The 72089-nt window shown below is 34.4% G+C and overlaps 1 pseudogene; it reads left to right on the forward strand.

The window, feature by feature from the left end:
- Positions 1-15941: 15941 nt before the first annotated feature.
- On the forward strand, positions 15942-51301 carry LOC131044931 (ACT domain-containing protein ACR9-like; annotated as a pseudogene).
- The last annotated feature ends 20788 nt before the right edge of the window (positions 51302-72089 follow it).

Below are 72089 nucleotides of genomic sequence, written 5' to 3' on the forward strand. Positions count from 1 at the left end.
ATCATCAGTCAAAGTCCCTGTAGGTGTAATATACTTAGTATCTACATGATCCCAATACTGACTTCCCAAACTCTTCAAGTAATTCTTCATTCTATCACTCCATATCCTATAGTTTTCTCTGTTGAACTACGGACCTTCCTTCTTCATCATGATCTATCATATCTTTTCCTCAAGTTGTTAGGCTTAGACCTTAGAGGACCTAAGATGCTTTGATACCAATTGATGGTATGATGAAAGAATAAGTATCTGGTAGATTACTGAGAGGGGGGTGAATCAATAAATAGAAAAACTGATACAAACTTCCCAAACTCAAACTCAAACATACAAAGTAAACTTATCAATGAAATACCACTGTCAAGATCAATACTCATAAGAATACTGATTGACTATTACAACAACTTAACAATAAACAACATTTAACTTGTAAACATCCAAATGCTTTATCATATGCCAATGCTTCATTTCTCAATGCTTTCGGTTATCATGCATTATTAGAAATAGTTAAGTAGTTAATCAAATCAACTATAAGATCATGACAATAAAAACATTCACCGCATGACACAAGTATTTATATGTGGAAAATCTAAATAGGTAAAAACCACGGTGAGATGGGAATCACAAGATAATATCTGAACTCTTCTGAAGTTTGCCATGTTAGGAGCCAAGCCTGTTAAAGATTTTACAAAAGTCTTGTTAAGAACTGATCCTGTTAGGAATCACCCGATTAAGGGATTGACTACAAATGCCTTGTTAGAAGAAAATATCCTGTAAGGAGTAACCTCAGTAGAGGATTTGAAAATCCAATCTATGGACCACCTTGTTAGAGAATTTAGTAAGTAACCAATCTTGTTAGAGCTTACACGGTTAGGGGATTTCAATTCTGTTGTAATTGTCAAAAAACAATAGGAGTTTCTTGATCTGTCTGAATAACACTACACTTGCTTGATTAGATCCATTTAAGCTTCTGTTTGCCTTTACTCAAACTGCAAACTCATTCTCCGGTTTGGAAACCACACACTCAACTTTTTTTTGTCAACTCTTGCCAACACTAAACAAAACAACTTCATCGACCTTAAATACAAATCAATTAGGTCGATAACACAACAAAAACTTAATCCACTCATCGAGATTACAAACAAGTCGGTACAAGCATGACCATTGGATTTCATAGCAATTTCTACACATCAATCAAGAAAACCTCAACCGCTCCTTGATTACCACTTCATCGAGCTCAGTAACTCATCACGCACTTTGCATTAGATGCAATACACTTTGGTCATTCCCTAGACAAACAAACAAACAAACATGCCAAAACAATTGACCTTGTCTTCATACAATGACCTTACATGTCACCATCATTACAACTCAAGATCAGATCATAAACCAACATAACCAATTCAACAACCTTAATCAGTTAGGGTTTAACAAAAACTACTCGTAGGGTTTTATCGGTTACATAACATAGAAAGGGTTTACCTTTTACTTCGGTTACCGGTTCAACTCACAAACTTACATACCAGATTACAATATTCTAAACAAAGCTCTTCCTACTGGTTACAAGACAATATCAACAATATCATTATCGGTTCAGCTAACATCAATGACAACATAACATATCATTAATGCAATTTTCATGCAAATGCTAACACTGCATTTGTGGGTTCTTCATTATTCTTTGCTTCTGATTCAATGATCACAATTTTTTCCTCATTATCATCCTTTTTAAGTTTAGATCTACTTGTACCTTCAAACTTATCAGATAAATCATCAACTTTTACATTACCACATTCAACAATTTTCTTAGTTCTCTTATTGTAACATTTATATGCTTTACTCTTAGAAGAGTAACCAAGAAAAATTCCCTCATCAGATTTTGCATCAAACTTCTGAGTGTAGTTATCTCTCTTGATAAAATATTGACTTCCAAAGATTTTAAAATAACTAACACAAGGAGTTTTTCCATTCCATGGCTCATAGGGTGTCTTATTGTTACATCTTTTTACCAGTACTTAGTTTAAAGTTTATACAACAGTACTGACCGCTTCTCTCCAAAACATTTTGGATACATTACCCTGTAATAACATGGATCTTGTAGCTTCAACTACTATTCTGTTCATCCTTTCTGCTGAGCCATTCTGTTGTGGTGTCCTTGGAGATGACGTCTATCTCTTTATACCCTATTCATCACAATACTTAACAAATTCATCAGATTTGAATTCATCTCCTTGGTCTAATCTTAAACACTTCAACTTCTTAGCAGTTTCCTTCTCAACCAGAGCTTTGAATGATTTAAATTTATTAAATGCTTCTGATTTCTCTCTCAAAAATGTTACCCACATCATTTTAGAATAGTCATCATTGATGATGATGAAATACCTATCACCATAATAACTCTTTGTTCTCATAGGGCCATAGAGATCAGTATGTACCAAATCTAAAACATTATTAGAAATAACATTCTTGCACTTGAAAGAAATAGAGGTCATCTTACCGATTTGACAATCTTTGCATATCACATTATCCGGTTTGATAGGTTGGGATAATCCTCTTACAACACTTGACTTGCTTATCTTAATCAAATTATCAAAATTAACATGACAACATCTTTTATGCCATAACCAATTGTCTTCCATTCTTGTGACCAGATAATTATTAACTTTACTATTCAAATGGAATAAGTTACCTCTAGTTTGCTTCCCGGTAGCAATGAGTTCAACATTACCTCCAAGAATTTTGTAGACTCCACTCTTAAACTCAAGAAAATAACTTTTATCATTGATCTAACCAACACTGAAAAGATTATGCTTAAGACCATCAACCCAAAATACATCATCAACATTACTCTTTCCATTTAGAGAGATTGAACCTTTACCTTTCACCATGCAAGGAGAGTTGTTTCCAAATCTAACAACACCTCCATGAAATTCATTAAGGGTCATGAACTTACTTTTGTTAGTGGTGATGTGGTGTGAGAAACCACTGTCTATAATCCATTCATCACTATTATCCATATAAGATACTAGTGCCCTTTTATCAGACATTAACTCTTTCACATCTACAAACACAATTTCTTCATTGTCATCTTTTTCTTCCGACTCCTCATCGGTCACATCTTCATCTACTGCAACATAACAATGTTTCTTTCCCTTTCCTTTTAATCCTCTAATCTTTTTTTTGTTATTGGTGTTAGGGCAGTTAGCAACAATATGACCCATTTAATTACAAGAGAAACACTTCAAAGGTAGCTTTCCTTTATACTTACCGGTGCCTCTTGGAAATCTCTTTGCTAAGATTGCCTCAAGTTCCATCATTTGATCTACATTGTCTTCATTTCCTCAGTTACTTCCATGACTTATCCCACACTCTTGATTTTGACATTTATCTTTTCCTTTTCTAGCAAATGAACCGGTAACATAAGCTTTAAAGGTGGATTTAGTAGATATTGTCACACTATTATCAAAACTATTTAACTGAAAAGTTATAAGCTTACCAATCAATGAATCAACAGTTACCTTATCCTTTGAAATGGATCTAAGTTCTTGGATTGCCAATACTCTTATAGCATACTAAGGTTGAAGAGTTCTGAGCATTTTACTTACTATTACGTCATCTTCTATTTTGCCTCTAATACTCTTAATACCACCAACAACTTCTTTGATTCTCTAACCATACTGTCGAATATTCTCTCCTTCAAGCATTCTCATGTCATCGAACTTTTCTCTCAGGATTTCCTCTTTTTCTCTTTGAACATGCTCATCTCCTCCATAGATTGTCCCTAACTTTTCCCAAACCTAACCTGCAGTTTCCAATCCTTAAACATCAATATATTTTGTATCAGATAAAGTACATACAATAGCTTCTAGAGCTTGTATGTTATCTTGTTGTTCTCTGAGTTCATCCAGTGTAAAGGGAGTAGTGGTAAGAGCTACATACGTTGTTTCAATTTGCTTCCAATATTGTGCACCAAGACCTTTGATGTACATCTTCATTCCGTCTTTCCAGATCTTGTAGTTATCATTGTTGAACTTGGGACCCTGTTTCTTCATCATCTTGAATTCCCCAGAATCTTTTCCTCAAGCGGTTAGGCTTTCTGCACACAGAGAACCAAAGCTCTGATACTAATTGTTAATCCTATGAGGATCCAGTTAATAGTGAGAGTGGGGTGAATCAGTATTAAGACCAATTCAAACTTTAACTCAAAATCAAGCTTATCTCAGATCTGAAACCATTTAACAAATTTATCAAGTTCTGTAATTAGATCTAATAACCTCATTATCAGATTTGGTTAACACATTAATCAAATAATTTACCAATACTTTCACCACCAAAGCAATCATATAAACTTGATCATTTACCAACTCATTAACCTTATCATTAAGATCAAATAATTTCTCAAACAACTTATCATCAGTACCGGCAACCTCTGCTAAACTTGTAATAAAACATCATAACTGTTGTCTTAGAAATAATGCATGAAATGAAATATAAACAAGAACATCACATGAAAAACATTCCACACATGAACACCATAATTTTTTGATGTGGAAACCCAAATAGGGAAAAAACCATGGTGGGAGTTGGCACCCACAAATATTTGTACTCTTTTGATGTACACCTTGTTAGGAGCTTACAATACGCCCGGTTAGGATCAAACCTTGTTAGGAGTCACTCGGTTAGGGGATTTGCCTTGTAGCCTAGTTAGGAGCTTGATGATCTATTAGTATCAACCTCATGAGAGGATTTAACACTCTTTTGAGAGATTCCCTATTAAGGGACTTAAATGTTTAAGGCATGTTCGGACCTACCTAGTTAAGGGATTTAACTTGTTGCAACTGTTAGGGAACAACAATAAGAAAATGATCTGTTACTTGCACTTCTCTTCTTGCTTGATTAGATCTAGTTATACACAACACTCTACAACTCTCAGGCAGATCTCACACTTCACTTGGATGGCTTAACACATTCTATAAGACCACCGACACAATAAACAACAACTGTGTCAACCTAAATAGCCATCTCAACTAGGTTGGCCACAAAACCTAATTACATAATGAATTTACAATTAGATCACAAGGGATCATCATAGATCGCTATAAAGATCATTACAACAAATTAAAATGCAATATCAACCATTGGTTTATAATAACCCATCATGGAAATCCGATCTGTATCCTCAAAACACTCTACTAAGCATTTCGTTGATTCCCAAGAAAATCTTACTTGAATCACGCCAAAACAGCTATCAAATCTTTCATGCGTGTTGTGTTGTGTTACCAACTTCATGTAGACTCATTTTCGATCACCGTCATAACAAAAATCATTACCGGTTTGATGATTTCTTCACCGGTCCTTAAACTATACTAAAACCTTAGCAAAACTTCATTAGAATTTTGAAACACACCTTCCAGTAATCATCACAAGTTCTGGTTCCGGTCATATACAACTTTCTATGATACACATTCACCATCCAAATCGCAAATCACCAGTCATCACCGATCAACTGATCCAATCAAAAACATTCTGCTTTACCAGTTAAAGTCCTATTTCATAGACATTAGTTCACTACTGGTAAGCCCTGTCTTTCAGTAATCCAAATCACTTAGATGACAAAACAAAGCATCAGGAACATAAGCTGCCAGCAATGACAACATAAATAATTAATCATGTCATCTATTCATAGAATCTCAATCTCTTCATCACAAATAGACTTCTATCCTTTACCGGTGCAGTCATCCAACTTCAACCGCATCACCTAATCTGCATCAGTTATGCCAAATGACAACAATCTCCCCCTTTGGCATTGATGATAACACTAATCAAATATATAATCAGAATAACATCATCATCTACAACTTGCTTGCTGATATCACATCTTTGTCGGTTCTCCTTTTGTCATCTTCCCCTCAACCAATGCTTCACTCAATTTGATCTTCAACTTCTCACATGTCTACCATATCTGATATATATTCATTTCTTCTCCCCCTTTGACAACAATGCCAAAGATGTAAATGCATCACTTGTCTTTTTTTCTGTTGTTGCCTCTTTCACCATCTCTGCTACATAAATCAAAAAAATTAAATCAAAACTTTACATCAGACTTGCTCCCCAAAGGAGTAGCCTATACCTTCATCAATCCTTAGTGAAAAATAAACATGAAATCCACAAGATTGATGGACCTCCATCACTTTAGTTCTTCTAGTGTAGGGGTCTAACCCCCAGTTTACCTCTAAGAAACTCAAAGGTAGCCTTCGGTAGGGGCTTAGTAAAGATATCAGCTAACTATTCTTTACTCTTCACATATTTCATCTTCACCTCCTTATTTTGAACTCTTTCCCTTAGGAAGTGATACTTAAATTTAATGTGCTTGGTTCTAGCATGAAGTACAAGATGCTTAGAAATGTTGATTGCACTTGTATTATCACAATAGATAGTCACCGATTCTAACATATCTATCTTGAACCCTTCTAGCACATGTCTCATCCATATTTCCTATGTGCAATTCATGGATGCAACTACATACTCAGCTTCAGGTGTAGATTGAGAAACACAAGTTTGTTTCTTGCTTGTCCATGCCACTTATATTCCTCCAAGTAGAAAAGCTCCACCGGTTGTGCTTTTCCGATCATCCACATTACTTGTTCAATAAACATCAGTAAAGACATCTAAAGTAAAATCACCTTTATAGGGATACCATAAACCATAGTCTACTATGCCTTTGAGATACCAAAAAATTTCTCTTCACAGCCACCATGTGACTTTCTTTAGGCTCTTTTTGAAATCTAGCCACTAATCCAACATCATGAGCAATGTCCAGTTTGATATGGATAACATAGTGTAGCTTTCCAATCATAGATCTGTACTCTTTTTCACTAACATCAGGGGAATCATCTTCCTTGACAACTTCCAACCAATCACCATCTATGTTCCTACTGGTTTGCAATCTTCCATACTGAAAGTCTTCAACACCTCTTTGAAATAATTGGCCTAACAAATAAAGATACCACCATCCAATTGTTGAACCTGTAAGCCAATAAAGAACTTAATTTCACTGATTAGAGACATTTCAAATTCCTTTTTTATTATTTCAGCAAAGTCCATACATATATCATCATTTCCACCAAAAATTATGTCATCAATAAACACTTATGCTATCAATATCTTGTCTCCATCAATCTTCAAATAAATGTTGTTGTCATCACTGGTACGATGGAATCCAATCTTGATCTAATGTGCATGTAATCTCTCATACCATGCTCTTGGTGTCTGCTTAAGACCATATAAAGCTTTATGCAATTTACACACCATGTCTTCATCATTGGTCAAGGAAAATCCATCGGGTTGTTCAATGTATAATTCTCCTTCTATAATCCCATTCAGAAAGGCTGACTTGACATCCATTTGTTAGACTTTGAATCCTTTACATGCAACAAATATCAATAACATCCTTACACCTTCTAATCTAGGAACAAGTGCAAATGTTTCGCCATAATCCTCACCTTCCTCTTGGGCATACCCTTTGTAGACTAACCTTTCCTTGTTTCTTACAACCCTTCCATCTTCATCCAATTTATTCCATAATACCCAATTTATTCCAATTACATTCTTATCCTCCAGTCTAGGAACAAGTGACCATGTCTAATTCTTCTCAATTTGATCCAATTCTTCATTCATTGTGTTAACCCAATTATCATCCTTTAGTGCTTCCTTAACTATCTTGGGTTCAATTGTAGATATCAAACATGAGTTCTCTCAGATTTTTCTCCTGTTTTGCACACCTACATTCTTATCACCAATTATCTACTCTTGTGAATGATTCAATTTGATCTATCTAGGTATTGCCTGTGCCGGTTCTGCATCTGCTTCATCTGGTTCTTCATCTTCTTCCTCACTATCATCACTCACTGGTCGAGCACCTAGTTCTGCATTTATCGATTCTTCGTTATTCTTTTCTTTTGGTTCAATGATCATAAACTTTTCCTCATTATCATCCTTTCTAGGATCAGATCTTCTTGTACCTTCAGACTGATCATATAAATCATCAACTTTTGCATTATCACTTTCAACACTTTTCTTAGTTCTCTTATTGTAACATTTATATGCTTTACTCTTAGAAGAGTAACCAAGAAAAATTCCCTCATCAGATTTTGCATCAAACTTCTCAATGTAGTTATCTCTCTTGATAAAACATTGACTTCCAAAGGTTTTCAAATAACTAACACAAGGATTTTTTCCATACCCTAGCTTATAGGGTGTCTTATTGTTACCTCTTTTTACCAGTACTTGGTTTAAAGTGTATACAATAGTACTGACTGCTTCTCTCTAAAACATTTTGGATACATTACCTTGTAATAATATGGTTCTAGTAGCTTCAACTATTATTCTATTCATCCTTTTTGTTGAGCCATTCTGCTCTGGTGTCCTTGGAGTTGACATCTATCTCTTTATACCCTGTTTATCACAATACTTAACAAATTCATCAGATATGAATTCACCTCCTCAGTCTGATCTTAAACACTTCAAGTTCTTACCAGTTTCCTTCTCAACATGAGATTTAAATGATTTAAATTTATTAAATGCTTCTGATTTCTCTCTAAAAAATGTTACCCACATCGTTTCAAAATATTCATCGGTGAAGAACATGAAATACCTATCACCATAATAACTCTTTGTTCTCATAGGGCCACATTGATCAGTATGTACCAAATCTAAAACATTCTCAGAAATACCATTCTTGCACTTGAAAGAAATAGAGGCCATCTTACCAATTTGACAATCTTTGCATATCACACTATCAGGTTTGACAAGTTGGGGTAATCCTCTTACAACACTTGACTTGCTTATCTTAATCAAATTATAAAAATTAACATAACAACATCTTTTATGACATAACCAACTGTCTTCCATTCTTGCAACCAGGCAATTATTAACATTACTATTCAAATGGAATATGTTACCTCTAGTTTGCTTCCCGGTAGCAATCAATTCACCATTACCTCCAAGAATTCTACAGATTCCAATCTTAAAATAAAGCAAACAACCTTTATCAGTGAGCTTGACCAACACTTAAAATATTATGCTTAAGACCATCAACCCAAAATACATCATCAACATTACTCTTTCCATTTAGAAAGATTGAACCTTTATCTTTCACCATGCAAGGAGAGTTGTTTCCAAATCTAACAACACCTCCATCAAATTCATTAAGGGTTATGAACTTACTTTTGTCTTCAGTCATGTGGTGTGAGAAACCACTGTCTATAATCCATTCATCACTATTCTCCATATGAGATACTAGTGCCTTTTTATCAGAGAGTTCCTCCTTCATAGCTACAAACACATTTTCTTCATTGTCATCTTCTTCTTTCAACTCCTCATTGGTCACACCTTCATCTACTATAACATAATAATGTTTCTTGCCCTTTCCTTTGAATCTTCTAAACTTTTCTTTCTTATTGGTGTTAGGGAAGTTAGTAGCAATATAACCAATTTTATTACAAGGGAAACATTTCAAAGGTACCTTTCCTTTATACTTACCAGTGCCTCTTGGAAATCTCTTTGCTAAAAATGCCTCAAGTTCCATCACTTGATTTTCATTTCCTTCATTTCCCCGATTACTTCCATGACTTGTCCTACATGCATGATTTTGACATATATCTTTTTCTTTTCTAGTAGATGAACTAGTAAGAAAGCTTTAAAGGTAGATTCAATAGATTTTGTCACACTATTGTCTAAACTATTTAACTCAAAAGTTGTAAGCTTACCAATAAATGAATCAACAGTTACCTTATCCTTTGAAATAGATCGAAGTTCTTGGATTGCCGATACTCTTATAGCATGCTGAGGTTGAAGAGTCCTAAGCATTTTACTTACTATTGTATCATCTTCTATTTTGCCTCCAACACTCTTAATGCTGCCAACAACTTCTTTGATTCTCTAACCATACTGTCCAATATTCCCTCCTTCAAGCATTCTAATGTCATCGAACTTTCCTCTCAAGCTTTCCTCTTTTTCTCTTTGAACATGCTCATCTCCTCCATATATTGTCTCTAATTTTTCCCAAACCTCACCTGCAGGTTCCAATCCTTGAACATCAATATATTTTGAATTAGATAAAGCACTTACAATAACTTCTAGGGCTTGCATGTTATCTGGTTTTTCTATGAGCTCATCCAATGTCAAGGGAGTAGTGGTAGGAGCAACATATGTTGTTTCAACTTGCTTCCAATATTGTGCACCAAGACCTTTGATGTAGATCTTCATTCCGTCTTTCCAGATCTTGTATTTATCCTTGTTGAACTTGGGACCCTCTTTCTTCATCATCTTCAATTTCTCAAAAAAAATTCCTCAAGTGATTAGGCTTTCTACACATAGAGGACCAAAGCTATGATACCAATTGTTAATCCTATGAGGATCTAGTTAATACTGTGAGAGGGGGGGGGGGGGTGGTGAATCAGTATTAAGACCAATTCAAACTTTAACTCAAAATCAAACTTATCTCAGGTCTGAAACCATTTAACAAATTTCTTAACTTTTGTAATCAGATCTAATAACCTCTTTATCGGATTTTCTTAACACATTAATCAAATCATTTACCAATACTTTCACCACCAAAGCAATCATATAAACTTGATCATTTACCAACTCATTAACCTTATCAATAAGATCAAATACTTTCTCAAACAACTTCTTATCAGTACTGGTAACCTCTGATAAACTTCTGATAAAATATCATAACCAGTGTCTCATAAATAATGCATGAAATGAAATATAAAAAAGAAAATCAAATGAAAAATATTCCACACATGAACACCATAAGTTTTTGACATGGAAACCCAAATAGGGAAAAAACCATGGTGGGAGTTGGCACCCACAAATATTTGTACTCTTTTGAAGTACACCTTGTTAGGAGTAGACCCTGTTAGGAGTCACCCAGTTAGGAGCTTGATGATCTATTAGGATCAACATCAAGAGAGGTTTTAACACTCTTTTGAGAGCTGCCCTGGTAGGGGACTTAAATGTTTAAGGCCTGTTAGGACCTACCTAGTTAAAGGATTTAACCTGCTGCAACTATTAGGGAACAATAGTAAGAAAATGATCTGTTACTTGCACTTCTCTGCTTGCTTGATCAAATCTAGTTATACACAACACTCTACAACTTTCAGGTAGATGTCACACTTCACTTGGATGACTTAACACATTCTCTAAGACCTCCGACACAATAAACATCAACTATGTCAACCTAAATAGCTATCTCAACTAGGTCGGCCACAAAACCTAATTACATCATGAATTTAAAATTAGATCACAAGAGATCATCATAGATCGCTAAACAGATCATTACAATAAATTGCAATGCAATATCAACTATTGGTTGATCATAACCCATCACGAAAATCCGATCTGTATCCTCAAAACACTCTACTAAGTGTTTCGTCGATTCCCAAGAAAATCTTCCTTGAGTTGTGCCAAAACAACTATCAAATCTTTCACGCAGGTTGTGCCATGTTACCAAATTCATGTAGACTCGTTGTCGATCACCATCATAACATAAATTGTAGTACCCCTACTACTTTGAACTCATTAGACTCATATTTTATTATTGGTTGTTTTTCAGTGGATACATTACCATGATATATTATTCAGATTTTTATAACATTATGCTTTAATTGGAGATGAGATGTATAATTTATTTGCAGTATTTCATTACTTGTGATTTATGGCATTTTATGGATTATTGCTATGTACTCACATTTTACTTTATCTATGCAATGTGTAATTACATGTTGTGTGTTTACGAGTGTATTATATGCAAGGGGATGATTTTCCTTCACTCATTTCGCTGAGATAGGGAACGTCGTGATTCTCCTTCATCGATGTGTATGTCGTGTTTTCTATATTGTATATTTATGCATGTGTGGTTCGCTAATGCAGGACATTGCAGGTACAAGTACCGAGCTCCACCTGGCTTCACAGGTCTGAGCGTACCTTATATTTTCCAATGGAAGTGGAGGAGATAGTAGTTGACCTTATTTTACTCAGTTACACTCATATGAGTATCATCAGTTGGTCGTCTTGTTAGTTTGTTCGGCCTTTGTATTTTTTCGTTTGATCTTTTTATGAGTATTTGCTTGAGTTTTGTTTAATTTGAGTGTTTTAGTGGATTAAATTAATTAATTAATTAAGTTTATGGAATTATCTCATAGTTGTATTGTTTATGCATTGAGATTATAAATTTAGTTAATTAAAAGAAATTGTTAAATTAAGTTGCAAGCTACATGTTATTATAAATATATTTTTATTTAAATGGAAATATAAATTAGATTAATTGTATTTATTATTTTCTAAAGTTATAATTAAATAAATGAATAAAAGGATTAATTAGAATTAAAATATTGTTTTAATTATTTATTTAGAAAATTAATTAATGTGCATGAGAAAAGAAAAGAAAGAATAATGATTTTTAATTATTGCATGTTAGTTTATCTTTTGTGATAAATTTAGAAAATAAAATAAAAATTACTATTATTCTAAATTTAGGTTTTTTGTGAAAAAGCTATTGAACCTAGAATTTTAGTTTAAATAGGGGAATAGGTCTTTATTTTAGTTACACACAGGAACAAGTCTAGAATTTAGGTGAAGGAATTTATTGGAAGCTTATTGAAAAAGTTAGGGCACTTCTACAGATTTCTTCCAGGAAAGCTATACCAGGTTGGATGAATTCTTAGTTGTAGGTTTTAGTAGATATTTATATTTTTCTCTGTTTGATGTGTGTGTATAAAATTATTGTTGAATATAAACCCTCTTCTGGTGAATTCAAGTTTTGTTTTAAAATCCATGCCTGATGTGTTTTCTAGTTTATGGGAAGGATGTAGTTTTGAAAACATTGAGAAAATTAATTTATTCTCCCTAGTTTAATTTGTATTAATAGTCATTTAAATAAATCTTGTGGTTTCCTAGAAATAAATTTAATTGTGAATTAAATTTATTTGATTATCTAAATTTTAAAAAATTGTGTTTGAAATAAAATTATATGAAGGAATTTTCAATTTATATGAAATTTTAAAATTCTATGGAAATTATGAAAAATGATTTTTTTTGGAATTTGGAAATTAATATAAAAAATATAAAATATAAAAATATTATATATATATATATATATATATATATATATATATATATATATATATATATATATATATATATATATATAAAGGTAGGGCTTGCTACCTACGGTAGCATCCGCTACCGGCGGTAGCTTAGGCTACGTGCCAAAGGCTATAAACAAGTTTTAAAGTGTTTTTAATTTTTAAATTAATTTCTAACCCTTGTGCATACTGCGGTATGACTGTTTCGAGTTTCGTACCCAGGGATTGGATAAATAAAATTTATAATGTGTTATATTATATATGTATATAAATAGATATATGTATATTCATATATGTGTTTATATATATACATTTATATATTAGATATGTTTTTCTTATGGTAGTTATTATAATATTTTAAATGTATTTTAAATATTATTTAAGTACAGTTTGGAATGTTTCAGAAATAGAGCTTATAATTTTTATAAATATGTTGAAAATACATTAGGAGAATTATTTTTATTTTTAATCTTTTTGGACAAATAACAAGAAGGATGTTTTTGTTTTAAATAGTTGTATTTTCTTTTTATTGGAAAAATCTTTATTTGAAAATAATTAATGCTTTGGTTGTTTTAAGAAAAGATTGCTTGTATTAGGAACTTGTGTAAATGATGTTTTCAGTCAAGCTTAAATTTCATTGGTATTCTGGTTGAATTGTCATTGTGTCCTATGTTATTATTTCTCCTAGACCGGGTGTTGTTGTATAACCTATTTGATATGAGCCATTGTGTGTTTTTGTCCAAATGGTCAATCTTGGGTTGGAATTTGTGTATCCTTCACCTGTGCTTGTCAGGATTGTTTATGGTTGTCTGTTTCGCCATAAAGTTCTCGTAGAGAGAGACATTTCTTGTTAGTGTCCTATGAGAGAGAGTGGCTTTCGAGTGGGGGCCATGCCCGAAGTGGATGATAGGATAACCCGTCGAAAGTTAGTTAAAAAGTGATAACATAATAATATATTGGGGGGGAGTGAGATAAATATTAACTAAGATAAGTGTACCTCGTGCATAGGTGAGTGCTTGTACATGGCTCATAATGTTACGAGAAGGCCTGGAATGGCAAACTTACCACCTTGTCTTCACGAAAGGATTGGTAGGGTCTGCATGAGACTTAGTTGGAACCGGAGGCTCGGGAGAGGTTACCAAGAGAAACCCAGGATGGGGGCCAGGACCTATGGAGGCTGTACCATGGTAACCATCAAGCTATGCGATGACACTCTCTTCTTAGAGTCACTTGTGTTTTGTGAGTTGAGTTACATGGATGTTTGTAGAGTCTTGTAGTCCTTTTGTACTTGTCTTACTTTTCTTGCTTGAGGGTTTTCTACTATCTCCTAGCATGGTGGGGTGGTTCCATTTCGGGATCACATGGTTGGGTGGTAGTGCCACTTCCCATCAGATGTTCTAGATTGTTTCTTCAGGCAAGGAAAGGCTTCACTGGTGTTTCTTGGTTCATGGTTTATGTACCAACTCTTGTTCGAGATCATTGTTCAGTTGAGACCTTGTGGTCATTGTATCAGACTTTTATGTAACCTTGATATTGTAACTTTGTAACCAGTGGTATTATTGGAAGCCATGTATTTATGGATATTGTAATATTATGTCAGTGAAATGAATGTTATTGTTTTGATCTTATGTTTAAATGGTTTATGGAAATTGGATACATTGGAATACTTTTATTTCCTTACTATGAAATTTGGATGTATGTGTAGTTTTAAACTAAAGCATTCAATTTTAACTAATTAAATGGATTAACTGTGGTGTTAATATAATCTACGAATTAATCTTTGTTGGTAACCCTTAGGAAATCATATGTTAGACTTTTGTTGTGTTATTAAACGTGCAATGGTTTTAGTTAGTGCACTTAGTCTTTAACAAAAAAAAAATTATTTCACCCTTTAGTTGCCTAGTTGTGTTGTTTTCCTTTAGGGTTCCTGGTGGGGAACTACATTTGGTATCAGAGCCCAAGTTTCAACACTGGGTACTCTGGTTTTGTAGTGTGCCTTTCAGTTGACTATCTTGCTTAGGTCATAAATGTTTGTATCTCTCTTGTCTTATCCTTGCTATGGATCTGAACCGTTGTCTCTTTTATGGTAACAGGTCATGGCTAGGAAAGCTAGAGGAGGTGGCCATACGGGTGGTCGCAAAGGAGGCAGAGATGGAGGACGGGGTCGTGGTTCTAACCATCACAGTCCTTCACCACCACCCACTCATGTGAGTGTTGAGTTGGAACAAAGAGTTCATCAGGAGCAGGAACAATCTGTTCATCAAAACTCTTAGCATGCAGGAAAACATGTTCCCGAAAGGGAAGAGCTGAGACAGATGTTTCAGGAGGTTCTGGCTAGGTTAGGCCAAAGGCTTGAGTTTGAACAACCTATTCATGCTCCGGTTGAGGAGTCACTTCAACAGGTTCCAGAGGAGAGAGAGAGAGAGATCACCAAGGAGAGGGGAGATTCCAGCTGTCCAAGATCCACCTTCCTTAGGTCACATAAAGGGCTTGATGAGGTCCAATCCTCCTTACTTTGATGGAATGGGTACTGGTCTTGAGGCAGAGACCTAGCTTATTGACTTGGACCGATGTTTCGCTATGTTTCCATACAACAGCAACACCAAGGTGAGATGTGCTATTACGTGTCTCAATAAATTTGCTTCAATTTGGTGGAGATTAGAGGAGGAGAAGATCGGTGTATGCATTAACACCATCACACGGGAACTATTTTTGGAGTGCTTCAGGGCAGGATTCCTCTCACCCTAGTGGAGGCAGACTCAAGCAGATGAGTTTTATGCTTTGCATTAGTATTGGATGATAGTAGATCAATATGAGTACAGGTTTTATGAGCTCAAACAATACGCCAGAATTGGTAATGACGAGGCAATGCTTGTCCAACATTTCCTGGGAGGTTTGAATGACCGTATCAGTGGAGGTGTGAGGGTATTCGAGCTAGCTTCAATGGAGATAGTCATGGTGAAGGCTCAATTAGTTGAGTTGAACCTTAGTCGTGCACTTGGTGGTCAGACAGGTGTGCAGATAGGAAGTGCACCTACCAGTGGAAATAAAGCTAGGGGAAATTAGTCCCAATCAGCTGCACCATTTAGAACTCCTCAAGAACCCACTAAGAGTGGTCAACAACAACAACAATAGTCAAAACCAAAACAATTCCAGAGCCAACAAGGTGGCAATTCTTAGTATAAGAAGGGAAGGAACTGGCAGAGGGGAAAACAAGGCCCTACAGGGCAGGCCTCGCAAAGTGCATCTTACGCCCCTAGCCAAGGAAGTTTCCAGCAATCTAGTGGACCAATAGGTAATAGAGGAGCTTGCTTCTCTTGTGGGTAGTTTGGTCACAGAGCTACACAGTGCCCTCAAAATTTCCACAACACAGGTAGTCAGAGGCTAGCAACATCTAAACCTATAGTAGGAGATGCAGGGAGGTCCCATAGAGTATTTGCAGTGGTAGATGACCGCCAAGCTGATCATTAGGGTATAGTCATTGAGGCAGCAGGTATGTTGCATGGAACCCCTATCTCTGTACTTTTTGATTCTGGAGGTTCTGATTCTTTTATTTCTTCATCCATTGTGGAGCGGTGCAGACTTATGTTTGCTAAGCAAGCGGATAGATGGCAAGTAGAGTTGGCTACAAGTGTCCATGTTTCTATAGATGCCTTTATTCCCATTTGTGAGTTGAAATTAGGAACCATAGTTACTTTAGTTGACCTTCATGTTATTCCTTTGGGCTCTTATGGAGTTGTATTGGGGATGGATTGGCTATCATCTCATAGTGCTTGTGTAGATTGTCGCAAGAAGATAGTGGAGTGTTTAGATGACTTGGGAAAAGAAGTGGAGATTGTTGGAGTATAGAGGTCGATATCCCTACGTATGATCTTCGCTATGCAACTTAAGAGGTGTATGCGTAGAGGATGTCAGCTTTTTGCAATTTCTCTTGAGGAATTGGATGAGTCAGAGAGTCAAGAAATCACTCTTGATAGTCATCCTATTCTTAGAGAGTATGTGGATGTGTTTCCATTGGATATTCCCGATATGCCCCCGAAGCAAGATATAGACTTTCGTGTTGATTTGGTTCCTAGTGTAGAACCTATTTTGAGAGCTCCATATCGGATGACTACTCAAGAGTTAAGTGAGTTGAATTGCAGATAGAAGAATTATTGGCTAAGGGATTCATTCATCCTAGTGTTTCCCCTTGGGGTGCACCTATTATCTTTGTTAAAAAGAAAGATGGTTCTCTTCGGTTATGCATTGATTATCGACAGCTGAATAAGGTAACCATCTGGAATAGATATCCATTGCCTTGTATAGATGACCTTTTTGATCAGGTTAAGGGAGCCAAGGTGTTCTCTAAGATTGATTTGAAGTCTGGATACTATCAGTTATGCATTCAGGATGCAGACATTCATAAGATAGTGTTTTGTACTTGTTATGGTCACTATGAGTTCACAGTGGTGCCATTCGGGTTGATGAATGCGCCTTCAGTTTTCATGAGCTTAATGAATGGGGTTTTTGCACCTACCTTGATTGTTTCATCATTGTATTCTTGGATGACATTCTGATTTATTGTACTGCAGTGCTTAAGGGAAAATCAACTCTATGCCAATTTAGCAAAGTGTGACTTCTTCTAGATTGAGGTGAACTATCTTGGTCATGTGGTTTCGGGAGAAGGTATATCTGTGGATCCTTCAAAGATCTAAGCCATTGTTGATTGGCCAGGGCCGACCAACATATCAGAGGTTAGGAGTTTTATGGGTTTGGCCGAATATTACCGTCGCTTTGTTAAAGGCTTTTCCTGGATAGGACACCCGATTACTTCTCTTCAGAGAAAAGGGAAGAAGTTTGTTTGGTCAGAACAGTGTGAAGCAGCTTTTAAGACCTTGAAGGAACTCCTTGTTAGTGCTCCGATTTTGGCAGTTCCTGATCCATCTGGAGATTTTATGGTATGTACAGATGCCTCTTTGGAAGGTATAGGTGCAGTACTTATGAAGGATGGATGTGTGGTTGCTTATGAGTCTCACAAACTCAAGAACCACGAGTTGAACTATCCAGTTCATGATTTAGAGTTGGCAGTTGTAGTTCATGCTTTGGTTTGATGGTGGCATTTCCTGTTAGGGCATCGGTTTGAGCTGCATAGTGATCACCGTAGTTTGCAGTATATATTCACACAACCAAACTTGAATGCTTGACAACAAAGATGGATGGAATTCTTCTGTGAATATGATTTTGAGGTTCATTATATTCAGGGGAAAGAGAACGTAGTAGCAGATGCTTTGAGTCGTAGGCAACATGAAGTTTCAATATTATCCCTTGGAGTAGACTTGAGAGAGAGAATTCTTGGAGTTCTTCCTCAAGATACTTGGTATCAGGATGTTAGAGCTGTGATAGAGTCCAGAAGGCCTTTAGAGGGTAGATTCTCTGGATATAACCTTGAGGCAGATGGACTTCTTCGTCACCATGGATAGATCTATGTACCTCCTTTGGAGGGTCTTCGTGTTTTCATCATGACCGAGGCCCATCGTGCACCTTATTCGACACATCGCGGTGTCAAGAAGATGCAAGCAGATCTTAGACAGATTTATCATTGGGCGGGTATGAAACGTGACATTGCTGATTTTGTGTCGAAGTTTTTAGAGTGTCAACGAGTGAAGGTAGAGCATCAGCACCCAACAGGGCTTTTGCAGCCTAATCTAGTACCGGATTGGAAGTGGGATATCATTTCCATGGATTTCATTGTTGGTTTTCTTGTCTCTTCACGTTGTCATGATGCCATCATGGTCATAGTTGATAGATTGAATAAGGTTTCTCATTTTGTTTCCATTCGAGCTTCCTACACAGCAACAGTGGTGGCACGAGTCTTCTTAGAAGAAGTAGTGAGATTGCATGGGATTCCGAGGTGGATCATATCTGATAGAGATCCTGTCTTTACCTCAGCATTGTGGACCTCACTTCAGCATGCTTTAGGGACTCAGTTGAATTTTAGTTCAGCTTATCATCCAGAGATAGATGGTCAGACAAAGAGAGTGAATCAGGTATTAGAGGACATGCTTCGCATGTATGTGATGGACCAACAGTCATGCTGGGAGGACTATATATATCTAGTGGAGTTTTCTTATAACAATGGATATCATAGCTTGTCCTTTCCACACTCCTTTGAGTTGGGATCGGTTAGAGGATGGGGTGCTTATAGGACCGGATATTCTTCAGGAGATGGAGCAGCAGGTAGATAGGATTTGTGAGCATTTAGTAGTAGCACAGGATAAACAGAAGAAGTATGTAGATGCTCATAGGGTAGGTCATCAGTTTTCTGTTGGTGATCATGTGTTCTTGAGAGTGCATCCGCGAAAGAGTCCAATCCGTTATGGAAAGGGATCTAAATTGGCGCCTCAGTTTGTTGGACCTTTTGAGATCCTTGAGAGGATAGGACCTGTTGCCTATCATCTTGCCTTGCTACCAAGTCTATCCCACATCCACAATGTCTTTCATGTTTCAGTTCTTCAACCTTATCATCCTGATGTGAAACATGTTCTTGATTGGAGCTCTTTGCAGGTCAAGGACGAGCAGCTTTCCATGGAGCCTGTGCGCATTCTTCAACATCAGGATTTGATCCTCAGGGGTCGTACCATTGACCAGATAGGGGTCCTATGGGACCCAAATGATGAGACCTCGACGACTTGGGACGATGAAACAAAGATGAGAGAGCTATATTCTTATTTATTTTAGGCTTCCAGGAGTAAGCCTAGTTTTGGGGGGGAGAATGTAGTACCCCTACTAGTTTGAACTCATTAGACTCATATTTTATTATTGGTTGTTTTTCAGTGGATACATTACCATGATATATTATTCAGATTTTTATAACATTATGCTTCAACTGGAGATGAGATGTATAATTTATTTGCAGTATTTCAGTACTTGTGATTTATGGCATTTTATGGATTATTGCTATGTACTCATATTTTACTTTATCTATGCAATGTGTAATTATATGTTGTGTGTTTACAAGTGTATTGGATGCAAGGGGACGATTTTCCTTCACTCATTTTGGTGAGACAGGGAACGCCACAATTCTCCTTCATTGGTGTGTATGTCATGTTTTCTATATTGTATATATATGCATGTGTGGTTCGGTGATGCAGGATATTGCAGGTGCAAGTACTGGGTAGGTACGGGGTATCGTCTCCACCTGGCTTCACAGGTCTGAGCATACCTTATATTTTTTGATGGAAGTGGAGGAGATAGTAGTTGACCTTATTTTACTTAGTTACACTCGTATGAGTGTTGTCAGTTGGTCGTCTTGTTAGTTTGTTCGGCCTTCGTATTTTGTCGTTTGATCTTTTTATGAGTATTTGCTTGAGTTTTGTTTAATTTGAGTGTTTTAGTGGATTAAATTAATTAATTAATTAGGTTTATGGAATTATCTCATAGTTGTATTGTTTATGCATTGAGATTATAAATTTAGTTAATTAAAAGAAATTATTAAATTAAGTTGCAAGTTGCATGTTATTATAAATATATTTTTATTTAAATGGAAAAATAAATTAGATTAATTGTATTTATTATTTTCTAAAGTTATAATTAAATAAATGAATAAAAGGATTAATTAGAATTAAAATATTGTTTTAATTATTTATTTAGAAAATTAATTAATGTGCATGAGAAAAGAAAAGAAAGAATAATGATTTTTAATTATTGCATGTTAGTTTATCTTTTGTGATAAATTTAGAAAATAAAATAAAAATTACTATTATTCTAAATTTAGGTTTTTTGTGAAAAAGCTATTGAACCTAGAATTTTAGTTTAAATAGGGGAATAGGTCTTTATTTTAGTTACACACAGGAACAAGTCTAGAATTTAGGTGAAGGAATTTATTGGAAGCTTATTGAAAAAGTTAGGGCGCTTCTACAGATTTCTTCCAGGAAAGCTATACCAGGTTGGATGAATTCTTAGTTGTGGGTTTTAGTAGATATTTCTATTTTTCTCTATTTGATGTGTGTGTATAAAATTATTGTCAAATATAAACCCTCTTCTAGTGAATTCAAGTTTTGTTTTAAAATCCATACCTGATGTGTTTTTCTAGTTTATGGGAAGGATGTAATTTTTAAAACATTGAGAAAATTAATTTATTATCTCTAGTTTAATTTGTATTAATAGTCCTTTAAATAAATTTTGTGGTTTCTTAGAAATAAATTTAATTGTGAATTAAATTTATTTGATTATCTAAATTTAAAAAAATTGTGTTTGCTATAAAATTATGTGAAGGAGTTTTCAATTTATATGAAATTTTAAAATTCTATGGGAATTATGAAAAATGATTTTTTTGGAATTTGGAAATTAATATAAAAAATATAAAATATAAAAATATAAAAATATAAAATATATATATATATATAAAAAGGTAGGGCATGCTACCTACGGTAGCATCCACTATCGGCAGTAGTACACAGTACTGCCGATGGTAGTAGTGCTACCGGACGGTAGTACTAGCTATAGATAGTAGCAGTGCTACCGGACGGTAGTACTAGCTACCAACAGTAGCTTAGGCTACCATGCCAAGGGCTATAAACAAGTTTTAAAGTGTTTTTTATTTTTAAATTAATTTCTAACCCCTGTGTATACTGCGGTATGACTGTTTCAGGTTTCGTACCCAGGGGTTGGATAAATAAAATTTATTATGTGTTATATTATATATGTATATAAATTGATATATGTATATTCATATATGTGTTTATATATATATTTATATATTAGATATGTTTTTCTTATGGTAGTTATTATAATATTTTAAATATTATTTAAGTACAGTTTGGAATGTTTCAGAAATAGAGCTTATAATTTTAATAAATATGTTGAAAATACATTAGGAGAATTATTTTTATTTTAAATCTTTTTGGACAAATGACAAGAAGGATGTTTTTGTTTTAAATAGTTCTATTTTCTTTTTATTGGAAAAATCTTTATTTGCAAATAATTTATGCTTTGGTTGTTTTAAGAAAAGATTGCTTGTATTAGGATCTTGTGTAAATGACGTTTTCAGTCAAGCTTAAATTTCATTGGTATTCTGGTTGAATTGTCATTGTGTCCTATGTTATTATTTCTCCTAGACCAGGTGTTGTTGTATAACCTATTTGATATGAGCCATTGTGTGTTTTTGTCCAAATGGTCAATCTGGGTTGGAATTTGTGTATCCTTCACCTATGCTTGTCAGGATTGTTTATGGTTGTCTATTTTGCCATAGAGTTCTCGTAGAGAGAGACATTTCTTGTTAGTGTCCTATGAGAGAGAGTGGCTTTCGAGCAGGGGCTATGCCCAAAGTGGATGACAGGATAACCCGTTGAAAGTTAGTTAAAAAGTGATAACAGAATAATATATTGGGGGGAGTGAGATAAATATTAATTAAGATAAGTGTACTTCGTGCATAGGTGAGTGCTTGTACATGGCTCATAATGTTACGAGAAGGCCTGGAATGACAAACTTACCACCTTGTCTTCACGAAAGGATTGGTAGAGTCCGCATGAGACCTAGTTGGAACCAGAGGCTCGGGAGAGGTTACCAGGAGAAACCCAGGATGGGGGCCAAGACCTATGGAGGCTATACCATGGTAACCATCAAGCTATGGGATGACACTCTCTTCTTAGAGTCACTTGTGTTTTGTGAGTTGAGTTACATGGATGTTCGCAGAGTCTTGTAGTCCTTTTTTACTTGTCTTACTTTGCTTGCTTGAGGGTTTTCTACTATCTCCTAGTACGGTGGGGTTGTTCAATTTCAGGATCACATGGTTAGGTGGTAGTGCCACTTCCCATCAGATGTTCTGGATTGTTTCTTCAGGTGAGGAAAGGCTTCAGTGGTGTTTCTTGGTTCATGGTTTATGTACCCGCTCTTGTTCGAGATCATTGTTCAATTGAGACCTTGTGGTCATTGTATCAAACTTTTATGTAACCTTGATATTGTAACTTTGTAACTAGTGGTATTATTGGAAGCCATGTATTTATGGATATTGTAATATTATGTTAGTGAAATGAATGTTATTGTTTTGATCTTATGTTTAAATGGTTTATGGAAATTGGATACATTGGAATACTTTTATTTCCTTACTATGAAATTTGGATGTATGTGTAGTTTTAAACTAAAGCATTCAATTTTATCTAATTAAATGGATTAACTATGGTGTTAATATAATCTATGAATTAATGTTCGTTGGTAACCCTTAGGAAATCATATGTTAGACTTTCGCTATGTTATTAAACGTGCAATGGTTTTAGTTAGTGCACTTAGTCTTTAACAAAAAAAAATTTATTTCACCCTTTAGTTGCCTAGTTGTGTTGTTTTCCTTTAGGGTTCCTGGCGGGGCACTACATAAATCATTACCAGTTTGATGGTTTCTTCATCGGTCCTTAAACCCTACTACAACCTTAGCAAAAATTCATCAGAAATTTGAAATATTCCTTCCAGTAATCATCACAAGTTCTGGTCCCGATCATATACACCTTTCCATGATACAAGTTCACCATCTAAACCACAAATCACTAGTCATCACCGATTGGCCGATCCAATCAAAATAATTTTTCTTTACCGGTTAAAGTCCTATTTCACAAACTTTAGTTCACTGCCGATAAACCCTGTCTTCCGGTAAACCAAATCACTTAGATGACAAAACAAACCATCAGAAACATTAGGAACATCAATTGCTAGCAATGACAACACAAATAACTGAGCATGTCATCTATTCATAGAATCTCAATCTCTTCATCACAAATAGACTTTTATCCTTTACCGATGTAGTCATCCAACTTCAACTACATCACCTGATCTACATCAGTTATTTCAAATGCCAACACACTTTTTGGCCTGTCGTGATCCTACACATACCCCATAGGAAGAGAAAAATGAGAATAATGCATATTTAAATTTCTATTGGTCATTAGATTTTGACAAGAAGAATCTACATCAACAAATGACTTGATTCTAGCAACTCCTTGCTACACCATTAACTCCTAAAATCATAATATACAAAAAAGTTTTACCAATTTTAGAATTAGAATCAAATTCATTTTGGGAAATGGTATCTTTTCTTCAAGGTAAATGCATATATTCAACATATCCAAGTAGCCTCAACTTCGTCTACTTCAAGTGCAAATTTCTATTTTATTCTATGGTAAAACTAACATGCCTTACTTTTGGCATAATTTGTAATTGATTGCCAAATGAAAAAGTGACAAGTATATAATTGGCTTTAATATTGATTGCTCCCTTGTTCTTATAAAAGGGAATTCTAAGCCATTGTACTTCTTTTTCTTCTAAAGTTTTGGAGAGAGAATATTTTTTGTGAAGTGTCCATATTTAGGTGTCTATAGGAGAAATGCATAGTTTGATTTATTGCATGTCTGTATAATAGAATCTAAATCAAAATTAAAAAAGGTCACAATATTCTGTTACATTTGTCTCCATAATATTGTACTTGAAATCTTTTGAAATATAATGAACAATCTTCATATGTTTTAGTTCTATGATGTTTTTATAGTGTATGTTTAGTTTTTAATATCTTTGCAAGTAAAGGGTTAAACTACTTTGAATTGAACATGAGGGTTTCAAGTATGATATATTAAGAATCTCAAGTAGAATTGTGATAGATCCATCATAGAGGTAATTAATGTAATACAAATTAATTTAAAAAAACTCACTAGTTTAAAATCAATTTTCCAAATCGGTGTAATTTTCTCTCTATAATCTAAATTGCTAAATTGATGTAATGCATTAATTTCAAAAAACCCACTAGTTTAAGAATCTTTATAAGTTTCAGTCTTTTATTTCAAAAACAAATATAATTTGAAAATCATGTTTATTTTCATTTTTCTGTAATGGTGAAAAATCAGGGTTTCACCATGGGATGTAGTAAGACCATTAATTTTTGCTTAATTACCATCACATTAGGGAAATATAGGAATTTGATAGATCTAAGTCTAATAGACCTAGATTTTGATTTGATTATAGGCCTCCTAAATGGGGCTCTTCTTTCCCTTTAATTGAATTATATTTTTGAATTGTAAAATATTAGGGTACAACGCTAGATTATAGAAATAATTATGCATAAACACTGAGCTATAGTTGTCAAACGGAGCCACAAACCTGGATCTGAGTAGTAGATAAAATTATGGATCTATTCCCATAAATTTAGCCTTAATTGTCAAGACCATGATGGTTGCCGCCTTGGTCCTCCAAACTTTTGTTGTCCAAAGGGGAACCTATTCATATCTTCAAATCTTGTTGTTCTGTACTTGTTCCTGCACATAGAGAAAATAGAAAAATGGTTGGGAATAGGGGTTTGCCTTCGGTCAAACCCTAGTTTTGGAATTAACCATGAAATAGAATTAAAATGTAAATGAAGTATTGTATTAAAATGCTTTCCTTTTGAGGGGGAAACTGAAAATGTTTGAAACACTAATGATATACATTTTAAGGAAGTTTTGTTTTTCTTCAGAAGGAATTAGGATTTCATGTAGATAGTCTTCATAAAACATAGAACATGAATGTCATCTCCAATGTTTGATAGAAGAGTGATTTCTTTCTCACTTGATTGTAGGATCTCAAATTTGGTCTCTTGAGTAGATTATGAATTTGAATTAGGATTGACATTAGAGGGTAGACATCCTTTTATACTTGCTCATTAAAAAAAATATTAAATTTCTGACATAGGCCAACATGGGATCTAGGTTATTACTCAAACTGAGTGATTTTTATGAGGCCCCAAAATGGGCCCTTTTTGAGAGGACCATGGTGTTGGGTTCCCTAGTCCTTATATGGTGCCCAATGCCTTGTTCCTAGACATCAGGGTCCCAAGATTAAGGGGAGGAAAGTGAAAACAGTAAAAAAATTAGTTTGATGATTGGGGTGAGTAGAATCAAAGCTTCAATTAGGCCTTAGAGGATGAAGGCCAAAGTGATGCCTAAGTGAGGACAAAATTATAGGCGAGTACAATTTAGGATGCTATAGTTTCTTATAGGTTAAGACAAATTTATATATACTTAGTGCAAGAAAAATACACAATCCAAGATGCATACCAAATATAGAGGGTTATTTTATATCTTCTTGGTTAAAAGAGATGAGAATATTTTGGCTTTACAATACCTTGTTTAATATTTGAATAGAGCTTTAGGTATTTCATAGGGCTGACCCCTTGGTCTTGTAGAACCAAAAGTACAAAAGAAATTAGCCTCAGGGTTAATTCTTGTTTGTTAAAAACTAATGTAAATACTTTGATAATTAGAAATGTCTTACCATCAGAAAATCTCAGAGGAATTAGTTGGAAAAAAACTAAAAAAGTTCATCTAGAGGAAAGTGATCCATTGTGAGTGGATCTTCTCCTACTCCTATCTCTCCATCTTTAGAGATTAATCCCATTCATCCTTCTTTTCTTGAAGAAAATGAAGAAAAGGAATTGATGCTGAGTGATACCCCATCTCTTACTAAAATCTCTAAATCATAATTTATGGATGGAATCATAATGTGAGAGAATACTAAAGACAACATCATGCTATGATGTGAGATATCTTTGAGAAGTGAACCTTCCCCTAGCATTCCCTCCCCTAAGAATTTGAATATTAACTTTTCCTTTCCTCTTCAACCTTCTTTATTTTCACCTACACCTAAGTTTGATCCTTACCTTTACCAACCTAGTCAAAATCTTAAATTCTTGATTTTTAGGGATTCTTCTATTCCTATTCTTGAAGTTCCTTTTTCTATTATGGCCAATAATGCTTAAGTTAATGCTGGTAGCACTAATACACCACCTATGGTGATAAAATTGGACAATGATTTGGATGACATTGTTGAAAATATGAAGAATGATTCTAAGTTATCCTTAGTGTTCTCTTAAATTTTGGCTCTAGCTCCTAGTGACACACATATTGATCCTTCCTTAGGGAATGATCCATGTATGGAGCTATATATAGTTCCTTGTATTATACTAGTTATATATCCTTTAGCATATTTATTTCTATCTCTTTATGATAGGCAAGAATAGGAGGCAAATAATATGTTATAAGACTGGCTCGTAGGTGAGGTACCCCTTTGTCTGTTTATTTTTCTTGCACATTAAATATTTCTATCCATGATGTGTTGATTGGTGTGTGTTTTCTTGTTAACTTTTCTTTAAAAAAACCTTGATGCTCTATAATTTACACAAGGATACAAAATGACTCACCCTATTGTGACATTCTTCTATTTGTACTTTCATTCATATATTTGGTGTAAATGTTCTTTTTCCATAAATTTGCTTTTGTTGTACATGTAATTTTTTCTTATCTTTTGGGGATGATACAAAGTGTTGAGGTATTTAGGTCTCTTCCATGTAAACCAAAATGATTTTTTTATTCTCATGTGTTTATCCTACTTTCTACTCATAGTTCTAGGGTAAAAGTACAAAACTGTGTCATGTTTCAGGCCCACTTATTAGCACAAATGAATTTAAGTATTTCTAACTAAAAAATAATTTTAGTCAAACATATGGTCTATATAGATTCATTAAAACTAACTTATACATGGGACACAACTTTTCCAAGTGGAATTGTCTACTAAATGTATATTTTATACCACATAGGGTCCAATTACCAATTTTTTTTTTGTTTTTTTAAAACTCAATGTTTCAACAACTCTTACTCTTAAAAATATATTTTTTTTAATATAAAAAATACCCTTTTGTATATCTATAAGTTAATTTTGAAAAATATATATCATTTAATATTTTAATTATTTTTTATTTTTAATATTTAATTTTATCGAAAGTAGATCATCAACAAAATATAAGGTTGATTATCTTGTCAAGGAAAACTATTTATTTAAATTTTTTGAAAAAATATGATGTAGTAGAGAAATGAATCTATGTTATTATGAGATAACTCTTTTATATTTTGGATAAATAATTAAGACAAAAGGTGGTACCAAATGGAAAGAGTTATATTTTAGTACACACAACTTTTAAAATTTCTATAAAAATATGTATTTATTAAAAATAGTGAAAAATATATCCATGCACTAAATCTTCAAGTTATCAATACACACAAAAATATTGAAGAAAAAAAGACAAAAGTTATTATATAAAGGTTGACGCCTCGTGTAACTTCAATTTCAACAGTTTATCAGTAACTAAATTTTAGTGTCTACTTTATAAAAAACTATATTCAAATAATTTTTTAAATTTAAAAAAAAACTAAAAACATAAAATACACTAAAACTTATAAATTTTAATAGTTTACATCATTTCAAAATTCAAAACATATATGTTACTTTCTATTCATTCAATTAAAAAAGTTCAACCAACATTGGCTATTTCCTTTATAAAAGTGTAACACGACTTTGTGCTTTTACCTATTGGCATATGTGCAGAGTATGTTGACATGATGATATTGTGTTGTCATTGATGTCAATATGTTGAAGAAGAACTGGTAATATGTTGAAGAGAGCCAGTTTATTGAAGTTAAGCAACTGGCAAAGTGAACCGGTATATGTGCAAAAGGTGAAGCGGTACGTTTGTCCAAGTGAATCAGTACATGGAATGTTTTCTATCAAGGTTTAATATGGTATGACTACCGGTTGGTAGTCCCAGCCTCAAGGTTTCTGGTTGAAGTGTTTCGAGCCTGTGTGATTCAACCGATGGCATTGTGTGATGAGTTAGCATTGTAATGGAGATTAGATCGTGTTGCCATGTCAGCCTCGTGCACGTGAAGGATCTTGCATGAAGGGGATTGATCCTATCTACCTCGAGAATGTGTGAAGTCCCTACAAATGGTGAAGAACATGTGATGGGTTATCGCCTCTGAGAAGCGATGAAGAATGAACGATGGAGAATGTCTTGACATCTGTTCAAGACTGTTGTATTCAAATGCAAAGTGTGCAATGGTCAGGATTGAACCGACTGAATTGCTCAACCTAAATGTTTAGGGTTTAGGGTTTATGCTACCGACCTATCTGTTTCCTATAAGGTCAATGTTGTGTTTCATGTTGAGGTTGTTGGAAAATATTGTGTGTGTATCTAAGTGCAGAGATACATGATTCTTGCCAGACCAAATAAGAGAATTGATACTTGTAAAGTGTGTGTGCAAAAGGAAGGAACTAAAATGGATCTGCATTAGCATTGAGTGTTATTACCAGATTATTGTAATACATGTTGCTCTCTAATCACTTCAACATTTGGAAAATCCCTTAACAATGTAGCTTTAACCAACTTGCTGTAAATCCTTTAACAGGGTGAATCAAAGCCATTGAGTTCATAAAATCCTCTAACAAGGTAACCTTTAATAGGGTTTAACCCTTAACTGGGTATTCTAGCCATCCCTTAACCGAGTGATCCCTAACAGGATCGGTTCCTAACAGAACTTGTTGTAATAGTGTTTAACCAGACTAGGCTCCTAATAGAGAAGACTTCTAAAGAGTTCAAAAATAGCTCGTGGGTATTCATCCCCACCGTGGTTTTTCCTAGTTGGGTTTCCACATGAAAAATATGTGTCATGTGTGATGCCTCTTTCATGTGATGTTTCATTATTTCCTGTTTAGTGGTGAATCATGTTGATCTAGTAAATTAGTGTATCTCAGATGATAGAATATCCATTTATGCATAAGGATAAAGTGAAAATGAGGGAGTAGGTTGTATGGAAAGCTAAGTGTTGTTGGTTTATGTCTTTCACAGTCGCATTGAGTTTAACCGATAGTAATCTGGTTCAGACCAGTGTTAGTGATTGTCAATCAAGTTCACTGTTTGCAGTCAAACCGATTTAGGAGAAGATTTTGTGTTTGTACTGATTCACCCCCCCCCCTCTCAATACCGGTTTGGTACTCACTGTTCATCATTGAGTTATCAATTGGTATCAAAGCGTCCTCCAGGTCCTCTGTGTTGTAAGATTAACCACTTGAAGAAAAGATCCTATTCTAATGATGAAGAGGTAAGGTCCAAAGTTCAACAGAGATAATTTCAAAATATGGAAGGACAGAATGAAGATATACATCAGAAGCATGGGTGCTCAACACTGGAGCTATGTTGATAATGCTTATGTTATTCCTATCGGTACTCTCACCGATGATCAAAAGAGAGAGATCTAGGAGAATGAGCAAGTCATGGAAGCCCTAATCAGTAGCCTATCTGATATTGAGTTTATTGATGTCCAGGATAAAGAAAATCCCAAAGAAGTATGGAATACTCTTGAGAATATCTATGGCGGTGACGAGCATGTGAAACAAGCTAAGGAAGAAATCCTTAGAGGAAAGTTTGAAGACATGCAGATGGTTGAAGGAGAGACCATTCAACAATATGGAATAAGAATCAAAACTGTTGTTGGAGATATCAAGAGTGTGGGTGGTAAAATGGAAGATTCCACTATTGTTAGCAAAGTTTTGAGATCCTTATTACCGGTCTATGCAATAAGGGTTTCTGCTATTCAGGAGTTGAGGTCAATAAACAAGACTAAGGTATCCCTAGACTCCATCACTGCAAAGTTGACAACCTATGAGCTAAATAGTTTTGATGGCAGTGTTCAGAAGACTGAATCAACCTTTAGAGCATCTGTTGCACCATCTAGAAAAGGCAAAGAAGCTAGTACCAGTGGTGAACCAAGATAGAGCAGAGAAATGGATGACGAGGAGATCCTGATGGAATTTGAAGCTCTTCTTGCCAAGAGACTTCCTAAGGGAACCGATAAATACAGAGGTAAGCTCCCTTTGAAAAGATTTTCTTGTAACCAGATAAGACACATTGTTGTAAACTGTCCTAATGGTGACAACAAGGATAAACCAGAGAGGTTCAAGAAGTTCAAAGGAGGAAACCCGAGAAACTATTTTGTAGAAGTTGATGAAGGTTTCATTGATGAGGAATTAGGAGATGAAGAAAATGAAGATATTGTGTTTGTTGCAGTCAAGGAAGATGTGTCAGACAAGAAGGCTCTTGTCTCCCACTTTGATAATTCCAATGAGTGGATTATTAACAGTGGTTGTTCTCACCATATGACTGGTGACTGGAGCAAGTTTCTATCTTTGGAAGAGTATGAAGGTGGTGTGGTTCATTTTGGTAATGATGCACCATGTATGGTCAAAGGCAGAGGGTCCATCTCTCTAAATGGAAAGAGCAGTGCTGACAATGTGTATTGGGTAGAAGGTCTCAGACACAACCTATTGAGTGTTTCCCAGCTGAATGATAGTGGACACACTCTAGAATTCAAAAATAGAGTGTGCAAAATCAAAGGAAAGAATGGTGATCTAATGGCCACCGGTATGCAGACCAAAGGTAACCTATTTTAGCTGAATGCAAATGTCAGTACATGTCTTATGGCCAAGTTTGATGACAACTGGATATGGCATAGGAGACTCTGCCATGTCAACTTTGATAACATTGTGAAGGCTAGTAAGATCAAGGTAGTTAGAGGATTGTCGGTGTTGAGCAAACTGAAAAATCCTTTGTGCAGAGAGTGTCAACTGGGGAAAATGTCTTCCTCAACTTTCAAAGGTAAATCTTTCACTGTAGACAATTTACTTGATCTTGTGCATACTGATTTGTGTGGTCCTATGAAAACTAGGAGTGTGCAGGGAGATAGGTATTTTATGATTCTTACAGATGATTGCTCAAGAATGATGTGGGTCAAATTCTTGAAGGACAAGTCTAAAGCCTTTGGAAAGTTCAAAGCTTTCAGAGCACTAGTAGAAAAGGAAAGAGGTAGAAGAATCAAATGCCTTAGAATTGATCAAGGAGGGGAATTCACTTCCGGTGAATTCAACAAATATTGTGAAGAGAATGGCATCAAGAGGCAACTGTCTGCCCTCCTAATTCCACAGTAGAATGGCTTAGCAGAGAGAAACAATTGGACTGTGGTTGAAGTGGCTAGAACTATGTTAATCCAAGGAAAGGTTGCTCACACCTTTTGGAGAGAAGCGGTGAGCACTGCAGTCTACACAATGAACCAAGTACTCATCAAAAAGGGTAAGGATAAAACACCTTATGAGTATTGGACCAGTAAGACACCAGTGGTAAGCTAGTTCAGAGTGTTTGGAAGTAAGTGTTATATCAAGAGGAGTGAACATCAGAGCAAGTTTGATGCTAAATGTGATGAGGGAATATTCCTAGGGTATTCCACAAAGAGAAAAGCTCTCAAATGTTTCAACAATAGGACTCAAATAATTGTTGAAAGCATCAATGTTAGAGTTGATGAAACCTCTGAGAAATTTGAGGAAACCGATAGTGAGCAAGTAAGAGATGAATCGGTAGTAACCTTTTAGGAACCAGTTACAAAATATCCAAGCGCCAGTAACAGGGCTCCTACACTGGTGGATGTTGATGCTGATGAAGAAGAAAAGCAAGATGAAACAACTAAGATCATTCCTAGGTATGTAAAGTTGAATCATGATCCAAAGCAGATCATAGGAGACAAGGATGCAGGAATTCTTACAAGAAGAAAGATCAAAGAAAACTCTTGCATGATCTCTGAATTTGAGCCTAAAAAATTCAGAGAGGCACATAAAGATGAAGACTGGATCAAGGCGATGGAAGAGAAACTTGATCAGATAGAAAAGAATGGTACATGGTCTTTGGTACCCAAACTGGAGCATAAAAATGTCATTGGAACCAAATGGGTTTTCAGAAATTAACTGAATGAGGATGGCACAGTGGTAAGGAACAAAGCCAAACTAGTATGTAAAGGATATGCCCAAGAAGAAGGAGAAGACTATGGAAAAACCTTTGCTCCAGTAGCAAGATTGGAAGGAGTTTGTATGCTTCTTGCATATGCAGCTTTTAAAGGATTCAAGGTATACCAAATGGATGTAAAAGCTGCATTTCTAAATGGAATACTTGAAGAGGAGGTGTATATAGAGAAACCAGATGGGTTTGCCCTATCAGAAGACAGTGACATGGTGTGTAGGCTACATAAAGCCTTGTATGGACTAAAGTAGGCACCTAGAGCATGGTATGAACGCTTGCACTCCCATCTTGTGAAGATTGGATTTGAAAGAACAAGTGAAGATAGCAATATCTACTTGAAATCAGAAGGAGATTAGATTCTGATCTGTGAAGTATTTGTTGATGACATAATCTTTGGTGGAGATGACAAGATGAGTCATGGATTTGCAGATGAGATGAAGGAATTTGAGATGTCACCTATAGGGGAGATTAAGTTCTTCATTGGACTGCAAATTCAATAAATGAAAGATGGAATCTTTATTACTCAGTCCAAGTATGTCAAAGAGGTGCTGAAGACCTTTGGCATGGAAGACAACAAACCGGTTGGTACACTAATGGTGACCGGTTGTAAACTATCAAAAGAGGATGGCTCAACATTGGTAAATGAGAGGGAATACCAATCAATGATTGGTAAGTTGCATTATGTAGTGCATAGCAGTCAAGTGGATTCTTCGATATCTGAAGGGAAATATTGAATATGGATTACAGTATCCATACAATGATGATTTCAACCTGAAAGTGTTCACAGATGCTGATTGGGCTAGTAATGTGGATGACCAAAAGAGCACAACTGGTGGTGCATTCTTTCTCGGTGGTAGACTGGTCTCATGGATGAGTAAAAAGTAGAGTTGTATCTCTCAGTCTACAATAAAAGCGGAGTATGTTGCAGCTTTTATGAACTGCACCCAGACTATTTGGATGAAGCATGTATTGAATGGCTTCAAAGTTCTTGTATTTGAATTGGTAAGTATATTTTGTGACAGTACAAGTGCAATTAACATTTCCAAGAATCCGGTTTTACATGCTAGAACCAAGCACTTTGAACTCAAGTATCATTTCTTGAGGGAAAAGGTTCATAACAAAGAGGTGGTATTGGAACATGTTTCCATTAAGGAGCAGTTAGCAGACATATTCACCAAGCCTCTATCGAAGGCTACATTTACCTATTTGAGAGGTGAATTAGGGGTGCTGCCCCTTCAAGAGGTAAACTAAAGGTTTGTGCTCCACATAAGTCAGATCTTACTTTCCTATATCTTTTCAGGATTGATGTGTTGAAGGATGCTACTCCTCAAGGGAGCAACATAGTGGAACAAGGAAGCTCGTGCCTACACTTTGGCATTGTTGTCAAAGGGGGAGAAGATGTGAAGCAGAGAAGATGTGATGTAGAAAGAGAGATATCCTTGTAAATTGCCATCAATGCCAAAGGGGGAGATTGTTGGTATATGTGCAGAGTATGTTGACATGATGATATTGTGTTATCATTGATGTCAATATGCTGAAGAAGAACTGGTAATATTTTGAAGAGTGAACCGGTTTATTGAAGTTAAGCAACTAGCGAAGTGAACCAGTATATGTGCAAAAGGTGAAGCAGTACATTTGTCCAAGTGAACTGGTATATGGAATGTTTTCTATCAAGGTTTAATATGGTATGACTACCGGTTGGTAGTCCCAGCCTCAGGGTTTGCGGTTGAAGTGTTTCGAGCCTGTGTGATTCAACCGATGGCATTATGTGATGAGTTAGCATTGTAATGGAGATCGAATTGTGTTGCCATGTCAGCCTCATGTGCATGAAGGATCTTGCATGAAGGGGATTGATCCTATCTACCTCGAGAATATGTGAAGTCCCTGCAAACGGTGAAGAATGTGTGATGGGTTATCGCCTCCAAGAAGCGATGAAGAACGAACGATGGAGAATGTCTTGAGATTTGTTCAAGACCGTTGTATTCAAATGCAAAGTGTTCAATGGTCAAGATTGAATCGACTGAATTGCTCAACCTAAATGTGTAGGCTTTAGGGTTTATGCTACCGACCTATCTATTTCCTATAAAGTCGATGTTGTGTTTCATGTTGAGGTTGTTGGCAAATGTTGTGTGTGTATCTAAGTGCAGAGATACGTGATTCTTGCTAGACCAAATAAGAGAATTGATACCTGCAAAGTGTGTGTGCAGATGGAAGGAACTAAAATGGATCTGCATTGGCATTGAGTGCTATTACTAGATCATTGTAATACCTGTTGATCTCTAATCACTTCAACAGTTGGAAAATCCCTTAACAGGGTAGCTTTAACCAGCTTGCTGCAAATCCTTTAACAAGGTGACTCAAAGCCATTAAGTTCATAAAATCCTCTAACAAGGTAACCTTTAACAGGTTTTAACCCTTAACTGGGTATTCTAGCCATCCCTTAACTGGGTGATCCCTAACATGATTGGTTTGTAACAAAACCTATTGTAACAGTGTTTAACCAGACTAGGCTCCTAACAGAGCGGACTTCTAAAGAGTTCAAAAACAGCTTGTGGGTATTCATCCCCATCATGGTTTTTCCCAGTTGGGTTTCCACGTGAATTATATGTGTGTCATGTGTGATGCCTCTTTCATGTGATGTTTCATTATTGCTTGTTTAGTGGTGAGTCATGTTGATCTAGTAAATTATTGTATCTTAGATGATAGAATATATGTTTACGCATAAGGATAAAGTGGAAATGAGGGAGTAGGTTGTATTGAAAGCTAAGTGTTGCTAGTTTATGTCTTTCACAATCGCATTGAGTTTAACCGGTAGTAATTTGGTTTAGACCAGTGTTAGTGATTGTCAGTCAAGTTCACTGTTTGTAGTGAAATCGGTTCAGGAGAAGATTTTATGTCTGTAGTGATTCACCCCCCCCCCCCTCTCAGTACCGGTTTGGTACTCACTGTTCATCATTGAGTTATCATTACCTTCCAATGTATTTGAGGAAAGATGTCAATTCAAATAAATACTATTGATATACAATATTTATCTTATAGTCATATTGACCTGTAATCTTTGGATCCCTTATTTTCTCTTGTTTGCATGTGGCTTCAACTCTATTTACCTATGTTGGGGGGATTTCATTATTATGACATCCTTATATTTGAATGTATACTACCTTAAAGGAAATTTCTCTTGGTTGGTGTGTGAAATTACTTTATATAAGGTGGAGGAATTTCTCTTGGTTGGTGTGTGAATTTGTGTGCACACTGCACAATTATTTGTTCACTTTGATCACATACAATTAAGTTGTTTGTGCTACTCTAGCACCCTTTTGTTTAACGTTGATAGAAATTAATTAGAATTATCCAATAAAAAATGTGTTTTGCTTGGCTAATAATCTCTAATAGAATTTGTGTGAAGATCATAAGTATTATATCTGAGAATTTTCACTACCCTGTGAGGTATTCATTTGTTCATGACCCACCTAGCATAACACAACTTGTTAACATCGTGATTATGAACCCTTGTTGACATGGCTCTGAATAAGTATCTGTGCATATTGCTAGTCCCAAAGGCCACACTTTGTGTGTTTTTGGACATGTATCCTTGTAATTATTTGAGGATCTTACTAGTCCTTGAAGTCATGTCATGTGTTTGTAGATATGGATCCTATTAAGAAACTATTGATCTTACTAGTCTTAGATGTCATGCCTTATTTATTGTGCATTCCCTATGCATGTGATGTGTATGCCCCATGTATGCTTATAATGATGATCAAATTTTTCCTAACCTTATATTTTTAATATATGTTTACTTTGTGTTTTATGTTGTTGGCCTTTTATATTAACATTATGGATTGATAGGACCCCAAGTCTTAGGGGGATACTGCCTTTCAAAGCTTGGAGTCATCTTGTCTCTTTAATGTTTTGACAAAAATATATTTGGATTCTCTATACTCTACCAAATGGCTATGAACGTAAGTACTTGCCCCCACTAAAGTGGGTGCTAAATATGTTGTCATAAATTGTTGAATTTAACAATTTCACACTAGATTTAGAACCTATTTTTCATTTGTGCCCGATTTTTGCATGAATGTGTTTTATTTCTAGATTTAAAAAAAAACCTTGGTTTATTCCTTGTTTTTCTAACCTTTTTAGTGCATTTTTCTAGGAGTATGACACCCAACATATATCCTACCAAAGGGGGCTCAAATTTAAAAGGATGAATGGACCAACCTTGCAATTTGCATAAATAAACCTTGCTTTGTTGGTCTACCCCAAAAAGATATTTTAAAAATTTGTAAATGGCATATAAATACAAATCCCTTTCTCATTTCAAAGTCTAGCACAACTTCATTCTATTTGAGCCTATGCAATCCAATTCAAATAATCAAGTGCATATTTATATTCAAGTTGAAAGTTCAACCATTCAAGTACTCATGTCTACTATAGTTATCATGATCAAGTATATTATGTCTTCTCATTTTGAAAGAATGCACAAACATGTTGAAGCATGTGAGAATCACATCAAGCCTTGCATGATATTTCAAGAGAGGTTTTCATACTTGAGATAATATTTTGTCATTTAAGAATTTCATCATTTATCTAACCTATGTACTTAGGAGGGAACACACTCTTATCACATCAGTAGACATTGTAGAAGTATGAAAAATAACACAAGGTTTGAATTATGCAAGCCCCTATATCCAACAAGACACCTTGTTCCCATTTTTCGTGTGTGCAAGTGTAGATCTAGAAATAAGAAAGTTATAGATGAGAAGAGTAGAAAATGACAAATAATACTAGACATTGGATGGACTAAATCCCCTAAACTAGGGTTCCTAGAACCCATGTCCTACTACTTTGATCCATATTTTTAAGAGATGAGAATCCAAAGCTTCCTAATTACATTTTAAATCATCTTTCAAAACCTCCATCATCTCTAAACTAGGGTTCTCGGTGTTTCTTTCCAGCACAATAAGATCTATATTTTAGTGCCAAGATCCTCTTTGTATCTCCATCTTAGATCTTATTTACTATTTATTTCTTTCATCCCATATCTATTGCATACTATTAAATTTATCCATCTAGCCATTGTTAGCCTAGTCCACATAAACACACTTCAGTATCTCACTCTTTTTCACAAAATAGATCAAGAAACCTAGTGATTAGCTTTCCCTTGGGATAATAGATAGGTCTATTCTTATTCTCAATGTTATTTAAAATTGAGATATTTAGATTTAATTAGCTAACCTAGAGATCCATTTCCACCCACATCAATTACCTCTTTTAGTGATATTGTACAAACCTTAAGGAAATATTTTGAGCTTCTCTCATAATAATTTCATGAGTAATATGGTTCAAAATGGCATGATAATGGTTCCATATTATTTTAATGGCCATGTATGATAGTGGATAGTCTCTAAGAAAACAATAAATAAAACCTTAAGGTATATGGTGAATGCCCAAAGACAATCACACCTAAGACATCCTCATTAGTACCTAATATTGGTCAAGAGCTATGAGATTTCCAAGAGGTATCTAGCACTAGTTTTTGAATCACCAATAAAAATTTCTTAAGGATATCCAATTAGGAAACATTGTGACATCTACTACATCAATCATTAATTAAGGAACTTCTATTTTCTTATTAGATTCATTTGGTTGTAATCTATCTTTTTTCAATATTTGCAAAACTATTTGGCTTTGAGACTCTGGTATTCCATAAGCTATGGGATTGAAAGTAGTGCTACCATTATTATTTTTCTAGTCTCACAATTTCAAAGTGATTATTTTCTCAATCACTCTCACATATTCTTCTTTCACCTTGAAATTACATATTTTACCACCAATGCTTCTATATGCTAAAAAACATCCTAGCTCAATGGAGGCCTTTTAATAAATGAAAATTTATAACTTTTACCATCATAATTTCTTGGACATTCCATTGGAGTCTTCTCATATCACTAAATATGATCTTGTGATAAGGTTTTTTAGCATCACAAATAATAATATATTCCTCTATTAAATACACATTCATGGCTCATGTTACATAAGGCTAATTCTCATCATATTTGAGAGTCCTATGTATGAGACTTGACTATTTTACTACCACACACATAAAGATAAGAGGTGGCATTGAAAACACCAAGAGAAATAATGAAACTATAGACAACTTAATATTATGAATGCATGACATATCCAAATTCTAGGATCCATTAAGGTAGTGTTTGCAAAGTAAACAAAAATTGAAAGGATAATGAATGATAGCAATTCAAGATGCTTCCAAAGAAGCCAATTATGCTCCAAGATGGATAAATTGTAGACAAGGATAGTTAACATGTGACTTGTAGAGGTCAATATTAATAAGGATTTACAAGAAAGATCCTTATAATAATACAATCCTAATAGTGATAATATGACACTTGTTAGAAACAATCAATCCATAATCAACGAACAAATGACATTTGTCTTAAAATCAAGTGATACAATCAATGGAAGGACTCTAAAATCTAAAACACATATGAAAATGTATAGTTGTTAGGATGAAGTAGAACACAATACTAAATGACAATGAAAACCTATCATTTAGACAAGCATAGTCATTTAAAAAAATCAATTATAGATGACATCAACAAATAGAGAGATTGGCATAAAGAGTACAATGGTATGTTGTTGAATAAGCAGTGAACAAGAAAGAGTTAAGATCATGTTAGATATTGGAAGATATGAGAGGTATGGATATCTCAAAAGAATAATAATAGTGATATCTATGCCCTTGGGTGACTTTATATGGATGATGAAGACAATCCACACACCTTAAATGATTGAGTCAAGGACAATGTTTGCAAGTTAAGATTCATGAAAGATAGTGAAGAAGGAAGTAAATTTGTAATCCATAAACCCTGTATATTAATTTATTATCAAAACACATGTCTTTCATTCCCTCTTTTTACTTATGTAATTATTAATTTATTCAATTAATTGTTTATAACAAATATAGATAGCATTGGTAAGATCAAATTGTATTAAACTCGAAGCCATATAGGAATATATATTATAGGTCGGTAAAAGTATAATATATGTAAAAGAAAGTCATATAGGATTACAACAAATCTATATAGGAATATAATGTCACATATGTATAATACAAAAATATACGTACAAACTACCATATAGACATACAAAAAAGGACCCTAATGTAGCCACTTGCCTTTAGGGGGAGCAAAGAGATCACAAAATAATTTTCAATGTCAAGTGGAAGGAGATGCATACAATGATGGATACTTTTAAATTTTTTGAATCAACCTCCTCTAAAACTATTCTAGAGCTCCACCTAATACAATAAAATATATATACATTAATATACAAAAAATGAATTATAACATGACACATAGAAAAATAATCACCTACACAAACACATAATATCCTTGAATCATCATCTTTGCATATATTACTCCTAAGTTGCACTTAAGAGGAGTGGGTGTTGGTGTAGATAGTGACTTTATCAAATTAGTTATCTTTTAGCGTACCTAGAAATACCTCTATTCACATAGCTTATGTCTCCACTTAGGGAGATTTAGAGTTTTGTCTCACCTCGTGTGGTTAAGACACACACCTTCACTTTGTGAGACACATACTATATACACACATGAAACTTGCTCATACACTTGTCAAGTGAGATCACAAGTGTTCAATATTCGGAGGGGTAGTCAGTCATTGTGTCCTATCTTCTCACTTGGTCACCCTTGCCTACATAGACAAGATCATTATGTACATTACATATTCTCTCATTGTATATGATAAATATTGCTATTTGTGCTAATTTGGTTTCACTTGTAGAACCTTTCTTTGTGCATTCTAATTTTAAATAATTCAATAAATTATTAATCTTTGAAATGAAAGTAATTATAATTACAATAATTTATTCTTTTATACACACACACACTCACACACTTTTTGTTGAAATAAGAACATTAATCCATAATGTATACATTTTTTTAATTCTCTATTTTTCTCCTTTTTAATATATATGAAATAAAGACCTTAATGCTCAACTTAAAACTTAGGTTCAATAGAAAATAGAAAATAAAAATAAGATAAAATTAAATAAATGAACAAAATTATAGTTTTACATGGAGAAACTATTCATATAGAGAAACTCTCCATATACTTATTTGTGTATGCCTAAGAACTATTGATGATCATGTGGTCTTAAGAATAATTTTCTAGCATATTCTCTTCAATGTAAAATTAAATAAGGGGCATTGAAAGTCTTCTTCATTGCTATATCTCAGTTTTCAACATAAAAATGACTTACCTACTTACATATGCATAATAATCAAAATGCCAAAATTAGTTTCTACTATACTTGTCCACATTACAAATGATGATAATCAATGCAACTATTTATGCATATATTATGAGCAGTGATTATCAATGTGAATGATTATGATTTTTCATATTTTACTAAGATGAATGGGTAAGTGCACCAAGATGGTGAACAAAAAGTGGGGTATAAGTGGCCACTTTTTTCTTCTTCTAAAAACAGGTAAACCTGAACTTCAAAGAGATATTTGAAGGTCACACACTCAAAACTAGGAGTTGAGAAAAGAATAAGAATTGTAGTACTCCGAATCTAGTTTCTAAAATACTAAAGTTTTTAAAAATTGGATAAGATTAAGAGGGTCAAACCTCTCTCGCACGAAAAACTGTTCCTGATTTTTTCTGAAAAACATGACATGGTTGTTTTCGTGAGATGCACAAAATATATAATTAGATCTAGTATTTTGCAAAACCCTTTCATAGGATGATAGGTAAGATTGAGATCTAAAAATTGTGTATTTTGTTGTAATTTTTCATTGAGTATTTTTTTTTTATGATTTTTTGAAGTGACCGCATCCTGGAAATTTGAGACATGTTCGTGTGTTGGGCATAACTTGCATCAAAATAATCGAAAATGATTTTTTTTTTTTAAATTGTATAGAATATAGTGTAGAAAAATAATATGTAATTTAATTTTAATTTAGTCAAGTATATCAAAAGTTATTAAAAAAATGGTAGGCGTATGTCTGTGAGGATTGTCAAGGCACTGGTAAAGAAAATTAAAGTTTACTATGCTAATGTTGTCTAAAAATGAAAAAAATTATATGGTTAGAAAGATGAGAAGATGTGTGAGATTATGGTGGTAATTTTAGAGATAACCACTTGATCATTTGTAAACCTGATGATGATGAAATCGAGAAATCATGTTGGAAGATGAAAAAACGTGTAAAGGGACAAAAATGGAGGGAAAATGGGCTTGCAAGCCTTAGGGTCATTTTCCAACCCTCTTACCAAGTCAAAACCCGCACAGAATCTGATGTGAAAGATAATCTGCTCGGGTTTTGAAAAACAAAAAGTACCACTCATATTTCTACATAACCCATATGGGTTATGTAGAACTAAAACCATCATTTTGAGTTTCACAAAACCCGTACAGGTTATGAAAAACCATAATTTTGAGTTTCACAAAACCAATATGGGTTATGAAAAACATAATTTTGAGTTTCACAAAATCTGCACGGGTTATGAAAAATCATTATTTTGATTTTCACAAAACCAGTACGGGTTATGAAAAACATCATTTTGAGTTTCACAAAACCTGTACGGGTTATGAAGACATCAAAATGTATGCTTGTAAACTTAGCATATACTACACATATGTATAGACATACATATATAATATGTGTTTATGTATGTATATATGCATATCTATAGTTATATATATCTATATAGATGTATGTATATATGTTTGTATACATGCATGTCTCTCTTCTTTTCCTCTCTCTCGTCTTCCTTCCCCCATCACCATCTTTGTCTATTCTGAGCCCTAATTATCCTCCTTGAGTTCTATCTCATCTCTCTCCCCCTCACACTTCTCTCTCTGTTGAGTCTCACCCTCTTCTCCTTCTTGTTCTCTCTCTACCTCATCTCTCTCTCTCTCTCTCTCTCTCTCTCTCTCTCTCTCTCTCTCTCTCTCTCTCTCTTTATCCTATTCTCTCTCTCTCTCTCTCTCTCTCTCTCTCTCTCTCTCTCTCTCTCTCCCCTCTCCTTATCATATTCTCTCCCTCTCTTCTTATCCCCTATTCTCTATCTTACCCCCTCTCCCCCTACTCTCTCTCTAAAAGCCTTTCTCACCCCCTCTCCTTATCCTATTCTCTCACTCTCTTCCTCTCTCTCTCTCTCTCTCTCTCTCTCTCTCTCTCCCTCCCTACCCCTCTCCTTATACTATTCTATCCCTCTCTTCCTACCCCCTATTCTCTCTCTCCCTCCTCCTCCTCCTCCTCTCTCTATCTCTCTCTCGCCCCCTACCCCTCTCCTTATACTATTCTATCCCTCTCTTCCTACCCCCTACTCTCTCTCTCTCTCTCTCTCTCTCTCTTTTCCCTCCTCCTCCCCCCCTCTCTCTCTCTCTCCCCCCCTCTCTTAATCCTATTCTCACCCTCCCTCCCTTCTCTTTCTTTCCCTCTCTCTCTCTCTCTCTCTCTCTCTCTCTCTCTCTCTCTCTCTCTCTCTCTCTCTCTCTCTCTCTCTCTCTCTCTCTCTCTCTCTCCCTGAATTTTATTCATGTTTGTAATTTTTAACATAAGGGAAGTTTCTCATATAGCAAGAACATCCTAATCAATTTTTTTGATAGGTAAATGGTGCTTGTGATTGGGTGCTCCACCCATATAGAAGAAGCTGGCTACAATGGCTGGAAACAAAAAAGTGTGACACTTAGCAGTCATATAGAGTGGAGCATTAATCATGGAATAACATAGTAACTAGCTTCAGTGTCTTCCTTTATAATACAACTGCACTAATCTTCACAAAGGTCCTGTTGTGACCTTTTCACACATCGCCCCAGTGCAATGGGGACCCCCTTCTTTTTAGGCCCCTTCGCTCTTTTGGCTTTATTTTTTTGGGTCTTTTCGCGATAGTCTCCCCAGTCTCTTTGCTTTGCAGGTGTTTGGGGGATTGAATTGATCAAGTATTCTTTTTGTTTGAGCAAATTTGGTTAAGTCTAGGACTCGTTTTGTTAATTTTAGGGTTTTTGCCTTCAGTCCTAGATTTTAGGGTTTTGGAAAAATTGAACTTAGAATTGGAATCAGGATCCTTCAAGGAACCTTCGAATAAAATTTGAGCAAATTCTCAGGATCCTTCAAGGAACCTCCGAATAAAATTTGAGCGAATTCTGAGCGCTTACTATTTTTATTAAGTTTCACTGCCTCCCAGATTGGTCTAATTTTGCCAAAATTCAAACTTACTATTTTTAGTAATTTCTATTTTTAGTAAGTGCTTTTCTGACCTATTTTGCCCAAACCTTGGCATTTTGAAACACTTACTATTTGGGAAAATCTATTTTTGGCAGGTTCTTCTTAGGAAAACACTCAAAACTGAACATCCCTGAAGACGCTGAAGACTGAACGCTCCTGAAAGATCGTTTCTAAATCCAGAAGAGTCAAAAGGCAAACAAGTTGGATGAAAAAAATGGTTAAGTTTGGAACTCCTATTCCAGAAGAGGAAAGCATGCAAAATCATCCAAGTCTGGAAATTCACATCAATCCACCACTATCATCCTGATCCTAAAATGGCCTGAAATTTAACTAAGTCTAAAAATTTGAAAGATCTTCCAAAATCCAGAATTTGCATTATGATTCCTAGGGACCTAAAACCACTCTCAAACATCTTGACAATATATAATTCTCATACTTTAAATGTTATATTTCATATTTATATTCTGATAAAGGAGAATTTCTCCATGGTCAAAGTTCCTTCCTCCTAGCAAAATTCCACCCAAACACTCAGCAGGGCGCCAAAATGGAGGGGTCATGGAGGATTCAATATTCAATGAAATTCCTCCTTCATAGTAAAATTTTGCCCAAACACTCAGCAGGGCACCAAAATGGAGGGGTCATGGAAAGATCAAAGTGCATTCAATTCCTTGCCTTTAGTGAAATTCCGCCCAAGGCATGGTGAAGGCGCCAAAACAAAGAAGTGATGGAAGATTCCAAACAAAGTGTGAATTCCTCTACACATAGAAATAGCGCCCTAGTCTAATGGAAAGTGCTAAATTGAGGGGTGCTTGGAGAATTAAGAAATTTGTGAATTCCTTAGGTAGTCACAGTGAAATAGCGCCCAAGGCATGAAGAAGGCGCCAGGCTTAGGTAGTCATGGAAAATGTGAAGAGCATGAAATTTCCTTCCCAAGTGGAATCCACGCCCATGCACAGAGGTGTGCTCCTGAATGATTAAGGCATGAAAAATGATCAAATTCCAGGACATGGTGAATTCCATGCTCAAGCTTGAAAATTGAAAATTTGTCTAAGGCATGAAAGTCAAGAGGTCATGGAGAACGTGGAAAATCAAGATTTCCTTGCCTTAGTAAAAATAGTGCCCAAGGAGTACACAAGGCGCCAAATAGAAGGAGCCATGGAATTCATGGAGAATAGTGAATTCCTCCCTCCTAAACAAATTGTGCCCATGCCAGGTGAATGGCGCCAAACAAGGGTGTCCATGGAAAGTATCAAAAAAGTAAAAATCCTTGCCTTAAGGAAAATTCCGCCCTAAGCCTAGAAAGAGCGCTAATCTCACACCATCATGGAGGATTCACGAAATCATCAAAATTCCATGCCCTATGAAGAATTACGCTAGACATCAAGGAAGGGTGCCAAAGTAAGAGTGCCTTGGAATTCATTGAAAACTTTAAAATTCCCTCTCTGAAGTGCAAATAATGCCTAAGGAAGAATATAGAGGCCAAACAAAGGTATCCATGGAGAACATGAAAGAAAGAATTTTATCCATCAAGTCAAAATCCTATTTTACCAATCTGCATGGTCTTGCTCTCTTCAGTTAGATTAGATTTGCTTACATGTTAGGAGAATCGGTTTTGATAGGAGTACTCGTTGCAGAATCCGAGCTCATACTTTTGGTGTGTAGCTGATTGTTGTATACCATGCAAAGTTAGCCTGAGCCTTTTGTTATGTGTGTATGCTTAACTCCGATCATCAATGAAGATTGTTCAATCCGATGGTCCATATTGGTGATCTTAAAAACCTCTACACACCCTTTGAAGATTGCACCGCCTTCGCGTAGTTGTGCTCTGCTGGCGAAGCGAAGTGTGGTTTGATTTTGCATGAGTGATCCCGTCTCTTGTTCTTAGGATTAGATTAGCTTTAGCATAGTTCTCTCTACCCTACTCTCATTTACTTTCTGCATAATTCGAAAATCAAAATTCAAAACTAGGGCTTTCATTGCAAATCATCCATATAGAAATCCTTGAGCTTGCATGAGTTTACCATCTTCTTCAATTGAACACACGTAAGGCCCCTTGGGTTAATAGCAAACCCATCAAACAACTGAGTCACGTCCATGCACTGGAGGAACCTTGGAATTAGCCGTTTGAACTTTATGCAATCTTAGCATACGAACCAATTTTACAGAGAAAGCTCAATTTTACTGCCTCGTTTGCACAGGGGCCAGGTATGTGAATTGCAAACAAATATATATATTGACTGCCACTATTATCATATTCCACACAATTTACATATCCGAAGGTGAAAGACTGCAAGTTTTTATTGTAGAAATGGTAAACCATATTAATAGACAGATATTTCCAGATTTATCCCCTCAGCTTAGTCATCAAGAAAACAATCAAATGACATTTTCTTTTTATTTCAAAATAAGATTTTCACTTCACATAGACGTGCAGATGGAGGCTTATCTCCATTCTTCAAATATGGCCGAGAGGCAACATTAATATTAAAATCTATATAAACTATCGGGGAACTATGCCAAACTTAGAAGTTATGTTTCAAATGCAAAACTTTAAGGATGCATTGAATTATGCAGGCTGTGCACATTGCAGAATGTCAACATTCTTAAGGTTTTTCTTTAGTCAAAAAGAAGATACGGCTCTATAACCAGAAGAAATATATTGTTTCTTACCCAATGAAAGGCTCAGCCTATTGTTGACATCTAGCATGTCTCCAGGTCTCCAAAATCAGAAGCAGCAATAATTTTAACTAATTTTAAGGATAAATTCAGATTATGCCAAACAAAGATATTTCCCCAAATCATAAGTGGTTCTGTACATTGCTGTAAAAGACAAACAAGGAAAAAACCCAATAGTGAGAGAAGGTGAAAGCAAATTCTCAGCACCCTAGAAAAAATAAGCAAATAAGATTGCTATTCTTGAAAAGTGTATCCATCACTGGGTCAGATCCATGCACCACAGTTAATCCATACATGTACTTTTCCATGTTTAGTTGAGAGCATGATGACAGGATCATAAGGTAATGTCAGATGTCATTTTCACTGTGGTTAGGCAGATTTTGTTTTCCTTTGAAATAGTTGGGAATTATAAATAATTGCAATAAATCTTTTTTCATCAATCATTTATGAGTATTTGGTCCTCCTTAGTAAGGTTCATATGCCTACTTAATATTCTTGCTTTCTAACATGTGGCTAGGACATTAGCAGCCTTGGTGGCCTCCCTATAAATGTGGTTGAGGCCATATGGTATCACTATGTTTAGAGTATTAATGATTCCTGAGTCTAATGATCAATTCTCTGCTTTACATTTATCGATGGAGTTGCTGGCCACACAATTCTTACTCCTTTGAGTAGAGCTCTAGCCTCTGTTTGATTCTTTGCAGAGGTAACATAGATTATAGATGGATTTGGTCATGGAGAAGCAGGGTGGTCATACTGATCTCAGAGAATGCTCCAGGTTCCCAATTCCATCTGGGCTTGGATAGGCTTTTGCTGCACCATTAAGTTCAGAATTATCACAATTCAGAGGAGGGTGGCAGTAATTTAATTTGAGCATCCCATTCCTGTGTAGCAGATGTTCATCCAAGCACACCTTGGTTGTCTTTGAAGGCCATGTCTGTAGACCCTCTCTAAGCTTGCTGACAATCAAATCTTATAATGCTAATAGTTATGGAAGAGTGGCCTTGGAAAATTCTCTTATTTTTATCTAGCCAATGTTCCAGCTCATATACCCAGATTGGCTTTCCATATTTCCTTCAATTTATCTGATTTTCATGGCATGATCAAACCCTGCACCTATGGTCGATTTTGTGGGGTGGAATAATGAGAGGAACTATCTCCAAAGCTCATCTGACCAGGGGTGGTGGATTAACAGATGATCAACTGTTCATGCATTTTCCATTGAATATGCTGGGGGTCCCTATAATTTCCCTTTGAAAAGATTTCCTTGTGTTGGAATCTTGTTTTGCCCTGCAAACCATAGCAAAACATTTATTTTTTGGGAGCCCCTATTTTATTGAAATTTGTTTCCAGGGAAAATCTGCATCTTGGGGGAGAGTAGAGTTTCCTGCCCATCTGCATCCTGCTCTGACAGTATATCTTTTGCCTTAGCCGAAGTGCATTTAAGTCAATTTTGTTGAGGTAAGATAGATATGCAAGAAATTAAGGAGAAGATTTAGTTTCTCAACAGCATTGTCAAATCTGCCTAGATCTAAATCAAAGATGGAAATGCCAGTTAGAAGGAATGTTTTTCAATGTTATCTTTAACCTGGTACGTGTTTATGTTCCATTGGCTCTTTGAGATCTTTGAGGTCTCTGAAGGTTAGGTTCCTGAAGCTTTATTTATTTGTTAACCATGATTCATCCTAGAATTTCACTCTTTGTCCTGTTCCAATTTCCAACTGAGACACCTATATACCAGCAGTGATATTTGTGGCAAATGGTTTTTACTCCACGTACTTTAATTTGAGTGTAAGGCCAGCAAGTTATCTCCCAAAGCTTTATTGATTATTCAGTAAGCATTTGCTTTTAGGGCAGCACCTCGACATTACTTTGGCTTGGACACCATTTGTATGGCTGCAGTTTATTTGTCTCCGAGGCTCTGACCACAGGAATGTTCTCTGTATTCTATTGATCCGTTCCTGAATGTTAGCAATTTTGGAATTGACGTTAGATAAATGGGAGGACTTTGGAACATTGCTTGAAGAAGTTGGATGTAGACCACCCGAGTTAGCTAATGCCCTTTCTAGCTGCAGTGTTTGAGTTGGACTGTCTCCACCAAGGTTTCGTAAATTTCTAGTTTAAAACCATTAAAATTCAATATCTTTAATTGCATACCTTTACACTCCTCTAATCAAGATACTGAAAATTAACTGCCTTTCTTTACATTGTTTCAGGAAAAATCCCAACTACCTAGTAATGTTTGTGTATAGGAACTCCTGATACTCCTTAGCTGTGATGTCTTCAAAATACATGCAAATTGCTCCTCCTATGCAGAAAAGTTTGCCTCTGCACTGTCTCTCTACTTGAAATACATCAAACAAATAAAGTTTTATCGTAACAATAATATAAATATTGTAGAAGGCCTCACACTGATCAGCTATTTCCTGGAGTCTCAACATAACATAATCAACGTTGATATGATTAGTGATGCTTAGAAGAGCTTGGATTGATGTATTTTAGTGGTGGTTGTAATTTAGAAATTCATGGAATATGAAACTTAGAACCAAAATCGGCCTCAACTATCCAGTTATGTCTTATATACATGTATGATGCATAATATATTAAGAGCCTTGCTGGTTGTAACTTCTTGGCAAGGCATACGATTGTCAAAGTAACAAAATACATCCACTTAAGGTAAGGTTACTAGTTATCCACCAGTGTGTACATTTACTTGGTATCCAAGAGCATAGGAACAGGTGGATGATTCACACTGGGTTATAATCAACAAAGTAGCATGATAGATTCACTTGAGAGTAATAATTACGTACTGGAGTGTACATTTCTATAATGTCCAGGAGAAGAGTAAGATTTATCTATAATAGAGAATAAATAACTTGAAATTGAAATCTGAGTCCAAATCCTGCTAACAATCACAAGCATTACCTTTACAATTGTCGGGAACTCTTGCACACTGAAAAGAGACAGGAAGCTACTTGCAACTATTTGAAGAAGATGCTAGGTGAATCTAGTACTTATTGTGAGCTTCGGTTAAGCAGTCCTGAATTTGGGGGCTTGGAGTGTACAACTACATCACTTTTACCATCTGTGGCAGAGCATATGTTTAGTCATGGTCTATCTGATTTTGAGACAGATTTGAGAAATGGAGTGGGTTATGGGAGGAAAAGCAGTGTTTCTGTGTCTCTGGACAATTCCTTGAGTCCTGCGCATACTTTGCTTCAAATATCATGCAAGAGTCAAAAGGGCCTTCTTTATGATGTCATGAGAACTTTGAAGGACTATAATATCCAGGTTTGTTCAAGTGTATCATTTTGGAGTGTTTTTCTTCCATTCTATTCTATGTAAAACCTCATTTCTTTGGTTAATTTGTTTTGGTTTCATGATATTTGCAGGGGGCTTATGTGAGATTATCAACAAATGCAAAAGGACTCTGTGAGATGGATTTGTTTGTCTTGCAAGCAGATGGAAAAAAGATTTTGGACCATGATAAACAAAATGCTTTCTGTTCTCGTCTTGAAATGGAAATCTCCAATCCAGTACGAGTGATGGTGACAAACCGTGGCCCAGATACTGAGCTTTTAGTTGCCACACCCATAGAACTATCTGGAAGGGGTAGGCCTCGGGTGCTGTAAGATGTTACACTAGCTTTGAAAATGCTCGACATCTGCATTTTTACGGTGTGCCCATTTTCCCATAATTTTCTTTAGTTATTCGGATGGTTCTTATTTTTTAGGTTCCTACTCATTTCCTTATTGAAAAGTTTGTCATGCATAACATGGATGTGTGTGGTTTGATAGGGAAAAGTTCTCTCGAATCTGCATTGATATCAAATGTACAATTTGGAGGCGTGGTCATAGGATTATTTTTCTAACTTTATTCTATTGTTACTAGGATGATATTTATTTTGCAGCTGCCTTCTTTTAAAAGTGACGTCATACGTTCTAGAGATTGTGGAATGATTTTCTGTTGGATAATGGGCCATGACAAATTCCATCTCTCGTGTATGCATTGGTATTTCAGGCGGATATTGGGAGGAATATTATTGGTGGTTCCCAGTGGGAAGTCTATAGATTTCTTCTGAATGATAGGCATGATCTCTCCCTAGGGAATAGTCACACGAGGAACCAAGTGGTGGAGAATGTCCGAAAAATGTTAGTAGCTTGAGATCTGGGCAATCTCTGAAGATGTTCGACAGGATTTACTCCAGTCTATATGATCAACCTGAAAGGCTGTCCAGAAATTTCCTTTCTTATCAGCAGAATGGTTTCTGTGACATAATCTTCTTAGAAGGGATGCATTGCTTTATATATAATGTCATTCCTGAAAAAGAAATTGAAATCACAATTAATTCACAAAATGGAGCCCATTAGGAAAAAGAAGCTTTCTGCATGGGGAGGAGCAGGTATTGGATTTAGGAATGCAGTTGATTATGACGTAACTTCAAACTTGCAAGTGGGTTTATCTTTTTCTGAATATATTGGCTGTAATTCAGAATGAAGATAAGCAAAGCAAGTTTCAGCAAGTTTGAAATTGTACTTCATAATTCAGACATGGTTGCTTTTACTGAGAAGTGTAGGTTTAAGTTTTTAACCTTGAAGTAGTTGGCTACTTTATGTTCTTCGATACAAATGTTTTTGGATAGCAGGTCAATTGAGGGTTCAATAAGGCCCTCTCTCATAAACATAAATCCTTTTTAACAATAGTGGTCCGCACAAACCGGAGCTATCAATCAAGGCGCATGCAAAAACTGTTGATAACTGATGCTGCTCTAGCATGCAGCTAGATTAATTTAGTTAATAGTTTTTTTGTTTATTCATGCAAATAAAGCATGTACTCCAGCATGCATGAATTCTTAGGACTATTTTTAGTTTTGCTTTTTGCATGAGTTTGTTTTAGTAAATAAAGCATGCTGTGCATGCACTTATTGTATTCTTAATTTAGGGAGTAGTTTGCTTTTTTTAGTTTGAGAGCCTTAGTAGCTTTCCATGCAATGCTAGGAATATATTTAGAACTACAGTTATTATTAATTCTTCTAGACTGCAAATTCTTTATATATACAGCCTCTATGTAATTTTTTAATTAAGCTTCAATAAAGATATTGGTGTGTGCAATTCCAAAAAAACAAGGCACTTTGTTTTTTATTCTGAATTGTGATTTCTTCTTGCAGTTTCTTCTTTTTGTTGTTATTGTTTGCTAATCAGTTGGTTTAGAGAGGATAGGTCAGGTTCAAAATTCTACAAGTGGTATCAGAGCAGGTAAAATTGTTTTGGATTAAAGTTTTATTGTTGGAATTTTGCCAAAGTTAATCATGTCGAATTCTAACCATATGCCCGTTCCAGAATTTGATGAGAATGATTATGATTATCGATGCATTAAGATGCTGACCTTTTTGATTGAAAAAGATTTGTGGGAGATTATTGAATTAGGTTATGAAGAGCCAACTGATTGGAATGCCCTTACAACCAATGAAAGAACAACAAGAAAGGAAGCAAGGAAAAAGAATGCTCAAGCTTTATTTCACATTTAGATAGCTCTTGATAAGAGCTTATTTCCAAGAATATCAGGAGCAACAACTGCCAAAGATGCCTGGAAGACTCTACAAGAAGCTTACCAGGGTAGTGATCAAGTTAAAGTGGTCAAGCTTCAGACATTGAAGCGAGAGTTCGAGAATTTGAAGATGCAAGAAGCTGAAAATATAAGTGATTATTGTGTCAGAGCCAAAGATGTGGTCAATAAAATGGCTACACTTGGAGAAACTGTAAGCAATGAAGTTTTGATTAAAAAGGTGTTGAAATCTTTGACACCCAGATGGAATCATGTAGCAATAATCATAGAAGAAAGCAAGGATTTGACAAAACTACAATTTGATCAATTGGTTGGATCCTTGATGTCTCGTGAAGAAAGATTGAAAGATTTTTTTGAAGGTGTAGAGAAAGCATTTTCCTCTAAATTGTTAATCACAAAAAATGAAGATGCAAGTAGTAGTAGTGCCAAAATCAATCAAGGCCAAGGTAAAGGGCAAAGCCAAAATTCTTCAAGAGGTAGAGGAAGAGATGGCTCAAGAGGAAGTGGTGGTTTCAGAGGAAGAGGTAGAGGTAGATTTGATAAGAGAAATGTTCAATGTTACCATTGTAATAGGTATGGTCACTTTGAAAGAGAATGCAAATTGAAAGAAGGTAAAAGTGTTAACTATGCTCAAGAAAGTAGTGAGAATCCTCCTGATCACTTATTTTTATCTTATGCCAAGGGTGAAAATACTAGTAAAGATGTTTGGTACCTAGATTCTGGATGCTCTAACCATATGACAGGGAATGAGAAGTTGTTCTCAACAAAAGATGGAAGTTTCAAATCCAAGATCCAGCTTGGTGATGATAAATCATTGGAGGTTGCTGCCAAAGGAGCTATGGAGGTCCAAACAAAAGAAGGTATAAAGAGTATTCATGATATTTATTATACTCCACAATTGAAACACAATTTGTTAAGTGTTGGGCAGCTATGTGAGAAAAAATTATAAAGTAGTCTTTGAGAATAAGACTTGTACTATCTATGATAAGAATAAGGATAATAGGGTGATCACTGTTGTTCCTATGAAAAGAAATAGGATATTCCCCTTGAGGTTTGGTGAACATAACAACAATTTGGCAAATATGGTTTATGAGGATTCAAGTTGGTTATGGCATCTCAGGTATGGGCATTTAAATTTTCATAGTTTGAAGTTTCTAACCTCACATGCATTAGTTTCTGGTTTGCCCAAGGTTGAGGAACACAAGGAGGTTTGTGAAGGTTGAGCTAAAGGAAAGCATGCAAGAGAAAAGTTTCCAAAGGGCAATGCATGGAGGGCTCATCACCCACTTTAGCTTGTTCATTCAGATATATGTGGTCCTATGCAAACTAAGAGTTTGGGTAAGTCATCATATTTCATCACTTTTATTGATGATTACTCACGAAATTGTTGGGTATATTTTTTGAAGGCCAAAGATGAAGCCTTGGATACATTCAAGAAGTTTAAAGACCTTGTGGAAAATGAGAAAGGGTGCAAGATCAAATTTTTAAGGATTGATCGTGGAGGAGATTTTTTCTCAAAGGCTTTCCAAAGTTATTGTGGTTTTAATGGCATCAAGAGGCAACTTACTACTGCATACACACCTCAACAGAATGGAGTAGCTGAAAGGAAGAATCATACTATGGTTGAAATGGCAAGGTGCATGTTACAAACCAAGGGATTGAGCAATTCTTATTGGGGAGATGCAGTTGCTACAACTGTGTACATCCTCAACTGTAGCCCCACCAGTGCACTAGAAAAGATGACTCCTTATGAAGCTTGGTATGGTAAAAGGCCTAATGTTAATCATTTCAAAGTTTTTTGGTTGTTTGGCTTATGTGAATGTACCTGATCAGAATAGACAGAAGTTAGATGCAAAAAGTGAGTCATGTATTTTTACTGGGTATAGTGAGAAAAGTAAGACTTATAGATTGTATAATCCCCTCACTAACAAGCTTATTGTCTCAAGAGATGTGATTTTTGATGAAGGGGGAGTTTATGGTCATAAAAAAGGCCATGTTGAGAAGCCAAAATTTATTTTGAATGATGATATAATTGTTGATATTGATCATGAGCAGCGAACTAATGTTTTTATATCTAGTGGTTTAACTCCACCAAGCAATCCTTCATCAAGTTCTTTAGTACCAAGTTCAAGTCCATCTTCTTCTCCAAGTTCTACAAGAAAGGTAAGGAGATTGAGTGATATCTACCAGAAGAGTCGAAATCAAGTACATGAAGAAAACCCAATAGGTGAGACAGTGAATTTTGCTTTATTAGCCAAGGCTGATTTTGAACCATCATGTTTTGAAGATGCATGTACTAATGAGGTTTGGATGAAAGCCATGGAAGAAGAGATGGATTCCATTCACAAGAATGACACTTGGGAGTTAACAGAACTTCCACATGACAAAAAAAGGATTGGCACCAAATGAGTCTACAAGACCAAATTTAATAGTGATGGGAATGTTGAAAGACACAAGGCAAGATTAGTTGCTAAAGGCTTCACACAAAAGTATGGAATTGACTATGAAGAGACATTTGCACCAGTAGCAAGACAAGAGACCATAAGAATGTTGATTTCATTAGCAGCTCAGAAGAAGTGGAGCATACATCATATGGACGTGAAAAGTGCCTTCTTGAATGGGTACTTAGAAGAGGAAGTATATGTGGAGCAGCCACAAGGTTTTGAAGTGGAAGGAAAAGATAATTATATCTACAAGTTGAAGAAGGCTTTGTATGGCCTCAAGCAAGCACCAAGAGCGTGGTATGCCAGGATTGATGGATACTTTCAGGAGAATGGCTTCCAGAGAAGTAAGAGTGATCCTACCCTTTACTACAAACAAGAAGGTACTGATATTCTCATCATAAGTTTGTATGTTGATGATCTTTTGTATATGGGTAGTAGTTCTAAGATGAAAGATGAATTCAAAGCTGCTATGATAAAAGAATTTGAGATGAAAGATCTTGGTCTAATAAAATATTTTCTAGGAATGGAGGTTTATCAAAGTAAGGATGAGATTTTCATTTGTCAAACAAAGTATGCACATGATATGCTGAAGAAATTTAATATGACTGATTGTAACCCTGCCTCCACTCCAAGTGCTCATGGAGATTTGCTATGTAGAGATGATGGTGTTGATTTAGTTGATGAGACAGCTTACAGAAGTATTGTGGGGAGCTTGATGTTTCTAATCCACACAAGGCCTGATATTGCCTATTTAGTTTCACTTGTTTCAAGGTATATGACAAATCCATCTGAAATACATATGAAGGCAGCCAAGAGGATTTTGAGGTATGTGAAAGGGAATTTAAGTTTTGGTATTCATTACTACTCTTCTGAAAAGTTCAATCTAGTAGGCTTTAGTGATTCAGATTGGGGAGGTAGTATAGATGACCGTAAATCTACATCTGAAAATTGTTTTTCTTTTGGTTCTAGTTTAATTACCTGAAGCTCGAAAAAAAAAAGTATTGTTTCTCTCTCATCTACAGAAGCGGAGTATGTTGCAATTACCTCAGTAGGTACACAAGCTCTTTGGCTCAGAAAAGTTTTAGAAGAAATTGGGGAAAAACAAATTCATCCTACAGTAATTTATTGTGACAATGTGAGTGCCATCAAGTTAGCAAAGAACCCGGTTCATCACAGCAGAACAAAGCATTTTGATTTGAAATATCACTTCATACGAGATTTGGTGCAGAAGAAGGATGTCGAATTGAAGCACATCAACACCTAGGATTAGCTAGCAGATATATTCACCAAAGCGGTTGCGAAAGCTCATTTATAGCACTACGAGATAAGATTGTCAGCCCTCTCAACATCAAGGGGGAGTATGTTGATAACTGATGTTGTTCTAGCATGCAGCTAGATTAATTTAGTTAATAGTTTTTTTGTTTATTCATGCAAATAAAGCATGTACTTTAACATGCATGAATTCTTAGGACTATTTTTAGTTTTGTTTTTTGCATAAGTTTGTTTTAGTAAATAAAGCATGATGTGCATGCACTTATTGTATTATTAATTTAGGGAGTAGTTTGCTTTTTTTAGTTTGAGAGCCTTAGTAGCTTTCCATGCAATGCTAGGAATATATTTAGAACTGCAGTTATTATTAATTCTTCTAGACTGCAAATTCTTTATATATACAGCCTCTATGTAATTTTTTAATTAAGCTTCAATAAAGATATTGGTGTGTGCAATTCCAAAAAAACAAGGCACTTTGTTTTTTATTCTGAATTGTGATTTCTTCTTTTTGCTGTTATTGTTTTCTAATCAGTTGGTTTAGAGAGGATAGGTCAGGTTCAAAATTCTATAAAAACAACATACAAAAGCCTGCAACCAAGCTAAACCCTACGACACAACTGGGCACAAGAAAGAAAAAACAAATAAAACCAAGAACATACATCCAAGCAAGCTGGCCAGATGAGCCAAAGGTGAAAAATCCTCCTTAATTGCCTACTTGAACAACCAGCTCTATTATGGATCTTAATCTATTCAAGCCAAGTAATTACACTTCAAAGAAATGGCAGGTAAGGTACACAATGTTGTGATTTCCAAACCCTCCTGAATGTGTACCTATAAAAACTACGTCCAGTAAGGACTAACTAAACCAAGAATAGACAGGGGTTCAATTGCCTCGTCAGGTGAGGTCACATGAAGAATCATACGCCATCATACATTCTAAGTTTTAACGAATTTTTAAATCTTTTATTCTCTCTTTCTATATAAAATCAAGTTTTAACTAATTTTAAAGTTTTTAATTGTTAATATTTATTATTAATTATACAAGTTGTAAATATTATATTATCTTTAGAGGAATTTAGGTAAAGTAGGTTAATATATATCATTTTTGTTAATTATTTCACTTAAAAATCTTTATGTTATTATATTGTAATTAGTATTATGTTTAAATATATCAAGGTTGTATTATTATTATTATATTATCATGTCATTATATTTTTACTTTAAATTATTATCCTTGAGAAAATAGTAATTTCTATGTAGGGTACTTTCAATGTCCCATAATGAATATTATTATTTTTTGATCTACTATTATATTACATTCACAATAAAAATAATATAAAATTTAACAAATTTTATATATATATATATATATTAAATGCTTCAATATATGTGTAATATGTCTTTGGCTATAATTATTTCAACTATAGATTCATGTGCCTTTGTAGTATTATAATAATAGTAATTGATGGTTGGTTCATAGATGAGTTATTGCATACTAACTCATGGGGGCACTAGATAATAATTTGAGATCAATAGATTTTGTAAGTATAATGTATACAATTTTATTAAATCAATGAATATTGCAGATGATGGTGGTAATCTTGACTTCAAATTTGATGAGTAAATGACTAGCTACTAGAGAGACTTCCTAGATTAATTAGTTAAATTTGAGTTTGATAGTAAGACTCAAGTTATAGTGAAATTTAAGTTTGTGTGGTATTAAATTATATAGATATTTTATAGAGTAGTAAGTATCTACTCTGATAGTGTTGTAGTAAAATCAATTGTTGTCTAGTAGATAGACAAGTCATGGTAGCAATCTAGAGATAGGTTAGACAACTTAAGAAATATTATAGTAGTTAAGGTTGATCTTGATTGGTTCATATTAGGCATAATAAATACTTGTTAAATAAAGATGAACAAATGATTGTTTGTAAAGAGCCTTTGTAGTTTGATAGATTGATCGTGAGTTCCATAACCAAATAAAATGATTCTAAAATAATACTAAACTAAAACATTTTTTTTAAATAAATAAAATAGTTCTAAAGTTAAAAATTTTAAAAAAAATTATAATATTTTTTTTGATAAATAAAACGATTTAAAATTGATATCATAAATAAATGCATTTAAAATATCTATACTACTTATCGAAAGCATACCCTAAATGAAATTACCATTTAATTATTACGATCGAGAGTTCATTCGATCATAGCCTTCTCCAGACATGCAAGATGATGACCGTTGTATTATCTTTGTTGTTTTCCCTTGTGTTTTTTTTGTGGATTATCTATCTTTCATTGTCGTTATCTCCGTTGCATTATTTTGGCTTGTCCCCTGCTTATAACTAAGGTTTCAGGGCCACATCATCAAATATGATGTCACATCAGCATGCTTTTTGCCAAGGTGTCCAAAACAACCCCCCCAAAAAGTGAGACCAATAGGCATGCAAAAGAGACCCCAATAGTTGTGCAGTTGACATGGCATCACTTGATTGGTTACTTTTTACAATATTAGTACATTTCTTAACAACTATTGGTACATTTCCTAACAACTGTTGGTACATTTCCTAACAAAAATTGATATTTTTTGTCTCAAACAATAGATTTTATCAATTGGTACATGCTCAACTACTGGGTCCTTTCCCCTATGGTGAATCTGAAAATTAGTTAATTGCCACGTGGGAGCTCTCCGGAGTTGAATAAGGTGACATTGTAAGGCAAAAATATTAGACTCATTAAAATAGATTAAAAACATAATAATAAATATGCACTCACCTTGTAATTTGCATTTATTTTTCCATTGTAGCGAATATGTTTGTAAATGTTAGCAGTTAATGTTTTAATAGCTTTTAGTTATTTGGATTCAGCCAATGGGAATTTATTGATGGTTTTACTATTATAGTTAAAATCAAATATTCCACACAACTTACTATGATGTTTGAGAGGGACAACAAACTTTCGGTGACAGAGAAATTCAAAAGGAAAGTCTTAGTTGTGTTGGTTGAATTTTTTATATACCTATTATTATATAGAATATGCCATTATTTATTAGTTTTTGTTGAAGGTAATAATATTATTATATTTATTGGATGATTTTTTAATATTTTTTTAGTTAATTATTATATAAAATTAAAAAAATCAATATAATAATTAAGATTTATTAGTTTTTGTCAAAGATAATAAATTAATGTATTTATTGGATTTAACTTTTTATTAAATTTATTTAGCTTTTTTTTTTGTTTTTGATTGGTAATGGGTTGAAGCCAGTGAGATGTACATACCTTACCTCCTTGAGGGATTTGAACTTGTGACCTCACTTTCAAGAGCACAAGTTCTCCACTACTAGGCCAACTCAGGCTGTACTTATTAAATTTATTTAGTTAATCATTATATAAAATTCTAAAAATTGAGCAACAATCTTATAATTAATAATTAAAAAATGTTATTTATCTATTTCATTATTAATTCATGTCAACAATAATTAGTGTATAAAAGAAATTATTATTGAATTTTTATTATATTTTCAATATATTGGATTTTTGTAATGAAATTTTAATCATATCAACAAGTAATTTTAATTCAAATTTCAACTCAAATAATATTTTATTGTTTGAATGATATTGAATACTTTTATAGCCAACACAGTAGTCTATATCTCTCTACTCTCTCTCTCTCTCTCTCTCTCTCTCTCTCTCTCTCTCTCTCTCTCTCTCTCTCTCTCTCTCTCTCTCTCCCTCTCCCTCTCCCTCTCCCTCTCCATCTCTTACCCCCCGCTCTCTCTCTCTCTCTCTCTCTCTCTCTCTCTCTCTCTCTCTCTCTCTCTCTCTCTCTCGCCCTCTCCCTCTCTTAATCCTATTTACACCCCCCTCTCTCTCTCTAACTCTCTCTCCCTCCCCCTCTCCTTATCCTACTCTCTCTCTCTCTCTCTCTCTCTCTCTCTCTCTCTCTCTCTCTCTCTCTCTCTCATTTTTTTAATTATTTTTGGCTAGGCTTGGTGTTTTTTTGTTTTTTTTTGCATGTGGCCACTTTTTTGTTCACCATCTTGGTGCACTTACCCGAATACAAAATATGATCATTTCAATATTCATTCTATGTAGATTGATTTGTATTGAGTGACTATCTTGTGTTATCTTTCTATGTTATGTTATAATTATATTATATTTTTATTATAATTATGAATTGATAATTAATTTTCAACTATTATTTTTTTTACCAAACATAGAAATCTATCATGGATCAATAATGGATTCTATTAATTTACATTTTATTGATCAAGTAGACCTATAAAATTTTTAGATGGTTTGATAATGAATGATGACCAAATGGCTTAAGGGAAATGTGCAATTGATCTTACTTTGGTCTTTTCATGCAGTAAATTGCTATCATCATTTAAATAGTGAGTTGGTATGTTCTCATGTCAATACATGCCCCTGGCTTGGCATTTCGCAAAGGTGTGTCAAGTTCATTGGTCATAGGGAAAGTGTTCAAGCTCCCACATAGGTTAGTATCATCCAAGAAAATAGTTATTCACCATCTTATGATGCAAATTTTGGGGACCATTTATTCATTTATCAATTATGTGAAGTCAAAACATAATAAAAACCTGACCTTGTGGTGGGTCCGTTATTTTTGTTCAACAAGAAAACATCATAAATATTATGTTGGCACCCTTATGAATACATTTATAATAAAGGTATATGCCCTAATCTTTCATCTAACCATTTATCCCTTAGTTATGGATCCTACATAGCTCTTTTACAATTAGGGTTTGAGGCCTAAATGTACCAAATGAATCATTCAAGTTCACTTGGATTGAGGTATCATGAACTTTTTGGTTTCCTAGATGGATGTGAATTCTAATGAGCAATACAATTGAAGAGAGTCCATTTCATTTATTAAGTGGACAAATGATATAAAAAAGATGTGAAGAGATTATGAAATGATATTAGTGTCAATAGTGAAATGACTATACATAGCCACTTATAACTTATGATCTTGTTGTTTTATATATCATTAAATTTTTTCAACATATAACAAAAGTGTCACCTTATCCATTGTGTGCCACATGTCATCATGTTGACTAAAAAATAAGCACAAGCACAATTAAACTTAATGACTAATACCCAAATAAAATACTTTGTAACTTGCAAATGATTAAATGCTCCCCTTTCACCTATAAAATTCAAACTTAAATTAAAATATAAATCAAAGATTACAACAAATGAAAGTAAAACCCTAAACCCGCACCTAAATCTCTTTCTTTTAACGACATTTGAGAATCTAGAATTTTAATTGCTAGAACAATTTCTTTTGCATCAAAAGGGTAGATAGCATTATCTAAAACCAATGGTAATGAAGACATGTGATTTTCTTCTAACCTTTCTCATAATGCAAAAGGAAAAATATTGGACATATAATTATTCTTTGTGAAGCTTTTTTTTACATTTTAAGTGTTCTTCATAGTATTTCAATTTTGTAAATTGAGAACAATAAAAGAAAATATTTACAAAGGCAAAGTCAAAGAATAATGGCAAAGAGTATAAAGAGATTTAGTTTTAACACACAACTTCCACTATAACTAATTGATCTAATTTCAAAATTTTTAAATAATTTTTGCTAGTAGAATTTTTCATATAAAGATTGCAAAAAATCTATTCGTCTCAAGATCCATGTCTACATTTTAAGAATATTTTTTATATATTTCAATTTAAACAACACTCTAAATTGACTTATCTTTAATTCTTGTCTTTTCTTTTCTCTCTTTTTTCTTTTAGATATAAATGATTAATCTAATTTCTCTTCCTCATTTTTTTTATAAATTTCTAGAAAAGCTTGGAAGAGTGATTGAACTAAATTTAGATTAAATATTTTTTTTTCTAAATTTAAATTGTTATCTATTTTAAATGTTATATATTTTTTATTTTTTTAAAATCATGATTACTACCAACTTGCATAACAACTAGGTCTTCATAAACTTTATTTTACTTCACCTTTGATTTTGATAGATATATTCTATTTAATTTTGCTAAAACAAAATAGATATATCTAGGAAATTCTTAGGATTCTATTAAATTAATTTATGTTTATCAAATTTTTAATATGTAACTATTAGTATTTTTTACATGCACAATGTCTAATTTTTAATAGTTACATATATTGAAAATAATTTTTATCAATGGATTCTTGGTGTGTTAGTGAAGTTGAATGGTTCCAAATGAACCTATTAAAAATCAAGTCTTATTGAGTACAAGGCTTTAGACTTCATTACCTATACATCCAAAAAAACATAATTTATGAAAAAATAAGATTGGATAAAAAAGTTACCTTTTAATATTTTTGAAAAGTAACAATAAAAAGAATTAAAAAATAATTATATATTTACAAAACACTTATAAAAATATGCATGACATCTACTCATGTATTCTTTTATATATTTTTAGCCTCATACTTAGCTATCTGAAATGGAAAAAAAATAAAATAATCTCATAATCCATGCACCATTAACATGGTAATAATTAAAGAAAAATCATTGCACCGTTTGAGAATTGTGTGTGTACTATATAATTGATGAATAGAAGGAAGATTGATTGGATTCTTTTATCATGGTATATTAATAACATTATCTATAGATTCTTCAAATCTAATGAAAAAGAAAAAGAATTATTAGCCATCCGATAAAAAAAAATCATTCTTCTCATTACCTTAAAAATTTATTTAAATTTTGAAACATAGAGGGGTAAGAATTTTGATTGGAAGATCCATATATCAACTTGGACTCTACTATTTTATCATATTCACACAAATCCATAAAAGAGGAAAAGTTGTAAGATACATGTCTTTAATAAGCATGATAAGTCCCTTGATAAATATATTTGGTATCCTAAAGTCATACAAAGGACTAATCAATTTAGAGCACAAATATTAATGCCATAATCATTAGTGTGCTCATTATATATTTGTTCATACTTAAATAATTAGTAATAGGAACTTTAAGACCTATATTAACTTTAGATTTCTTAGGATACACCTTTGTAATATCATTAAATAAAATTATATGAAATTATAGACCTTCGAGAAGGAAGTGTATACAGACACTCAATAGAAAAATCCCTAAGTGTATGATAAAGAAATAATTAACATATTGTTCTCATAAAGAAAGCATACATGTCATATAAGAATACAAATGAATGTTCCACAAAAATCCACAGGTATTCCACAAGCCAAATTATTAAAGATACATAACCATGTATCAATTAGAATTTCTATTTATTTTCTTATCTAATTCAAAGTACTCTTCAGCTTCTTTCAGATACACCCATGCCACATGTATAAGTATGTTCATGAATTAAATAACATGGAAAAAGTACTAATGGGTATAAGTATGTTTATGTAAGTTAAATTGAAGCACGCAGAAGGATCGTTTATGGAATTTCAAAGATTGTGCAATGAAGCTTAAGAAATATTTAGGGATTAAGTAATTTTATTTAAAATATGCTAATTGTGGGAGAAGACATTAAAATTCAAAACCACCATGGTAGTACTGAGACTATTGTGAAAAATATGAGATTACTTAGGTGGTTGATGCAAAGCATCCAACACACTCAACCACTTAGGGAGATCTTTCTCCCAACTCACCTATCCAATTAGGGGATAACTATTCACTCTCACAAAACCCCTCACAAGGCTATTGAGTACTCACAAGCTACAATACCCCAAAACACACCCATTCCTCTCAACACACCTCCAACCCTTGACATACACTCAACTAGGCAATACAACATGATTAGAACTCAATCCAAACTTTTCAATAATCACTCACCATCTACACCCTTTGTAGCTACTTGCTCATCACCATTTCCTTACTAGGGCTTCAATCACAACTAACACCCATTCACAACATGTAATGGATACTCCCAAACACATTTACCCCTTTTGATATTCCTACAAAGGTTTCTCAATGTTCTCAAACAAGGTTCACTATGCCCCCAACCACCCAAGAGAATATTATAATGCTTAATGTGGATTCAATATTTTTTTTAGGATAGTCATAATTGAGTGGACCATTCTTTGTTCAAAAACCTTAAAATACAAGTAATAATAATGGGGATCCACCCTACTACACCTCTGACATCACACTCAACACCCAATCCACTCCTAAACTTGTAAAGTGCAGTGATTTCAATGCACTCTCAAACTATGACATATACACAAGGATTAGGACAATCACAAATCATTGGGGTTTGATTGGTTCTAATGGTTGTTAATCACTTGAAATATATTTGTGACTCCTCCATACACCCTTCTTAAACTCCACCACTCTTCCAAGGTTCTTCCTTACATTCAAACTCTTGTCACACCACCAACTCACTGTTTTTACCAGTCTATAACACAAAAATCAGTCTTTGTATCCACTTAAGCACGTGCCAAAACTAGTAGGGATCCCTGCAAAAGAATTTACATGAAATGAAAGAATATAATAAATTTTTCCACCCATTTTGGGGGATTCACAATGGATACAAATAAAGTTTTACATTTTATATGCTCATTGCTAGCCTTAGGTAGGGTTTTGAGTAGTTGTTACAAAAATTACTATAACTTTTCAAAAACTCAATGAAAACAAATGAGACAAAAGGAATATTAAAGTAGATACATGTCCACACAAGAGAAAATTAGTTCCCAAGGAAACTGAATGAGTTTTGATAGAGAAAAACTCTCAAGAATAGACTGCTGCATTCAAATTACGCAGTAACTCAATGCTTTTCTTGTTAATTTCTTTAGATTCTTCATACAAAAATTGCATCCAACCCCTGTTTAGTCATGGGAAGGATCTATTTGAATTCCTCCAAGGCCTCCAAACAATTATAACCACTTTTTGAACAAATATTTCTAACAAAAACCTAATTACTCATAAAATACACAAAAAGTTGCTTTAGCAATTTTTGACAATGTGAGCAATTTTGTCTAATTTTGATCCTAGACTCAACCCAAGACCTTAATGACTCAAAAATGATACAAATAGATCCAAATAGGTCTAAAATACCTCTACATATCATTAAACACCATATTTGATCCATTGAGACATATTTGCAACATAGTGACAATTTTTGACCTTATTGATCATCATGACCCTTGCTAGGACTCAATACACCATATAATGGTCTTAATGACCTTTATTAAATCAATTATGGTCTCCTAGGACCTTATTCACCACAAAAACTAAAAAAATTCAAATTGTCATCAATTTGGCCTCATGGTGGCTATCTTGTGCTAGGTGCTCCTGCACTAGTGGTTGAAAAATAATTTATGATGGTTTCACAACTAGTACTAAGTGATGGCTTCACCATACTAGGTGAATCCTCTAATCATGATTTCCTATTATAGAGTAGCGAAACTAAACTAATCATGCTATTTATACACTAGCATAGTTTCCTTAATCATGAAACGTATGATGGGGGACTCGATTGAGTGATTGAGAAGGCATTGAAATGAAAAATTCTCATAAAGTTATTTTATGAGAGGTAGGGGTGACCGTCGAGTTCGAGGTTTTATCAACATCATGACATCAGTTCCCAATTTTGAATTTTCAAATTCAAATTTTATCAATACTTGTCTTTTTCTTTCCTAGTCTTTATGAGTTGTCTTGGTACAAGCTTATGTAGCAATTCATTATCTATTTGTGCTGAAATACATTTCTTTGTGCATTTAGACATCATCTCAAATTAAAAAAGAGACCTTTTATTACAAGAATAATAATTCAATGAACATTTAGATTTGGAGTACTAAAAATAAATCAATTTTTGTATCAAAATCACATAAGACACATGGATGCTAGAGAATTTTTCCTTCAAACATCCACTCAACAATAAGACCAATGGGAACTTGATCCTAGAAATTTGGTAGCTTCTCAATTTAAAAATACTCCTACTCTTTGGGTATCTTTAGATTAGAGATTGTGTGAAACAATTTTCAAAGGTATACATTTATTCAAGATGGTCCCACATGTTGCATCATTTCCTTGATACTTGGGTTCACCTTGAAGAGATGTGCAAATTTCAAGGTTAATTCTTTGGGATAAAATGATTGAATTTTGTACAACATCATATTCTTGAAGCTAAATGTCTCATCCTTCCATATTTAATTTCTAAATATTAATTATTACAATAATCAATTCCTATCTACTTAAATTAATCATGTAGGATACTCTTAAATCTGACCCCTAAAAAATAGAACCGTGGAGAGAATCCTTAATTTCTATCATGATCACTACTATTATAAAAACATTTTTGTTCAAAATTTATATTTTCAAATTAATTTGCATTTATTTGAATTTAGATTTCTATATTTTAAAATCAATTCATTTACATTATAAATGATCATCTCTAATAAATGCAATTTTATACTCTACATTTTGAACCTTCTAATACATCATTCAAAATATATTTTAGTATCGGCATAACCATTACAACTTCTTTGGTGCAAGTGATAATTAATTTGAATATAAGGTAGAAGGAATGGTGACCCAAGGTTGATGTGAGACATTTTAGTATAATATTGGGATGTTAGTGCATGGAGGAAGCAATGGTTTATATCTATATGATAGATTAATGGAGGAACTTAAGGGTGTCAAAGGTGGTCAATATAGAAGTAGTATGGTTGAGTGGTGTAAAAAGAGGATTAATAGTAGATGGGAGAGGTATATATAAATTATTATTGGTATAAGTAATCAAGGGATGGTTATTTATAGTAGATGAGGTAGTGTATGAGAGATTTATGATCTATAAGTATGGATGAAAATAGATGAAATAATCATATGAGAGAAAGAAATATTAGCATCTAGATGATCTATAAAGTTTTAAGTTCAAATTTATTATTACCACCTTCAAATTGATTAATGTGTTGGCATTCTACACTCTTATGAGAATAGTTGATGTTGTCATTAATGGCAACCATCTGGCAACCAACTGGCATTCATCTGGTAATCCATTGATAGTTACCGATACCGACAATAGACTTCTACATACACCAGCAAACACTTCACCGACAACAACAACAATGCATACTGACACTCCAACCGACAAGGAATAAACTTTTGTTTATTGTATTTTAATGTAATTATATTTTGAAAAGTCGACATGATATATTGTAAAAGACTCATATATATGTATGAGATCTTATAGGTCATTTTGAGTATGATGGTATGAGAGAATGTAAAAAAATAATAATAAGAAAAGGAAGGATGTTATATGTGAATGCATAAGGCAAATTTTATATATGGTTTTGGTTATAGACTAATAGTTGATGCTGATTTGAAGTAGTACATTGTATTGGATTTCAGAATCCACTTTTCTAATCAGTGTGACTCTTATTGAGCAGTGAGGTCTAGGCAGTTGGCCTTCCTGCATGTGTAGGCCCCTCATTGTAAGTAATATTTATTTATTGGCCAGTGAGTGAATATTGTGGGTCACAAATCCCACTGAGGTTTTTCCCACACTGGGTTTCCTCGTTAAATATCTTTTGTTATGGTGTGTTCTCTATGTTGTCTTTGTTATTCTTATTTGCTGCATTAATTCTTATTTACCTGTACACTATTTTGGGATGCAAAGCTCTTAATAAGTTTAAATATTCTGCTAATCGGTTTGACACTGATTCACCCCCCCCCCCCCCCCCCCTCTCAGTGTCTTTGGGACTTTCATTAATCCTAACAATTGGTATCAAAGCTTGGTCCTCTATTTTCAAAAGCCTAATAGATTGAGGAAGATTCTAACACCGGTACAGATGGAGAACTTAAGAAAACAATTGGAAGGAGCTCTTGTAGACTATGATGCAGAGAAATTGAAGAATATCAAACTTGAAGATGATCTGAGGACTATATAGGAATTCATTCAAGGAGATAAGGAGAATCTTACTATAGCTCGAAATAAAAGAAAAGAACTTCATGAGAAGATGCAGAAAGATGATGATGAAAAGGAAACTCTTAATGAACTTGTGAACAAGTTGAGAATAGAGAATAGTAATATGAAAAATGAAATGCAAGATATGACTATGAGGTTATGTAAAGACAATGAAGACATGAAGAAGAATGAAGAAGACTTGACTAAGAGACTTAATGATGTTGGAAATGAAAATCTAAGACTCAATCATGAAAATGATATGCTGAAGATAGATCTAATTCACATGCAACATAATAAAAATGAGCTTATAAGACAAAGGGAATTCTGGAAAATGAGCTGGATACTGCAAATAAACATAAAGAAAAAATCAAGAAAAGTTCAGAGGAACTTGATGATATGCTAAAAAATCATAAACTTAATGGAGATACTAATGGACTTGGATTTGAAGTTGGAGAAAGTTCCGGTACTGCAAACATTCATGATCACAGTAAACCGGTAAGACAACCTAGTGCTTATAAATTTAATGGGAAATGCTTTAACTGTAACAAGTATGGTCATAGAGAAAATCAATGTAGATTTAGAAACAATCAGAACATTAATGTACCCAGCAATCAATGTTCCAAATACAACAAAGCTGGTCATAATTTAGAAAACTGCAGAATGAATGTGAGATGCTATGCTTGTGGAAGATTTGGGCACTTATCTAATCAATTTCTGAACACAAACCAGCATAGGATATGGAAAGACTATTTAGAAGAATAATGTAACTTGTTGTGCTTGTAACAAGATTGGACATATTGCAAAATTCTGTAGAAGCAAGACTGCACCGGCAAACAATAAAGGATCCAGTTTGAAAGGTAAAGAAAAGGTAGATGAGGTAAAGCAAGAATTTTCAAAACAATGGATTAGAAAGAGAGATCTGAAAGTTGATGAAACTATCTTTACACCGGTAGAATAGAGTAATACTCCACCGACAGGAGATTCTTCATCCAATTGAGAAGTAACCCATTTTTGGGGTATTGCAGAAAGTTGAAAATCATGTAGAGTACCCTCGGTTGATGGTGAGAAGATAGATTTCTTCCTTATCGGTAGATGTGTTAAGTTTTCACTTTACCGACGAGCATTAAATGCGGTTGATGAGAGAAATTTTATTATAAATCAGTTGATTTCCCTCTTTTTCGACACACCGAACATTCAAATTCAGAGAGCGCGAAAACTGAGCAAAGACATTCAAGGAAAAGGTGCGAAGTGATTTCTCCAAGCATTCATAATATTTTCAAGCAGCTAAAGGTATTTTTCAATGGCTTCTTCTTTTGCTCCCAAATTTGTTTAGAACCCTACTATTATGGAAAATGTGAAATGCCCTAGGCCCGTGTTTAAGATAATTCTCGAAATTGCGAAGCAAGATGACTCTATAGGGGCATTCTCTAAAATTCCTAAAGGTGTAGCTTTTGCTAAAGACCCTAGGATTTATATACATTGCAACATTGCAAAATTAGGTTCTGAGGAATTGTTGAAAATATTTAAAACGGTAATTTGTGATGAAAATGATGTTGTTAAACCTGAACACAAGATTGTAGAAACTCTAGGTTTTGTTAAGATATTGAATATCCCTGAATTTCCAGAGAAAGTAGTCAGGATTGTTCCAAGCAGAGCACATGGAGAATTCTTATGGTTGGATTCTGTCTGCAAAATAACCGGACAAGCAATTAGGGCAGTAACTGGTTTACCCTCAATTGACAAAAGACCTAATAAAACTAAGAAGATTCCCAACAACACAGTGATAAGCCTAACTGGAGCAACATCTGACAATAGATCACTAAGAGTGAATGATATTAAGGACATCAATGTGAGATTTGTAAGTATGGTGCTAGGATACAAGGCTACACATGCTAATAGGCTAAATTCAGTTTCTAGTATTTGTATACACAATGCTTATGAGATGGTTAACAACAATGCAATGATTGATGTATGTGAATGGCTGAAGGATGAACTTATTGACAACCTGAAAAAGATCAAAGGTGACAAGAAAGGCACATTCCATTTTGGAAACCTTTTGGTATGTTTAATGTTGTATTTCACTAAGGAGATTCCCGGTATAGGACCCAAAGAATTTGGATATGATATACCGGTAAGAAAACAAATACAGGAAGCTTTCACTGGCATGGGAACTGCAAAGGACAACAACATAATTGAATACTTTAAAACTTTCCAAGCTAAGATGATAGCTAGAGAAAGATTATCACAGAGTATAGTAGATAAGTATGACAAAGAAATATGTTTTGTTATCAAAAAGAATGAGACATGGATGAAAGTTGTACTCCTAGGACTGTATGGGTAATTGAAATGGGTTATGAGGTAGATATAAACATTCTGGAAACATATGAAAAATCCTTAATGGATGCACCAAGAGAACCATCGGAAAAAGTTTTTGGCAGTGCAGAAACTATTGAAAGTGATGTAAAAACATTGAAGAAAAGGAAGAAAAGAGAAAAATTTATCAGAGATGCTTCTAAGAAAGTAAAAGAATTCAAGGAAAATTCAATGAAAATCAGTGGCATGTCGGCTAGTGATCTTGAAGGACTGCAACCGGAGGCACACATTTCACTGGTTGGCACATCTTCTGGAACCAACAATGACAAGGCAACTGAGTTTAAAAGAGTAGAAAGGAGGAAGAGAAAACCTTCACCGGTACCCTCTCCTTCACCTAAGAGAACAAGGACCTTGAGGAAGAAACAACGGGCAATAAGGGAACCGGCCAAGAAACTAACTCCTAAGAAGAAACATAAACCGGTCACTCCTTCATTGGATAATTTGTTGAATGAAATAAGTGATGATGGAAATTTGGCTAATGTGAGTAAACTGTATAATTCATTTAATGATTCTAACAAGGAAAGCATTGGGGACAACTGTATTATTTTACACTTGGACATATATAAGAAAGTCTTAATTGAAGTTGTGGATGATTTACCAAATGAACTGTAAAGAAGATTGGATGCAAAAAGGACAACAATGATGGAATTAGAAAAGAAACTAAAAGTTAAAAAACTTCTAGCTATTCATCCTATGAATTCAAAAGAGGAAATTGATGAATTGATTTGTGAGGCTAATAGATTCATTCTTGCCAATGGGCACCAACAAGTAAGTTTAATGGAAGGAAGAGTAAATGAGATTGCAGAAGAGACTGCTGATAACTGGGATATAATTTTTGTGGAAAAAGAAAAACAAGAGGAAATGAACCAACCAAAGAAGACATTCAAAGTGTATCAGAAGGATAAGGATAAGGGCAAAGGAAAGATTGGTGGAATTCCGAACATCAAGATTACTGATAATATACCGCCACCACCTTTGGATACTGCACCGATACACACAGATGATACACTAGTCTTTGACACTGAAGCTATCACACATGATGATACAAATCCTGAATCTGAGATACTTTTTACCATGAATGTGTATACTCAGGAAGTAAATATTGTTGTGGATAAGGATAGTACAAAGGTTAAGAATGATAATATTGACAGTGACAACATAGCTGAGAAACCGGTAGAGACCGTTGAGGTTGAGATCCCAATCGAAACAGAGAAACCATCAGATACAGGAAAACCTACTAAAGAAAAAGATGCTGGCACAAGGCTACTGAAGACAAAAATATCGACAGTTGAACTTGCTAAGAAACCTATAGAGGTAGAGGTACATACTGAGGCAGAGAAACCGAGAATCACTGAGACACCTAAACAACCACACAAACCTTTACAGGTTGAAATGCAAACTTAGACTGATCCACCAGAGGTAAACACAAACAAAATGGTTACTAATGCTGGAAGCACAGAGGTAATAAAGGTAATTGGTCAGACATCCGACACTTCAACAAGTGAATTCAGACCTACAAATGTCACTGAAGTACTTTTGGATTCAATCAAGAATATAACAGACTGCAATACATTGGCCTACAAGGCAATTGATAACACTTTACCAGTTCTAAAGTTGATTGCACCAAATTGTAACACTAATCACATCAAGGATTCTATAGGAAAATTGGACACACTATCAAAATTTATTACTGATAATGTAATAACCATTGACAAGGTGAATGAGGACACATTCTGGGAGAAAGTTGAAAAGGAGAAGGACAAATTCTTTGAAGACATA

This window comes from Cryptomeria japonica, chromosome 1 (genome assembly GCF_030272615.1).
Source record: "Cryptomeria japonica chromosome 1, Sugi_1.0, whole genome shotgun sequence".
Lineage (NCBI taxonomy): Eukaryota > Viridiplantae > Streptophyta > Pinopsida > Cupressales > Cupressaceae > Cryptomeria > Cryptomeria japonica.